The sequence below is a fragment of the Aulonocara sp. 'chitande type north' Nkhata Bay genome, linkage group LG9 (genome assembly GCF_057382095.1).
Source record: "Aulonocara sp. 'chitande type north' Nkhata Bay isolate Kocher_YH1m ecotype deep benthic linkage group LG9, A_spYH_male_GT1.1, whole genome shotgun sequence".
Taxonomy (NCBI): Eukaryota; Metazoa; Chordata; class Actinopteri; order Cichliformes; family Cichlidae; genus Aulonocara; species Aulonocara sp. 'chitande type north' Nkhata Bay.
This window is the reverse complement of record NC_141352.1, coordinates 18577583-18648323: the sequence shown is the minus strand read 5'-3', so window position 1 is coordinate 18648323 and position 70741 is coordinate 18577583. Positions and strand designations below refer to the sequence as shown.

The 70741-nt window shown below is 41.2% G+C and overlaps 4 protein-coding genes across 8 annotated transcripts; 1 reads left to right on the top strand and 3 right to left on the bottom strand.

The window, feature by feature from the left end:
• Positions 1 to 13063: 13063 nt before the first annotated feature.
• qtrt2 (queuine tRNA-ribosyltransferase accessory subunit 2) lies at positions 13064 to 31257 on the bottom strand. Of its 3 annotated transcripts, none has more exons than XM_086306284.1 (9): positions 30875 to 31257; positions 30530 to 30791; positions 30381 to 30436; positions 28334 to 28410; positions 28020 to 28229; positions 26090 to 26289; positions 23988 to 24157; positions 18824 to 18938; positions 13064 to 18667 (listed from the first exon to the last, which is right to left on the bottom strand). In XM_086306284.1, exons 2-9 carry the CDS (start codon positions 30745 to 30747, stop codon positions 18415 to 18417), a joined length of 1299 nt encoding a protein of 432 aa, XP_086162410.1. In that variant the 5' UTR covers positions 30748 to 30791; positions 30875 to 31257; the 3' UTR covers positions 13064 to 18414. The 3 variants fall into 3 exon arrangements, with proteins under 3 accessions (XP_086162410.1, XP_086162411.1, XP_086162412.1); XM_086306285.1 differs by having other exon boundaries at positions 30961 to 31257; XM_086306286.1 differs by having other exon boundaries at positions 24006 to 24157; positions 30530 to 31257.
• On the top strand, positions 30465 to 48204 carry ccdc191 (coiled-coil domain containing 191). 2 transcript variants are annotated; one of them, XM_086306282.1, is made up of 17 exons: positions 30465 to 31701; positions 32224 to 32262; positions 32396 to 32531; positions 32648 to 32800; positions 34081 to 34259; positions 34399 to 34622; positions 35895 to 36039; positions 36922 to 37112; positions 37316 to 37559; positions 38815 to 39236; positions 41373 to 41464; positions 41745 to 41827; positions 42152 to 42253; positions 42386 to 42529; positions 43064 to 43216; positions 44557 to 44711; positions 45591 to 48204. In XM_086306282.1, the coding sequence occupies exons 1-17, from the start codon at positions 31639 to 31641 to the stop codon at positions 45730 to 45732; spliced, it is 2667 nt and encodes an 888-aa protein (XP_086162408.1). In that variant the 5' UTR covers positions 30465 to 31638; the 3' UTR covers positions 45733 to 48204. The 2 variants fall into 2 exon arrangements, with proteins under 2 accessions (XP_086162408.1, XP_086162409.1); XM_086306283.1 differs by having other exon boundaries at positions 30466 to 30799.
• Positions 45826 to 57192, bottom strand: zdhhc23b (zDHHC palmitoyltransferase 23b). Its single transcript, XM_086306287.1, has 5 exons — positions 56805 to 57192; positions 53268 to 53422; positions 49677 to 50351; positions 49108 to 49275; positions 45826 to 46995 (listed from the first exon to the last, which is right to left on the bottom strand). Exons 2-5 carry the CDS (start codon positions 53402 to 53404, stop codon positions 46728 to 46730), a joined length of 1248 nt encoding a protein of 415 aa, XP_086162413.1. The 5' UTR covers positions 53405 to 53422; positions 56805 to 57192; the 3' UTR covers positions 45826 to 46727.
• Positions 57193 to 58610: 1418 nt separating this feature from the next.
• On the bottom strand, positions 58611 to 69875 carry gramd1c (GRAM domain containing 1c). Of its 2 annotated transcripts, none has more exons than XM_086306281.1 (18): positions 69718 to 69875; positions 69046 to 69154; positions 68614 to 68737; positions 68046 to 68146; positions 67560 to 67655; positions 67387 to 67467; positions 65561 to 65679; positions 65319 to 65475; positions 65005 to 65164; positions 64767 to 64910; positions 64533 to 64651; positions 64280 to 64422; positions 62925 to 63028; positions 61864 to 62034; positions 61389 to 61455; positions 61148 to 61267; positions 60678 to 60783; positions 58611 to 59709 (listed from the first exon to the last, which is right to left on the bottom strand). In XM_086306281.1, the coding sequence occupies exons 2-18, from the start codon at positions 69136 to 69138 to the stop codon at positions 59641 to 59643; spliced, it is 1974 nt and encodes a 657-aa protein (XP_086162407.1). In that variant the 5' UTR covers positions 69139 to 69154; positions 69718 to 69875; the 3' UTR covers positions 58611 to 59640. The 2 variants fall into 2 exon arrangements, with proteins under 2 accessions (XP_086162407.1, XP_086162406.1); XM_086306280.1 differs by having other exon boundaries at positions 69046 to 69151.
• Positions 69876 to 70741: the final 866 nt, after the last annotated feature.

Genomic DNA, 70741 nt, shown 5'->3' with positions numbered 1-70741 from the left:
CAAACTGAAGTGTGGGCAGGAAATTTAATGGAAGTCTTAACTTTTGGCAAAATAAAAACCACAAATGTCACAAAGGGGAAATATCACGCGGATTATCTACTTCATAGATTTCCTCTGGGTATCATAAACATCCAAACTAAATTTAAAGCAATCCATCCAACAGTTTTTAAGACATTCACGACTGGGTCAACGTATTAAAGGCATTGCCATTAGTGTGGCTTTGAGTAGGTATACCTCTTCAATTGCTTCTTAACCAGTCAGCCAACCACACAAAAAAAGAGAGTACATTAAACCTTGAAGGAGATAAGCTACAGCAGAAGACCACACTGGGTGTCGCTTCTATCAGCTAAGACCAGGAAACTGAGGCTACACTTCATAAGACATAAGATTGGTAAAACTTTTCTGGTCTGAGGAATCTAAATTTCTGCTGGAAGCTTCAGATGGTTGAGTCAATATTTGATATAAAGAGCATGAAAGGATGGATCCATCCTGCCTCGTATTAACAGTTCATCCCAGTGGTGGCAATGTAATGGTGTAGGGGATACAACATGGAGTATTGTTGCTGACCACATCCAAACTTATATGACCACAGTTTATCCATCTTCAGATGGCTGCTTCTAGCAGGAAAACAGCTCATCTCACAAAGATCAAAACATCTCAAACTATTGCGTGTTTGTTTGATTTTCTTGAACATTACTCAAATGGGGTCCACAGTCACCGAACCTCAATCCAAAAGAGCAGCTCTTTGTGGGGAAACAGGAGATTCCCATCACACAAAGGAAGAGATGCTTCTCCTACACCTTTTAAAAGTTTTTATAGGAACTGATGTGGAAAGGATAATAGAAAGCTGTATGGGGTGATTTATCACCCCAGAAATATATGTATGGTTTTAAATTTAATAGACTTTAATTTATTGCAGTTTTACACTTTTCAGAACTACACTAATGTTTTACAGTGAACTTTGACTAATAGACCTAGAAGAATGATTGCTGCAGAAGCCTCAGGCAGACATACTTAAAGCCCAAAGTGATGATGAAAATGGCTCAAACTGCAGATATGAGCTGGTATGTCTACTTTTGCATAAAATTATTAAAAACCAGGTCTGATAAATTCAAACATTAAAAATGTTCCTGCATAACATATGCTGATGTTATACATGTCCCCACTCGTCTTTAGTCTCTAAAATAGATAGTTTGGGTCGTTTGGGGGTTAATTAGTAATTGTCCTGTTTGTTAAACTGCATTGAAAATGTGGCATTGCAAATGCACACTGGAATAAAAATAAAAATTAAATAAACAGTATTATTCTGAATAAATACCTGTGTTATGACAGCAACACTGTCTAAAGCCATCAGGGATCTATCGACTAAATAATAATATTCTGCCCCTGTTATTCATCTTTGTTAAGTATTTTGCTCTAAATTACGAATTATAGATGCAAATTAAAACACATACACACAAATTCTTTTCTTTTTAATTGTCAGAAAAAAATTAATTTTCTGCCAATTATTTCAGGGTTCAGGCAGTTCTCTGGGTGTATTGGCTGTGCAAAGCATTTCAGAGACAACTACAACAGCTAACCTTTCAAAAACCCAGATTATTTTTCAGTGACCTCAAAAGCCCAGAGAGTAAATTTAACAAAGCTACAGCAACAGCACAAAAACCACCTCACTGGTGTAATGATTCGTGAAGCAGGTGGGGTACTGCTGATTGGACACGGGCACCCTGCAGCCCCATCTTATGCATTTCAAATGACTTTGGCTGCATAGATGTGCAAATTTGTTTAAAAAGTCACTGTCCCAGTGTAGACTGGTGCACTTTTATCTGCTCTACTGATTGCAACGCTGGGCTCATTTCTCTGCTAAGTGTTTAGTGGGGGATGAGTAGCTGAGATGTGCTTTAGATTTGTGGTGTGGAGATGTGGAGATGTGGACTACAGCCAAGATTTGTGTGGACGCGTTGCCGTCTGACAGGCTTTTCATCAACAACATCGCAACAGTGGACTAATGCCAGAGTTTGGAGTGTACGGACTCCATCATTCACAGACTCACACACTCACACACACTGGAGCAATGAGGCGAAGCATTCTGCTCACAGATCATGTGCGCCCAAGACAAGTTTAGGACTGGGGTGAAGGAGATGACATCTGACAGAGGTTCTATTGGCTGAACACATCTCATCCACGACTGAGCCACCAGGACATCTATCTCTTGATTCAATCAAGACACAAGGAAATTGCCTTCAAACTCAATGCATGTCAGTGTATCTGTCACTGAAGTAGCATCAATCACACGGCTCATTTGTGAGCCAAAAAATCCAGAACTTCCTGAAAAATGTCTTCAATACAAGTCACACAAAAGGTTTGGTTTTAGAAAGGTTATTTTTCGAAGATTTATCTTGGGGAGAAGGCTGATTTTTGTATTTAGTCGTTTACCTGAAATCTCAGCTGAAGCTGTAGATGTACTAGTATTTTGTATATCATCTACAGACAGTATAAAACAAATGGATGTAGCTTCTGGATTAGAAAAATGAAATCAGTGCAAAATACCTAAAAACCTGCATTCTATCTGAAGGCCACCAGATGGCGATAGATGTGGTTGCAAAACAACTTCCAGTCCTATAGAAGAGTTTATCTGATATCTCCGTATATATGTTGTTCCTGCATTATTATAAAATTTTTCTTTATTAATTTATACAATATAATAAATATACTATCAAGCTAGGTTAGATGTTAGCCAAATTTATGTCACACATGTTAGTTTGTTAGTGATCATTTTTAGCCATTAGCCAATGAAATGGAGCCCTATAGTCTGTGAGAAAACAGGTTTGTTCCTGATGTTCATAAACACTTTCCTGCTGAGTTTAAGGGTTCACTCATTTTGGGTCATACTGAATAAAAGATTAAGTCTAATAGTATATCTGTGAGAAAATAACAATCATCAACAAATTTCTGGAGAGAGAGATTGCTGAAATGGAATAGGCATGAAGGAATGAATAAAGAAGTGGAAAAACTTGAGGAACAAATACTGAGAAATGGGAACCTAGGATGAAAAAAACCCAGCTTTTTATTTGTTTTCATACCACATAAAAATCATAGTCAGTGGCGGATCTACGGGGGTGGCATGGGGTGGCATTGTCCATAGCAAATAATCTCTTGCCACCCCTAGTGCCACCCTAGTTTTGCATATGGCAATGTTGTTTATTAAAATAAGCTAGCATTAACACTTTGAGCCTAGCCACAATTAACAATGAATATAAATTGTAAAACTGAATATATTACATGGTGTTACCCCCCCCCCCACCACCACCACCACCACTAACAAATGGTTCAGCCCATAGCTCAGACCAGTTGTATTTCTTGTTGTCCATAGCAACTGATGTTTATGATCGCCATTTTTAAATTTCAACACAGGTGGTTGATTGTGACAGTCTGGAAATGGAATACTATCTGAATACTATTTATACTAATTTCTGAATACTATCATCACGGTTATTGTGGGATGAAACAGTAAGCACAGCGCAAAAAAAAGAGAAGGAAAAAAAATTCCACCACTTTCCTATTGCATCCAATAAAATAAAAAATGATTTGGCAACACATGGGATTTGGTTATTTAGGAAGAGAGGAAAGTTTTGGGAGTGGCTGCGGCGAAAAGAGATAAAGCGAGTGCTATAGACAGCAAGTTTTGAGTTGTGATAGATTTGTGACATTTAACATGTTTGGAGAGTGTAGTTAATGTGTTGTGTTGTCTTGTGCAGTCGGTGTGTAGCCGTTGTTTTGTTTTGTGTATCATAAAAATGAGGGCAGTAGTGAATGTGACTAAAATGTTTAATTATCTGGGCTAAAGAAAATACAGTTATAGACTATATTTATATGAAACATGTGTAGACTTACTGCATTTGTTTATTCTAACCATATATAATGCATATTACAGGATGCAACTCCAGCATGTGTAAAAACACGGCTTTGATTTTGCCACCCGATTTGATTTCCGTGCCACCCCATGAACATTTCTCTAGATCCGCTTCTGAACATAGTATTGAGCATCCACACACAAGGAGAATATACAAGAGAATATATACAAACTCCATGCATTCCTGCTCCAGAAAATGGTTTATTTCTTTAAATAAAACTAGAGATGGACCGATCCGATATTACGTATCGGTATCGGTCCGATACTGGCCTAAATTACTGGATCGGATATCGGAGAAAAATAAAAAATGTAATCCGATCCATTAAATATCACGAAAGCACCTCATAAAACTTGCAACACGCCGTAACTCACCTCAGGTTAGCACGTCGGAGCAGTATGCATCACGTGATAGAGCGGCTGTGGCATGCGGGACCTGTGGTGGTCTGGATAGCATTTGGAGCTTCGCTAGCAACCCGGCATTTCATCTCCGACAAAGTTATCCCCGAGAGAAGTAAAGCAAGTGTGTAAGTCCATCTCTGAATGTTTGTAAAGCATTCCTGCGTTAAGCTTAACAAGCGACTGCCTCTCCTGCTGCTACTTCAATCATGAAACTGCTTAATGATCAGCTGATCGGCTTTTCTGTCGCGAGTCCGTCTCTCTAGTTTGCTTTTGGCCCACTTTGCACCAGAAAGAGGAAACCAGTGGCTGAACAACAGCAGCACGTTTAAGCTTGATAAGCTGTTGTTAGAATTTATTTAATATTACTTTCTACTCGAGGATCTTTTTCTACGCAGCTGACGGCTGGTAACTGTGCAGGGGCGGATCTAGCAAAGTTTAGCCAGGGGGGCCGATAGGGCATGAACAGGGAAAAGGGGGCACAAAGACATAGTTTTCTTTCTTATTCTCATTTAAAATGTCGAGCTTTTAATAAATAATTATCTGACACCCAAAGTTTTAATTTGATGTAAAATTAATAGAAGTCCATTACTGTATATAGTGACTATTAAGTCTAATATAAATATATACCCTAGTAAGCTATAGTACTTTTTCCTTTGGGAAGGTACCATCTGTGCAGTCTGCAATTTTGTTGAAGAAAGATGTTGAATCTATTTAATATTTCTTGAAAAATAATTGATTTCTGTGCATTTTTTTTCACACTGCATCAAATTAAGGTTGATTACGTCGATTAAGCATCATGAGGTGGAGCATGAGGGGTGGTTCCCTATTTTTTTATTTTTGTTGTTGCTGGGAGTTGGAACCCTATTAGTTAGGTTGCTTAATATTTACGCTAAGTACTCTTTAAAATACCAGAATAGGGAGGATGGTGTAGGTTTAAGTTTATTAGATTGATCAGTATTGCTGAACTATGAAATATTTTTTTTTGCATACAGGTATAACAGAATAGCTTTAGTGTAGTTGTTGTTTTAAACTTGAGTATGAACTTATACAAAATGCAGCAAGATATTTTAAAAAACAGTTTTGTTGATTAAAAAACACTATATCGGATTCATATCGGTATCGGCAGATATCCAAATTTATGATATCGGTATCGGACATAAAAAAGTGGTATCGTGCCATCTCTAAATAAAACATGAAAGCTAAGTTGGACAGAGGCTTCTCCCCACTTCTCCCAGCCATACTGTAACAAGAAAAGACTGGATTTTATTTGCTGCTGAGCTCAATCTGATTCTTAAAACTATTTATCCTGAGGCATCAATGTGAGCAGGAGTTGGTGTAATTATTTCACAAAGCAAACCCTCAAGAGAAATCTTTCTCACCACGTTGAGCCTCTGATAGTGTTAGCTCGCTGCTAGCGGCTGTCACTAGCTAGTATATTGAATCAGACAGTGTGAGTGTTTACTGTAGTCATAAATGAATGCCTGAAGTCTCTTTAGGTTTAGATTAGGGTGAAAACAGCTTTTTCTCTCATCTGCAGGCACTGCTAGACATCTCTGCGTCTATAGCACATAGTAAACGTTTTATATGATGGCTGCAGTATGCTAATAAAATGACACAGGTTCTCTGCAGTGCAGTCATTTTAGAGCATAAAGCACAAATGAGAGTCATCTTGACGTCTTTTAAAAGATATTGTTAGAGTGGACCAGTGACGCTGGTGATGTGTGCAGCATGAAGCAGCTGAGCATCTATATAATCACAAACATGCTGTTTAGGAATATTTCTTGGGGGTGGGGTGGGGGGTTAAAAAAATTGCTTTTAGAAAACAAAAATTACAAATAAAGTCTTACTAAATGGTGTGTTTTTTATGATTTCTAAATTATGCCCTGAGAGGATTTCTAACGGTAAATTTGCAGTGAGTCTGCTTCGTATTGAGCAACAGTGACTCAAAGTTCAATGACCAAGTTTTCTTTTGAAGTTCCTCCCAGTTCTGATGATCCTGTAATACTGGATCATCAGACACTCGAAAAGGCAAGAAGAAAGAAGAGCTTGTGTTAAAGACCAGGAAGGATCTTATTTCTGTCCACAGTTTTCATTCTCCCACTAAAAAATTCACTTTCTGTACTGGTCCTCTGCTTCCTCAAAGACTGCTGTCACTTTCATTTCTCTGTCACCCCCTCGTTCCCACATGCCCTTATTTCTTTTTATACCCCCACTAAACCTGCCAAAATAGAGAAACTAAAAGTTTGGTGTTTTTTTTCAGCTCACTTTAGCTTAAAGTTGGCACCTTCAGAAAAATAAGGGGCAGTGCTTGTGATTCACACCCCTCTAAGAACACAGCTGCTGATGATTTCAGGCTGATTCCCGTGTTTCGTCTCCTAGTGTTGCCAAACATGTGACAACGGCTGTGAAAGAGAAAATTATGTGGACATGTGTGTACAGTTTTGTGTTAACATATAGTGCAGAGTGTTTTGTATTAACTCGACTGAATCTGGTGGTTATTTGTAAGGCTATAGCCTGTTTACAGGTTATGTGCCAAGTTTTAATTCTTGGAGAGACTTTTTTTCATCCAACCTCGTGAAAAGAGAATATTACATTTGTAAATGAGACCATAATAAGGTTTGAGTTTATATACAAGAGAAAACTATAAACCATGTAGAATGTGAAACATAAGTTGATTTTAGTGAGCAAACAAACTCATTGCTATCCACCCAAAACACTAAGTGTGAAAATGTGACCTACAAACCAATGAGAGATGTTTTTTTTATCTATACAGTTTTGCAGACATGTGACATTAACTTGTGGAAGAGACATGCCTGTCTACAAACAGTGTCCAGCTACTCTCAGAGCTGTAGAGAAACTGTGAAAAGTCCAACACAAAGTTGAAAAAGTAGACTTTGCCCTCAGAGTAAAAGGTGTATCTTTTGAAAAGTGTTGGCTGCAGGTCTGAAGCCCAACTTTCACTTTGAAGGTGAATTTTCTCCATTTCTAGTTCAACCAGTTTCTTGTACAACCACTCGGCTAGTAGTTAGCGAGTATTTAAAGACCAACACGAAAAACGTTTGGTCACTAACCTAACCTCAGTTCTATGAAAGCCGAGTCAAGTGTCTCATTATGGGAAGTGCCCTCTGGAGGCAGCCTGCTAGCAACCAAAGCAATCAGATCAAGTTTTGGTGCAGCACCTTCTTTGCAACCAGTTTCGCCCCGTGAGAGCCAACAACCTCCAGGAACCACTGCCAACCAGTTGATAAATACACATTTTTCCATAAAAAAACTATAAAAAACCCGAAAGCCATAAATTTCACACCCAAGCCTCAACTCTCATGGCCCAGTACCAGGCTGTGGCCCGGGGATTGGGGACTGCTGACCTAGAGGAACTGCAGGTCTTGTTACTTGTCCAATGAGTTCAGTTTTCAACCCCAGACGTTTCTGCTTGGCTAAATCCTGAAACCACAAAACACATTCCCTGAAAACAAAACCTAAACACAACATAATTGCAAGAATCACCACAACACATAAAGTTGAACCCGTCCAGTGAGTTCAGTGCAGAACTCTGCATACCCACTAAAATCATATTAATTATGAAGCAGGCAGAACAAACAAGAAAGAGTATAAAAAAGGAAAAGTACTTGTACTATAGATAAAGTTAAATTCATTATTCAGTTTATGTAAGGCCATTGTTTGCATCTATGGTATTAGCCCTGAAATGTAGGCACTAAAAGCAAAGTGAGGATCCTTTTAAAGATAAACCAATGAATAGGTTTTTTTAGCAGTTAACTTTGTATAAAGTACAACAAAGGCAACAGAAACATAAAACCTGTCAAATCAATTTGTAGTGTGAGCTCTTGTAGCCCCCTCACTTGCATAGTTTTTCAAAGTGGTTGGCAGGTAGCATCATTCTTCGGTTGATTTAGGCTGTCTCAGTGTTTTCTGTTTCTTCACGTAATCCCACACAGACTCTATGATAAGATAAGATAAGATAAGATAAGATAAGATAACCTTTATTAGTCCCACACGTGGGAAATTTGTTTTGTCACAGCAGGAAGTGGACAGTGCAAAAGTTATGAAGCAAAAATTAGAATACAATAAGAATAAATACAGTACAGAATAGAATAAAATAATATACTATATACAGTAGAATAAAATAGAATAAAAATATACAATAAGATAAAAATAGAATACGAATGCTATATACAACTGAGTAAAAATACAACGATGCCAGAAAAGATTATTGCACTTAGTGTTATTGCACATGTGTGGATGTGTGTGTTTGTTCAGTTAAAGTCTTTATTATGGAGTCTGACAGCAGTGGGGAGGAAAGACCTGCGAAATCTCTCCGTCCCACACCGTGGGTGCCGCAGTCTCCCACTGAAGGAGCTGCTCAGTGCTGTCACAGTCTGCTGCATGGGGTGGGAGACGTTGTCCAACAGGGATGACAGCTTAGCCGCCGTTCTCCTGTCACTCACCACCTCCACTGGGTCCAGAGGGCATCCTAGAACAGAGCTGATGTAGAGATCAGTGCTTTACAGGTGTCATACCAGATGTTCCAGGACTCTTTGTTGTTAAATTAATAAATAAAATAAATATCGCTGCATGTTTAGAGTTGTTGCTGCAGAGCTGCAGGGGTGTCTGACAGGTATTTGATGTTGGATAGAAATCTGAAACACTCAAAGTGCTTACATTTTATTTTTTGCACAGTAGTGAATCGGTTGCTTGCTGTGGAGAGCCGTGTAATAGCTGCATACGACGGCAGGGTGATCACATAAATTTGCTCTTTTTACATAACACACGAGAAACATTTGGAATCAAATGTAACTTGGTTTGAAGGTGCATTTTAAAATTAATCCTCTTCATCCCTCATTATGTAAGACGGTTGCAAATTAATGCATATCTAGAAATACTGTCTCCTTGGAGAAGAACACTTGAGGTACACCACTTCAGGTGGCAGTAAGTGACAGGTAACTTGGAGTATTAATGTTTTAGCGTCAATAACCCTTATTTCCTTAATACATCACTTCTTCCTTCCAGTGCTGTAAATAGAAATTTTGCACATTGAGACTTTCCTTCCTTCATTTTCCCATACAAACAAATTACACTCATCAGTAAAGGTCAAATCTTTCATGGCCTTGTCTTCCCATCCCCTCCTAGTAAACCTTTCCTTTGGCTCCTGTGACTGCTTTAAAACCCCTGTGTGGCCCTGGGACCATAAATGGTCCCTTTAGGTTTTCAGTTACAAGCCATTTGCACTGTGTTGAATGGAATATAGCCAAATTCTCTAAAAAAAAGTTTGGCATAATTTCATTTCAAAATTCAAGTCTGACTTCCTTAAATTAGCTTCAGTGGCTAAGCTAACAATACACATCCTCTTAGAGCCCTGGGGACCATTTTTGGTCCCCATTGACTTCCATTATAAACGCTATTTTTCACTGCAGAATTATTACCGTTAATGTCTTGGTGATTACTTATGTTTCCGCTTCGTTTTGGTCTATGAGCCTTAGAGTTGTAATTTTTTTATTTGTCCACCGGGTGGCGCCCTTGCTCCACATTTGATCCCTGCTGGAAAACAGCGGGCTTCTTGGACAGACCTGCGGGAAATGAAGCCTCATTTCCGGCGTGCAGCAGCGGCTTCGCCCGCTGATCGGGCGGGACCATTTTTTGGTCCCTAGGACCATGAGAGGGTGCATTTTTTTTTTTGTCAACAGGAAATGACGTATTTGTTGTCACGTGGTATCGGACGTGTGGGCTGGAAAAAGCAGTCCCCGGTGATCGTGCCCCGGTGATCGTCGCGACTTACCCCGGCAACATGCACTTATTTCGGCCTAGAGGAGGAGCATTTGCCGCCTGGAGACCATTTTCTGGTCCTGAAAAAAAAAAAAAAAAGGCGATCGAAATGACTGTTGGTGCCAATCTTTAGTCCATCTAAAGGCCTAATTATAATAACAAAGAAATATTACTTCAAATGGTTTTTTTGGAAAATATTTAGTTTTTTGTTTTTTGGGGCTAAAAAACGGCGCTCATGTAATAAAACTGGGATTTAAAGGGTTAAAACAACGAAAATATAATTAAAACTTTATATGAATATTTCAGGGAGAAGTAGTTTTAAAAGACTGACCAATTTAAAGTGGAAAAAAATATGAATATATAATCTTTTTATTGCACTTTTGGGGCGGGACCATTTATGGTCCCCAGGGCTCGGAAGGGGTGCATTTTTAAAGGGCCACACAGGGTTAATGAAACACAAAAACATAAGAGAATCATCACCCGGCCTCCTGAAGCACTCTGTGTGATTTGGTTAAATAAACACTCACAGCAGAAACTGTGCATGCAGAAGGTCTGAGCTGCGATCAAGCAGAACCCCGGATAGTAACAACTGCCACATCAATAATGCAGACATGTCATTACTCTCAACAAATTTAAAGCTGCCAAGAAATAAAAAATGCCTTTTACCCTCCTGTCCTAGGTGTATTGTTTTTCGCCTTTGATTCATATGCGCGTCATAAAAAATCATATTTTAATATCGCTGGAAAAAATTCCATCCATTTTTCTTATTGTGAATTTCTTTTTTGCTGACTCAGAGAAAATAGTTTTGGGTTGCTTTTTAAAAAAAAACCCAAAACAACAAACACTTTTCCAAAGAAATATGACTTTGTGCCGACCCAGCAAACCTCTCCAGTCAACGTGACGACTGTATATTCCACAGCGCCTATGGATGTGTGCGAGCACAGGCAAAGGATTGACGACCAAATTAAACGTGCATGTTGGGGGCAAAAAAAATGTAACTCGCCCATTAATTTATCTTTCTAAAATAGAGATTAACTGTCATTCATTATGATATATTAAATAATCTCAGTATTTTCTGCTAGATTCAGGTGGAACTTGTGTATTCTGTCTCTGGCTTCACGTTTTTCTGTTTTATCCTCAGTTACATTGACACAAAGGCATCTGCTGTGATGCTTATTCCAAGTGTCAGTACTGATAAATAATCAGAATTATAATATTTCTGACTGTCTGAGTCAAAACTGAATCAAATTGAATCGGGACCTTGTGAATCAGAATCGAATTGATTATAGAAATCAGTGACGATACCCAGTCCTAATCTGGGGTTTACAACAATAGAAATACACTTATTTGTGTCTTGGTAGTAGGAATGGTGCCAAAACCATTCCTGTGGACAAGGAAATACAGAAGATTTATACAGTGTAAAAATCCTAATAATGAAGCGTGACATGCAGTCAGGCCTGCAAAGTATTGCAATATCAGCCAAACAGTACAATGCTGCATGTGTGGTAATAAGCTGAACATAAACCATTTTCGGATACAAGCAGACAGAAAACAGATTCCACACTTCTCCAAAACGAGAGTTAGTCTTTCTTTTGTATCACATCCCATTAAATTTACACAAGGCATCAGGACAGACAGTCATGAGGTGACTAAAGCAATAAGTCTGGAGCAATAATGTGTTATGACCTTCTTTCAATGTTTCAGCCTAACACTTATACATTATGATGTGCAGAGTTGTAGCCCTGATAAAATATTCACTCGGGGCATCCGACAGCAGGAGAAGGTCCTGGTTAATTTAGAACATGCTGGCTGATGACTTGTGTGTAAACTAATCCTGAAATACTTCAGGGAGCAGGTAAAGAATTTGGCTCCCTGTTTGATGAGCAATCCCTTATAGCAATATAGGGGTGAGGAGCAGGGCTGCTCCTTGCTCCTGGTCAAGGGTTACCATGGGGACGGAGAAGAGGGTTAAAAGGGACGATGAAGGCGCGTCTGTCTCGGTTCACGGTGTCCTGATTGTTTTTGATTGAAGGAAAACCGAGAAGATAAGCTGCCACTGTGGTGATACTGTGCCTGTGTCCATTTCAACAATAAGCCTGGTCACTTTTTCTTATTCTTAAAAAGAATAACAAACATAAAAAACAACGTTGAATTTGTCATAATAATAGATGTTTGTTTGCTAAATCTCATATTTAGCTCATAAAGCTCCACTGCTATGTGCTGTCATGTTTCTTAATTGCAAACTTATTTTATTTTTTTAAACAAGTGTTCTTCAGTATCATAATAGCATTGACTTATACTAACCTTTAGATAGTAGCTCTTGTACTTGTTTCACACATCACATCCTAATGACTCTGGGGTCATAGACTGTAGATAAAGATGGGAGACACTGTGATGTCACGTGTTTGTTAATGAAAACCCTTTGTGAAGCCTAAAGCCACAACACTACAGGCTTACAGTCTAATGACAATCGCATGCAGCTAGCTATGGAGCAACACTAACAGTGATTATGATTTACAAAATGAACTTCACTTTCAAAACTAGAGGATGAGCCCATGAACTCAGCCACAAAGTGTTTACTGAGATCATCCTGGATGTATAGACCTCTATCCGGTGTTGCTTTGTTTTTATTTGGGGGGTTGGCCATTAAAGGAACATAGTTTTGATGGACTTCTTCTTTGCCTTCACTTTTCAGACCGAGCGGCCTGTGTTTTATACATCTATATCATTTCAAATCATAGATGGTATGGAACAGTTGGACATAGTGAAAGTGGCATCAACAACATTTGTTGTTTACTTCTATTCTGAAGCCTTCATTTTAGCTTAATGGCCAAAAGTGAACATATTTCACCCAAAGCTAGCTAAACCTGGTTGGCAAATTGCATCCATAGACTATATGGGTGCAGTTGTTATTCAAAGAATGCCATATATTATACATTACTTTTTTTAAAAGCGTTATTTAATTATTCGCTGGTGAAAGTAATTTGTTACTCTACTGGCATAATTACTAGTTAACAATACAAACCTAAGGCAAAGTAGGGGCAGCCACCTGCTGCAACTGGTTGGAGATGAGGGGAGGAAGACCAAACAACAGTCTACAGTCTCAATCCCTGTTCTAATCAGAAACACGAATATGATCTATTTTTTAGTGTTTAAGTTTGAATACAAAGCTGAAAACACAAAGCAAAATTGAAAATAATCTTAAAGAGACGATTTCTCCTGTTATTGGCAGAAACATGACTTCATAAGACCAGGCTCTGGCTGCTGGGCTGGGGTCAGCATATACTTATCTTTCTGCTAGCTTTGTACTAGCATGCTGTCTGTGCAGATGTTTGCATGAACCCCATCCACCTCATCCCTGCACACGTGCAGTAGGAAAAAGGGCATGTTTGCTGTTTTAGTTCCATCCTGCCATCATGATGAAGAACTTGCATATCACAAGTAACATCATAACTGTAACTGTAATGTGATTACTGAATTTGTATTTGAAATGCTCCAAAAGGCACCAACACCACAAACATGACTGAGAGGTCTAGGACCAAGGTCAGCGACTCCAATTATCTGAGGTCAGAGCTAGCCAATTGTCTCAGGAGCTAGCTGTCAGCTGGAGACCACAAAAATGCACAACATTAAGGATGAAAACAATATAAATGTTTACAGAGCTCACTCATTTATTAGCCATGAAGGATATAAGTAGCTACAGAGACTAAAACATTTTTATTGTGCAAGGCTCTAAACTTAGCTCTGCTGTAAACCTAGATATTTTAACATGAAAATCATGGGCACTGACTCGCTTTTCAAGCCAGCCTCTAGAGGCCATTCAAGCAGCAGTTTTCACTCTTCTACACTGGTCTAATTTTTCAGCCCAAGAGGCTGTCGCTTAATGACTATCTGTTGACTTTGAACAATAAGCATTAATCAATAATTAATCAGTAAGAATGTGCCGGACATGGATTCATTTAACCTTATTTCTAAAAATGCTCAGAAGAGAAAACAGAGTCTAACGCTGTTACAGCAAAGTTGTGCTATTAGCCTGTGGAGCTAGGCTTTGTTTTCTGTAATGAGAATTCATACCACCCACTGCAACAGTGTGGTTTAGTAACATGTTTAAACAGAGAGATTACTGGAGCTCTTTGGCAAAAGATTATTAAGCTACATCAGGTTTTGGACAGTGAGTCAGACAATACAGGCTTGTTGTTTTAAGAATTAATAAAGAAAATAGAGAAAATCACCAGCCTTGTTCTTGAAAAACGAACTGGAGCTCTGAACAAATCGAGATAACGGGCTCCTGGGCACTGAAATGTAGGCCACCCACCTCTCTTTACACAGAAGCTAAGCAGGAAAAAAAATGTCTTTTTGTAATCATTCTGAATCCCCTTGTGCCTATTTTGCATCTCTCTGTAGTCATTTTGTGTCTCTTTGTAGTTGCGTTATCAGTCTCTTTGTAGTCATTTTGCATCCCTTTGAAAGTTGCTTGACTTTCCTACAGGAAACATTCAGAGCTTTTTAACTGGTTCAGGTGGCTCCTGGGCATGTGGCCAGTGGGCTTTTTCAGTAATCCACCCATGGCTCAGACAACCAAAGCTCTTTTTTTCAAACCAAAGATTTAAGCTCCCATTTCATTGCGGACACTGGTTTATATAAGTGACAAATGCAGTCACTGAAAAGACTCTAACAACACAATCCCCCACACATAAACCCCTCTGCTGGCCATCATTTCAACCACAATAACACCCCCCACACCACTGGCTTTATGAGACTTTGTCATAAAGCCATGTTGTTTCGCAAGGGCAGCTGAGCTCACTCCTTTTTCTTCTTCTTTTTTTAAACGTTGCGCTGTCATGACAGCAGCTAACAATCCAGCTGCCGTGTGAAGTGTGAGATAAATGCTCTGCTCACGCTGCAGCCTTGTCCAGAAGAGCGGAGAGGAAGAAAGATACTTGTAGCGATCAAGCCTGAATGGTTCTCTCCATCTGTGTAATTGGTTGAAATGAGCTATGAGGACCACCTGCTGACTGTCATTCAGAGCTCTTTTACATGGAAACTGTGCCCAGTGTCAGAGAAAGAGGCACACAGGGAACGTTACCATCAGCCCTGCTCTGTAAAATTCCTCGGAGGAAATTAACTCCTGTGCATTACGAGATCGATTATATTGTGGTTGGATTATCTTGGCTCTTACTTTATGTAACTAAATATCCACAGCGAATGTTTAAACTGCATTCGACTGAGATAACGGCTATTTAGATAAGTGCAAATTTAAAATTAAAGCGATTGTTATGTTGTGCAGCTTCTTTGCAGCATAGCCAGTTTAAAACAGCACCAGTCAACATTTAAGATAAGCTGTAATAAATTTACATAAATTGTAATAACTTTCCCAAGAGTTGGCGAAAACCAAAACCTCGCTTTAAAGCAACATGCCCAAACACCAGCTCATCCCTCAGTGTTTGACTATGCAGCACCATATTTTCCACTAAAAAAGACCCACAGTAAGTAAAGTAAAACTTTAATTTATAGCATTTTTTTAAAAACACGACAACAAATAGTTACCCAAAAGCAAGTTTAAAAAGGCGAGTAGTTTTCAGCTGCTTATTGAAGATCTCAGGCTCAGAGGGAGAAAGCTCCAGAGTCTGGGGAGCACACTGATGCAAAACGTTCCCACAGCCAGCAGAGCCTGATCACATGACCCCAGAGACCTGCTGGGGATGTATGGATGTAAAAGTTCACTGATGATCGCTGGTGCTCATCCATGCAGAGACAAAATCAGAATCATACAGCAGATCCTGTAGTTAATAACAAGCCACTGCAACTGAATTACCAACTTTAATACACATCTTTACTGCTTCTATAGGAATTAAGAGGGTCAGTAGCAGCCAGGTGTTAATAATTGAGATCATTTTCTTAACTGATCATCAGCAAGTGTGAGCGCCTCTATAAAAGGAGAAGTCTTGGCAGTTTGCTGATCTGGAGTATTCAGACCAATGTGTTTGGGGAAAAAAACCCGGGCACCTTGCAGACTCGATCATTAACTCCTCTGCATATCAAAATAATACAGTGTGAGGCTGTCGGTCAGACATCTAAACTGTGGCTGAAAGTGGGTCATAGAACAGGACAATGATCCCAAACACAGCACGAATCTACAACAGAATGGCTTAAAAGTAAAAGAATAAAAAGTGCTGCGGTCCATACCTCAACGTGACTGAAATGCTGTGGTGAGAAATGAACAAAGTTGTGTGTAAATAAAAGCCTGCAAACCTCAACGAACTGAAGCAACGTTGTAAAAAGCAAAAGAAAAAAAAGAAAAGGAAAAAAAGAGCCGGCCAAAATTCCTCCACAAAGATGCGGGAAACTGATAAAGCCAAACAGAAAACAATTCAAGTTATTACTGCTCACGGTGCTTCTACCAGCTACTAAATCATGAGGTGTACTTTAGTTCATTCACAGGACTGTAAAAAAATCCCTATGAACACTCCATTTTTTCACAAGGACTGTATTACTCATTTCTTATGCATATTCTGAAGGACAGAGTGCAGCCTTGTGTGAACCCGTGTTAATGTAAATGATATTAAACATGCTCCAAATTCACAAACCGTTCCCACTTTTACACCTTCATTTTCTCCTCTTAACACATTCAAGCTGTTATGTTTAAACTCGACTGCTACGCTCCTATTTAGATTCCTATTTATTGTGCTGCATCTTATCATTACTGCAATCACTTATGTTCCACTTCTGGAGGTCACAAGCTTAATAAGTAAACCAGGGCAAGAAAATGAAAGATCGGCTGGGGTCTGGATTCATTAAAGGAAAATTCATTCAACAATCAACGGTAACAGCCTCAATAGGGTTTGTAATTAGTGCGTATTAAGCAAGGGTTGATTTGTTGCGCGGGAGAAAAAAAAAGGCACATTACATAAGTAAACTGCTGTTTTGTTAGCTTCCTTCTACTTCTACTGTGATTGTTTGAATACAAGATATCAATATCTATACAGCAGTTTTCCAGGGAAATGAGGGCAACAGCCATTTAATTCATTTCCTATTTTTACCAACTAACCAGGGGAATTGACTTTACAACCTTCTCTTCAATAGTTTGTCTGCTGCCATCCCATTAAGCCTCAAAATAAACCTAGGCTGAAGGTCATTGCTTGTTTTGGCCTTCACCCATCTTTTCATCTTTTTTCAGCCCCTTTTATGTCTTTGGGCCTTTAGCATTTATGCCCACCAACTGACGACAGCAAATCCTTCGGCCCACTCGTTCATAACGCTGGATGCAGTTAAGGTAATCCACAATGTAAATAAAATCCTCATTACTGTTACATAAATCTGTCACAGTCTCCTCTCTGCAAGTCTGCCCCCCCCAACAGACGTGTGCATGGTCTGGCAGTCAATTACATCCCTTCACCTTCACAAAAAAAGAAGAAAAAAAAGCCCCCTCCACCATGGCAGGGGAGGCAGCAGAGCCCCGTATCTTTATCTGATCTTTATCCTCTCTCAGCAGCACGAATGGGGGGAGCTGTCAGTCTAAAACTCCAGCTAGCCAGAGCTCGCCAGAGTCCTCTTTAATGCAAAGCATCATCTCAACATAGACGCTGGTTAGGCAGTGAGGTTGAAAACGACAAGAAGTCAATCTCCACACGTTTGAGAGGAGGTATCCAACTGCAACATTATAAATATTCATGATGCACGTAAACAAATGGTAAATGTTTGATTAGGACTGATCAGTAAGGTATGAAATGACAAAAACAAAGCCTTCCTGGAATCATATTTTACACATGACCTGTTCACATATAACAGGAGAAACAGTGGCATTTATTAATGTCTCCCCGCTAACAATTGATCACACTCGTTTGGTTCTCCCTCTGGTCTGTGCTTCTATGTCACTGAGTTCAGAGGACATTAGTCATCTGCCGACCTACAATCAGACCACATGACGGTTTCAGTCGTCATCAATAGTCCACCACCATCCATCCTCACTATATGTTTTATGCAGGTTCCTTCTGACCTCATATTAAGCGCCTTTTCTTCCCTCAGCCGCTGAACCCTGACACAGTCTCCTCTGCTCAGATCAATAGACTAGGACACAAACCCAAGGCACAAACATCAAAAAGTTTTCTGTGTGCTCCTTTCTCCTTTCATCTTCTTCTTTAAAGCAAAGAGATGGCAGCATATGGAGTGTGTCATTCTCAAGGACAGTTCAGTTCGTCGTGTGACCGGACTTGGCAGAACAAGATAGTACTTATGATTGCCTCTGGCCATGTCACTCCACTGAAGAAGATCTCTCCCCCTTAGTCCCTCAGCTCATTCCCTCTCGCATCTATTGGCTTCCATCCATCTTACTCTTTTCTCTCTCTCTGCAGGCTTCCATCCCCAAGTACTCGTTTCTTGAGTACATCCAGTTTATCGGTGGCCAACGCTTCTCTTAAGGCCCCGAAGAAGCCGTGATAGTGGGCTGTGTTGTGGATCATGAGTAGAACTCCAGCCAGCAGCTCATTGGTCACCAGCAGGTGGTGCAGGTACGCCCTCTGGTGGTTCTTACAGCAGTAACAGCCACACCCCTCCACCAGCGGCCTAAAGTCGTCCTGATACCTGGGCAGAAGTTCAAACACAGTTTGAGTTTAAGTAGAATTCATGAACAGGCATTATAAATGTAAATTAGATCTTCAGCAAACACATGAAAGAAAAGAACTTGCAAACACTGCTACTTAGAAAACCCACTGGGGTATTACAATAGCTGCTACGAACCTTTTCTCTTTGAGGTTCATCTCAAAGGGTGTCATCTGTGTTTGATCATGATGATTAAGATCGCCATTCTGCTGGCTCTCCCCTGCTGTCGCCTTCTCTTCGTTCAACTCCAACACTGCCAAAACATGCATGCATCGGTACAGTGTTATCCTAATAACAAACCGTGGGTAACACAGGAAGTCAAAGCTGTCCTCAACATGAAGAAGAAGGCTTTCAGGAGCAAAGTGAAGGAGGAGATGAAAGCAGCACAGCGGGAGGTGAAACGCTGCCTGAGGGAAGCAAAGGACACCTACAGGAGGAAGGTGGAGCAGAAGTTGGAGAGGAACAATATGAGGGAGGTCTGGAATGGTGTGAAAACCATCACAGGCCACAACACCAAGAAAAGCACAGTAGGGGGGACTGTGGAGAAGGCAAACGAACTCAACAACTTCTTCAACAGGTTTGACCAGCCCACAACCCCCCCACCCTCACCCTCACCTTCACTACAGAGTCCTCTCCCCACTCTCCTGCCTCCCTCGCTTCCCCCCCTTCCTGACACCATGACACCCCCCTCCTCCAATCCCTCTCTCAGCAGCAAGACATCTCCCCCCCTCCCCTCCTCCCAAACATCTCCCAGTGTCGGAGTGGAGGATGCCATCCTGTACCTCCTACACAGAGCCCACTCACACCTGGATGGGGGAAAAGGCACGGTCAGGATACTGTTTCTTGACTTTTCCAGTGCCTTTAATACCATCCGGCCCTGTATGCTTCAGGAAAAACTGAACAGGATGGAGGTGGACCCCTGCCTGGTGGCTTGGATCTCCGACTACCTCACCGACAGACCACAGTACGTCAGGCTGAAGGACATCACGTCTGACACTGTGGTCAGCAGCACAGGAGCACCACAGGGAACTGTGCTGTCCCCTCTTCTCTTCACCCTGTACACCTCTGACTTCTGCTACATCTCTGAATTATGCCACATTCAGAAGTTTGCAGATGACACGGCCATCATGGGGTGTATCTGGGATGATCAGGAAGAGGAGTACAGAAGTCTGGTGAGGAACTTTGTCGCATGGAGTCACACAAACCACCTGCAACTCAACACCTCAAAGACTAAGGAACTGGTTGTGGACTTCGGGAGGTCCAGAGCAGGTCCACTGCCGGTTCAGATAGAGGGGGAGGAGGTGGAGGTGGTCAACAAGTACAAGTACCTCGGGCTGTGGGTGGACAATAAACTGGACTGGTCATGCAACACAGAGCACCTGTATAAAAAAGCCCAAAGCCGACTGTACTTCCTCAGGAGGCTGAGGTCTTTTAACATCTGCAGGAAGCTCCTGAGGATGTTTTACCAGTCAGTGGTTGCTGGAGTACTTTTCTATGCTGTGGTGTGCTGGGGGAGCAGCACAGCAAAGAGGGACTCATCCAGGCTGGAGAAACTGATCAGGAGGGCTAGCTCTGTGGTCGGCATGAAGCTGGACACTCTGGTGACAGTGGCAGAGAAAAGGACATTAAAGAAACTGATGGACATTATGAACAATGCTGGGCATCCTCTGCACACGGCCATAAACAATCAGAAGAGTCTGTTCAGTGACAGGTTGCTTCTCCCCAAGACAAGAACTAACAGACTTAAAAACTCCTTTGTCCCACACGCCATCAAACTGTTTAACTCCTCTCTGGAGGGGAGAGGGAGGGGAAACAGGAGGACAAAGGAGGGGGGAACAACTAAGCTGTAGTGCCTCTTCACCTCACTGTACAATACCTTGTGCAATACTTTTTGTAAATAGTCAACAGTGCAATAGACTCAATACTTGAAATGTGCAATTCACTTGTATTTTTATTTTTTATTCCTATTTATTCTATTTATCCCCTTCGTATATTTTATTTATATTTGTCTCTGTATTTATATATATATATATATATATATATATATATATATATATATATATATATATATATATATATATATATATATAACAATTCTGTAACTGTAACTTCGGTCGTTGCTGTGCTTTTTGGAAGTCGAATTTCCCAGAGGAACCCACCCGAGGGATTAATAAAGTTCTATCTTATCTTATCTCTCTTATCGTATAAATCCCAGCACAGATCCCTGGCCAAATGGCATGTCCCATTGCAGTATGACAGCAATAATCAAACACGTATCACCGCAGCTAACACTTATACATCCTTTTTTTTCCCCACTATTTGAATATAACATCCACAGTCACTGTTGAAAATGGCATTGGCTCCAATTGTGGCTGCAGCATGAGTGATTGAAGTCATTAATGCAAAGGGGGGTGGGGGTGTAGGATAAATACACAGCTGACTCAAACATTAAGATGCAATTTTTTTACAATATTGGCCATCCAGATGCATAATATTACCTATACTGATATTATCAACAATAGCAAAGTGAGAAGCAGAACTAACAGACAAACTGAGGCATTTATGTGTGTAGCTGCTAATAAACAACAAACACCCAACATACAGCAGAGTAACAGAGGCAGAGCTAGAGCTAACTGAGACAGCCTTTACCAAATCATAAAACAAAACCTTCATTGGCAACCTGCACAATCTAGAGTACTCAGTCTTCCACGGACCCGGACTTTCTTGTATTTTTTTAAATGGTCTTTAGCAATAGTTCTCGAGGCTTTCTGAGGGTCTTTTAGGGTTTTTCTTTGGGCATTAGTGATTCCCAAAGACCTATTAACTCAACCTCAAATCTCAGTATGCTGTGTGGTGTCTCCTTCAAAAATTGCCTCATCAGAAATGTCTCAGTGGCAGAGTGGCTATCAAGAAGCCATCATTAAGGAAGGGAAACATGGAGAAGAGACAGAGGTATGCCAAATTACACAAGAGTTAGACTGAAAATCAGTGAGCACAGGACTTATGGAGTGATGAATCAAAATTTGTCATCCATATGTATGTATGGAGGAGCTCGGCAGACAATATTGAGTGTCTACATTCATCTTTGAAACACGTTTCAGGCTCTGTCAAGGTTTACGGCTCTATTTCAACCATTGCTGTTGGGGCTCTTGTCAAAATTGCTGGAAAAATGAAAGCTGAAAAGTACCATCAGCTTTAAATCTGCCATGGAATACCGTCTGTAAAACGTAGATAGGAGAACTCACAATGCAATACTATCAGTTGTGCTCTTTATACTTTATTTCCACCCGTTCAGTTTATTTCACGTCTCAAATATTTCCACCCATTTCACATTTTCCAAACAAAACATAAAAAATGAGGGGCACTTCCGCACAGTACTGTAGTTTCATAGGCTTTGAATGGTAACTCTTGTTGAAGAAGAGCGGTTTTTAATAAGAGGGCTGTTGTTTAAAGGAGGACCAGATCTCTAGCCAGAAACAGACAAAAGATACAAGGAAGACTGGAGGGTTTGCTGGAGAAGAAGAAGAAAAAAAAGTGATCCATAGCAATGTCTGTTATTAAAGATAGAGATTAAACGGTAAGAGAAGAGCATAATGGGTTTAGTGGAACCCAAGAGAGGTGATGCAGAGAGCAACAAAGTGCATAAACAAAGCAGAAAACGGAAATTATCATGGTGTCTGTGTGGAGCTTAAAAGGGGAGGTGATAAGCTTCAGAATAAAACTGGATGGAATGAAGCTTGACCAAAGCTAATAAAACATCAAGAAGCGAGAAGTAACTTTCACTGGAGATTAAATTTTGCACAAAGAAAAAAAGCAGCAACAACACAAACTGGATCTAAGAAGAAAGAGACTGGAGTTCGAAGGCTATCATTGTCACAGGCCCTTCATAAAACCATAAGAGAGGAAACGCAGAACTGCATCTCACACTGCTGCGTGTAAAACACATCTAAAATGTGTACTCTCATCTATTTGAACTAATGAGCCAGGTCAATGAGTTCATCTTTACAAACATTTAAATTTATATGATCTGAAGTTAGTTTAAGCACTATAAGTCAGAGGCAGCAGCGACGTCATTACCGCCAAGCTGATAAGCTGCGCTAGTTAGCTTTTACAAGGAACAGCTTAGAGCCAAACAAATTTAGCTGCAATTAGCAGACACACAAGCTGTGCAAGCTGTTTTTACCTTAAATTACACATTTCTATGGCGTGATCGTTTTCATACGCTAAAATCTCCTTAGCTTTGTCTCAGATAAGCAGTTATCCTGCCTTAAAGTGGCAGAAATAGCAGTGAGGACACATAAAAAGATTGGAGGGGCTTCTAAAAATAGAGAAAGAAACCGTGTGACAGATGAATACTTTAAGTGGGTGACAAGGGGGGAACGGGTGAATTAGCATATGCTCTGACACGTCTAAAAGAACCTTAACTGGCTCCTGTAGATTCTCACTGGGGATAGCGATCAGGATGGCTGTAACTCTGCTATCAGTTTGATACCATTTCACCCACCATGAACTGCATTTCTGCTCGTAAGTGATTTTGTGCTTCTACAATACACACAAACACAAACAAAAGCATAAGTTACAAGCCATCATGCGCACATCAGATGTCAATGATCACAAGTAACACTTAATTTCTATTCATTACTTGAAAACCGGCCGCAGCAGCCGTCAGCCTCGTTTCTCACCAAATTAAAACTAGATAACGGCATCGCTGTGAGATGAAAGCCCTTCGTCCGTTTGTTTAAGAACCAGGAACATTAACTCCATCCTTTTTTAACTCACCATCAAAGGCTCCTCCTATGGAAATTAACAAATCTGCTAGAGCATATTTAATCATCACTTCTGTTTTATCAGTTAACTCAGACTCGGTGCCATTTAAGACATCAAAGTAGCGTCTGTTCCCCTTTCTAAAGAATTAACACTAATACTTTTTCATACATGAAATCCACTATATTTATATCCTTTTAATCTTTTCACACTGCTCTGGTCATACCTCTTTAATCCACTATTCTGTTTATCACTCATGTGTATTCAGGGTTCATGCTGGAATACAAGTGAAAGGCAAAACTATGGAATTATTAACAATAAAATAAGATGTTTTATTCATGGAGTTCGGTCCTGAGGGGCTGCATGCATGAAACATAAAGAGCTTATAGATTTATATGTGTGCACAAAAACTACCAATGAAGTGAACTTTCTTTTCACTTCAGTTTACTTTTACTGGCTGTAATGACACAACTTCAGCTGATAAATGTGAGGAGGTCTAAAAGTGCTAACTACGTCTCAGCACAGCTCTTCACCACACCTGCAGGGGGCGCTCTACCTGCGCGCTCTGGGTCCGTGGAAATGTCAAAGCCGAAGGAGAGAGCGCAGCCTCGCTCTGTCGCCAGGAAGGGGAAAAAACTCTCAAACAGGTCCACGCCGGCCTCGACGCACGCCAGCACCTCATCAGGTCGTCCCACACCGTGCAGGAGTCTGAGAGTCACACACAAACGCGCACAAAGACACCAAAAATCAATAGCCTGAACACTCAATAAATGAAACGTTGATGCAAAATGTCAACAACATATTACTGGCAGACAAAAGCCTTTCACAAACACCAGCAGCACGCTTCTTCTCTGGAGTGTTGGTTGGCTCGTTGGTGCCTTCCCCATTTCCCGGGCTCCTCCTGACTCTCTGCCTCCAGGCATCAAGGTCAAGGCGAATTTAGCATTCGATAATGACTCATCTCCACTTTCTGGTAGGAAGCTGCTTCTCTAACAGCCAGAAAAACCAGCGGGGATGCTGCCCTATGGTGTTCCAGATGAGCCTGTTAACAAGCCAACTTAGGGAAGCTCCTGATCACAGACCTCTCATTTCTGATTACAGTAGCTCTGTGTAGCTCCACTCTTTAAGCCACGAGCAGAGCTCCTCCATCCCCTCCCAGAGAGGTGGGCTCATGTGACATGATCTCCAGAGAGTAAACTCCTAAAGGATGATTCAGTGTGGAGGAACACCCCCCCAAAGTCTCTAAAGGGACTGTAGTCTGCCATGTTTTAAGCTGCATAGAAAGATGTGTCTGAGACAAATGATTATCTGTCCAAACTGATCTAAATTAATTATCCAACAGGACAAAACGTACATTGTATTTAGGAGCAAATCTTCAACCGAGGTCACAATAAACTCCTTATCAAAATAGCTGCTGATGAGTTTTTAACCTTTTCCCCTTTAATTAAATTAATGATGTATCTAATAAAGTGGCAGTGACTGTGTATCATGCTCTTAGAATTGTAAAAGGAAATGCGGACGTGGATTTTCCAACCTAAAAAATACTTTTCTACTTTTTCCTTTTTGAATGTGCACATTTTGTCTTATAAAAGTGACCCAAAAAAACTGTCCCAGCAAAGAAGAAATGTAATAAAGAGCAACGCAATGGATGAAAATTAAATGACACCAGCACTTTAAGGTCGAGCTGAGATAATGAGCGCTTGAAGATTGCGGAGGGGGTGGGGGCGAGGCATAGCTGCTGGGTTTTCACTTATAATTAATCAAGCAGGACAATTAATTGATTTTGCAGAATACATCAAATGCGGCTTCTCAGCCTCTGAATTATAACGTCTTTACACATTAATTGCTACATTTATCAGAAATGAATGAGCAGCTAATCGATCTGTCAGTTAAATAAGACTTAATGTGTTCCACTGTGACAAAAACGTGGATTGCCTCTTCAATACGTTCACAAATAAAATCAGTACAGTCGGTTGTTGTTGTCCATTTCCACTCTTCTATTTAGTTTTATCATGGCTGAACAAACAGGTAAATTAATAGATGAAAGAAATGAGGGGAAAAATTCATGAGAACAATTTTTTTTCGAAAAAATGAACAGAAAGTTCAAAATATCTGTTGCCATGACGTCTATATCCTCCTGAACTGGAACAGCTGGAAACGGACATTTTAACATTTTTATTTTCTGATGTTTTAACCAAATAATTAATTGAGTAATCTGCACATTAAACCGTTGCCAGTGGAAATCCTAAATTAAATATTTGACCGAGTAAACATGACTATTCCGTGGTAATGGGCATTTTTAAGCCTTTAGCAGAGTGCATTTTTCAGTAGTAATGAAAACAATTATTGATGCTGAAAATAATGACTAGTTGTTGCCCTGCAGTGAGATTCTGTGTAGACACAAAGCTTCAAAAGTCAGATCTCCAACTGCTAGATAAATGCACAGCGTGGAAGAAATTGTCCTGGTGGCACAAAATGAAAAACAGCAGCAGAGAGGGCTCGTTTGTTTAGCCCCACTATTGCTCTTTCTGTTTGGTCCTGCCTGACTGTGTTCGGTGAATGCTTTCCAATTCAATGATGGGAAAAACTGTTTGAGCTGTAATCAATTCACAAAGGTCACGTAGCCACGAGAAGGCAAACCTGGGTTTGTCCTCAGGCAGCTCCTTGATCATAGCAGTGATGAGCTGGGTCCTCAGAGTTTGGTCCATGGAGCCCGTCTGGAGGCCGTCCAGACAGAATCCTGCCACGGGCCTCTTGGCGGTCTCTCTGGCAGAGCGTACTCTCTCTTCCAGGATGTCGCCTCCTTCCACCACACCAAACACCTCAACTCCCTCCAATTCCTAGAAATGACAGACAGCGAGGGGACTAGAAACTGCCAAAACACTCCAAAATGACAAAAGAAAGAAGGAGCCAAGAGATCAAAATCTAGATTTTCATGGGCACGCACTAGAGCTGGGCGATATATCGAGTTTTTGAAACATATCGATATATTTTATACGAGATATAAGATGTGACAATATCCTTTATATCGATATAGTCTATGTTACGTTATAATTATAGTTGTGGAGCCGCAAGTTTGCCTCTCTTTCGTCCACTTTTGTCTCTACGCAACGTTACTCCGCCTCGCCTTCACTGAAGACAACTCCCCCTCCTCCCCCATCGCTTCACGTGCAGGCAGCGACAAGACGGACACGGCAAATCTCCGTTAACGAGTTACTGCGCATCGCCCCATGCGTGGGGCTGGACGGCGTCAACTTTGGTAAGCTACGGAGCTGCACCGCTTGATAGATTGTCGCGCATTACGGCTACCGAGGAGCTTCGCGGAGTGATACGTACTGTGCATCAACGTAATATTACCGTATTGTGTGTGTATAAGGACCATAAATGGCACCTGTAAGAGACGTGGTTATGAAGCGGATTTCAAACTCCAGGCTATCAGTCACGCAGTAAAACTTGGGAACAGAGCAGCTGTGAAATCTGTCTGTCTTTGTTATTACGCTCAGCGTCTTTTAGTTTACATTTTGACTGCACAATTGTGAGCTCTTTGTTTAGCACAAAAACAACCTTGTTTTCTTTTATTTATGGAGCATTATTTAATGAATGCTCATAATTTAATTTTGAGTAATTTTTCATGTACATCTGTGCTGTATGTTAATAAAAGTGCCTGTGTGACATCTGGGACACAGCTTTGACTAAGAACTCTCTTTTTGTTCTTACTTTATGGCTTAAAAAAAATATCGAGATGTATATCTTATATCGCCATCCAGCTAAAAAATATCGAGATATGAATTTTGGGTCATATCGCCCAGCCCTAGCACGCACGGTCCTTGACAAGATTTGCAGCTGCAAAAATAAATAAATTAAAGGCTTTAATCTTGCCAGAGCCCATCTGCAAGTTTGTACATTCAAGGCACAAATTTGACTGCAAGTCACGAGGAGCTAAGACAGTCCCCGTAGCACCCATGTCATGAATTACCTGCAGAATGCTGTCAGTCCTCTCTGCTTAATGTGACTCCAAACTCTCAGTTTATTGTCTCAAGGAACATTTGGTTTGCGTTCAGGTGAGGAAACAGCTTATAAATTTACAAGCAATTAGCAAAGACTTAGAGAACATATATAAGCATAGAAAAAAAAACACTAATATGTCCTAAGGCTAGAGGAGAACATTGCTTTTTTTTAATCTATTATCCACTGAGGCGTAAAAGAGCAAAGATGTCATATGCACGAGTCACGACAGTTCCCCCGCACCTCTTCATATTAATCCTTTTTACTCAGTCCACCCTCTCATGGAATGAGCCACTCTTTGACTGCAATCAAAAGAAAGCAAAGCAGACTATTCTATTAGTCATGCTTAATGCTGCACCATCACACACCTGCTGATAGTGTAGATACCCACTGATAATGAATTCATCCTAATCTCACTGAGCTTCCAGCTGTAGTACAGATGCACAGCAGCCCCTGTCACAACTGCACTAACGTCAATCTTTGTCTTGTGTGTCTGTGCGATGCATGACTCACTCGCAGATGCAAGCGTGCTCAGCAGCTGATAAAGTGTGTGTTCACTGTGTACCTTTGATTTTTGGTGCACCAGCAAACACTCGTCCAAATGAGCGAGAGTCCGATCCACCGACTTTCTGACCCGTTTGCGAGAAGCGCTGTTCTGCCAGGTCTCTCCGTCGCACATGCTCTGGTACCAGTCTGGCTGTACGGTCTTCTGAAGAGCCATGAACTTGGCCACCGTTAGTTCTATCCGCCCACCGCTGCCCCACACTGACACCGTCTAATAACAAAGCAAAAATATGTGAGAAACCCATTTCACCTGTGATCGCACCCAGCGGTAAAGTCACCAGGGCCTTTAGTTTACCACAGCGTGAGCAATGTCACCTTGTTGGTGGTGTAACCCGTCGGGCTGTGCGTGGCAGGGTCGTGAAGGGAGCAGTAGAGCACAGTATCATGAAGACCTGAAACCAGACGTAACTGCATCACTCACAGAGAACACAGCAGCAAAGGAGTTAAGAGGGTCGAGCGTGAAGCCAGGTGACAGAGCGAGGCGCTTCGACTCTGCATGTTAATGTGACGACTGAGAGAAGAACGAGCTGTGTCCTTATCAGCAAACCCAGCCGCTGCAGAGGATCAGAAGGTGAGAAAACAAAACTGTCTAATAGCAGCAAAGGCTATTCAATCACTGCTTGTCCCTTCAGGGGCTTCAGAGGCAGAGGCAGTAGTAATCAATGATAGTTTATTCCAAGTGATGATATCGTGTGTCTAATTTTCTTAAAGTGGCTGCCTGAGGCTGGGTGAAGCCCAGGCCACGTCCACAGCAACACATTTTTGCTTTCAAATCTACAGCTTCTTTATTTACACCTACCCATCACACCACTCTGGCATTTTAGCTTCCCTAAACGGGAGACTAAATAATTTTCAGTGTATTAAAATAAAAATGCAGTTGCCATTTTTTAAAGGTTTATATGGTTGGTAAGCATGGCACACTCACCAAAATGCTGCACATTTGCTTTCATTACTGTACTTCTAGAGGAGCTCAGACTGAATTTATCCACACATGTCTAAATGAATGTGTTTATTATGAAGGAGGAAGCGTTATCCCCTCCCCCCAATTTCTCTAGCCACACCCATACTCAATCGAGAAATCACTTAAATAGGACCTGTATGAGAAAGTGGAGTGGAACAAAAAAATCCTCAAAATCATCCCACGATCCAAGAAAACAAATAAAAAACTAATTTTAACTGCAATCTATCAGCCTGCAAAAGGTTATCAAGTCATTTCTAAAGCTGTTGGACTCCAGCAAACCACAGTGCGACGACATTATCCACAAATGCTGAAATCATGGAACAGTGGTGAACCTTCCCAGAAGTGGCCGGCTGACCAAAATTAACTCAAGAGTGCAGCGACGACCCATCCAATACGTCACAAGTATCCCTGAACAACTTGCAAAGAACTGAAGGCCTCACTTGTCTCAGTTAGCGTCAGTGTTCATCACTCCACCATAAGAAAGAAACTGGGCAAAAATGGCCTTCATGGCAGAGTTCCAAGACAAAAACCACTGCTGAGCAGGAGAAGGAACATAAAAGCTCATCTCAGTGTTGACGAAAAACAACTTGATGATAAACAAGACTTTTTGTAAAACACTCTGTGGGGTGATGAGACAAAAGTTGAACTTTTTGGAAAATTGTGTGTCCCATTAAATCTGAGGTAAAAGTAAGACAGCATTTCAGAAAAGAAAGATCATACCAACAGTAAAATATGGTGGTGGTAATGTGATGGTCTGGGGCTGCTTTGCTGCTTCAGGACCTGGAAGACTTGCTGTGGTAAATAGAAAGAGGAATTCTGCTGCCTACCAAAAAATCCTGAAGGAGAATATCTGGATATCTGTTCAAGCTAACCATGACCTCTCTTCTCTATATGGATTTATTTTTCTTTTGTTAACGTGTAATATGCCACTCTGGAGCTGCTCCAATCACAAATCCACTACTCTACACCCACCTGTGGATCAGTAGTCTCCTGTATGGTTAAATGTGTGACTCGTCAGATGTGCTAAATTAATTTATTGTGCCATAAATCTAATAACAAACAACAATAATAATAGTGATAAATGGAAAAAGTCTGAATATCAGCTCCAATAATCAGAACGGCAGATAATCAGTCAACCCCTCTGCAACACTTCATATTCTCCATTTAGGTAAAAAAAAGAAAAAAGAAAAAGAAATGATGATAGATTACCTATTAATCAATACTCAATACATATGAATACATTGGATAAGCTCTGGTGTCATCATAATTTAAGCGTAATTAATGGTGTCTTGTTTGAACACCTGTCGTCCTCTTCTTCTTCTGCTCTCATTACTCTCTGTAAGATAAACATGCTGAAAGGAAAGAGAGGAAGAGGAAATTATGAAAAATGTAAATTTTTACCTGCGAATTTTCTGAATCCATCCTTAAACTCCTCCAGCACCTCCTGGTGCTCAGCTCTAGAAGGAGAATGGTTGAGATGTGGTTTAGATTTGAAAAATAAAAGGAGATCACTGTGCGTGCTTTGGCGTTTCCATAATGGGACAGCTTACATGTGGGACAAAGTGATCTGAGTGACAGAGGGGAGACTGATCAGCGTGTGCAGTGTGTCCTGAGTGAGGTGGGGAACGGTGCCAAAGTGTGTGTACAGCAGACACCCCGGGATCTCCAGTGAATGCTGCCCCGTCCTGTCCAGTCCCTTCAGGACACCCAGCCGACTTCTTCCCTGAACCACGCGGGACAGCTCCAGTTGCATCCTGCTCCCAGCCATAGCAAAAACTCCAGTCGAAGCGCTAAAAGGACTCCCTCCAACAGCTGAAATAGTACGAGTGTTACTGGTTTTGACTTAGCCACGTAGCTAGCTAGCCTTCCCACTCACGTGTATTTGGAATATTTACCGCTCTAAGTCCGACACTTGGATGAAACCTACACACTCACAGGGATGCTTGTTTACGTGAGAAACGCTGAAAATCAAACAGCTCACCAACAAAACCTCATGGGCTGACAGGAACTACAAGTCGCAGGAATATGTCGTCATCAACGGCGAAGGCACCGCTTAAAAGAAAAAGTTCGGGTTATCTCAAGAACCTTTTTTTTTCTTCTCAAAACATTCAATTGTGGCGTTATAGGTGGCACTCCATGTAGGAAAAGCTCTTTAAATTATAATTATATTTTTTTAAAAATTGAATTAAACATTCTAATAATTAAACATTTTACATTAATTTGTTGAAAGACTTTAATTAGAAGCAAAGTATTTAACTACTTTATTAATACATGTTCGTTATCATTATTCTTTTAATGAATTTCAGTTCTCACTGAAGGACCTATCAAAGTTGCTATGGTGACCCAAGACGCTGAACCCCCAGCTACAGTCTTGTGGGAAACGTAGTCCTGAAAATCTTAATTTGTGGAACAGTCATCCAAAAAAGAAAGCCAATTTACTCCATTACCCAGAATCCACCATAACAGTAACTCGACGAGAGTTATGCTTACCACTTTTAGGTTTTCGAGCACTTTTTCTAATAACGTTTAAGCATATTTTGACGATAGAAATTGAAAAACGTTGACTGTTGCGCTTCGCGCACAATTTTAGTAAAGAAAAGACACCAACGTGATAACTGGGATTACATCATATTAAGGTGCAGTGCTGTATCAGGTGATTATGGCATTTCCAGGTCACAATTCTGACCTGTTTAGGTGGAGAAGAGTTGGCTCGGCAAACAAGGTAAGTCTAGTCTTTGGATTCGTGTAAATTCATAGACTGTGCTAAACTGAACGCTATACTGCATCTGTTTTCCCCAGTAATATCCCTGAGAGAGGGAAATAATTTGGCTAAATGCTCTTTGAATAATAAAGAAGGAAAAGCACATCTGTGTTATTACCGTGTATAAACTCGTGGCTCATGTCAGGGGCCCGTTCAGAAATGTCACCCGGCCCTATCTCTGATACTCACATGCTTGCAGGAAAGCTAGCAATGGCACAGACTTTTGGACGTGTGAGAAATGATTTCGAACTAACCTGCTGATTTGAAGCAGTGGCTAAGCTTTTCTGTGAAATAATCCGCAGACTTTAGGCCCTTGGCTCAGCCTCCAATTTGCAGACTGCCACCGCAGCTCAAAGTGTCTCTGAGCCTGTCTAGGCATTTTTAAGCACTCAAAGGTGACCATGAGGCCAGCATTTTTTTGTGTGTGAGAGCTCTTTGGTGTTTCTTACAGAGAATATTAGCTTACACTAATCTTTCTTTCAGATTCACGTAAAGAAAGGTGATATTGATCAGTGGAAGAAGGTAAGAAATGTGTGTGCTCAGTTATATATATTTTTTATTTATTATTGAGTTGAATGTCTTTGGGGGTTTGGGAATTGTGTGACGAAATTGTTAACTTCAGCTTTGCATGTGTGTGTCCTTTCCCTGACCTCAGCGAGTGGAGATGGCCTCAGAGTTTGCTGTGTCGGAAGTCTTCTCACACAAAAAACCTCATTCAGGAATCAGCAGCCTAGCTGTACCATTGCAAAGCACTGAACAGCTGAGAGATCATGATGAGGCTTACAGTGAAGGTAGGTGCCTTATAATAAATAATAATAAATAACCTGTCTGTGTAGAAATGCTATCTATATAACCACATAGAGTACAGCAAGAGGGATGATGATATATGGCCTGTTGTTTGTTGCAGCTCAGGCCCTTTTAGGTGACTGGCTGAGTAATAAGCTGCGGCTGGAGTTGGAATTGGAGGATGAAGATGACCTGATGTGCTCTGCTGAGAGGACAGGCACAGCTGCATCAGCTAGTGCTGTGCCTGCTGCTTTAAACTACAACAACTTTGATGGTATAAAATATTACCTGATGAGATAACCCAAAACTCATTATTTATTAAGACCTTCTCCATTAGACCTGTGGCCCTGATGGACGAGGCAGTACAGAACACCTTTAAAGAAACAGTGACCTCTAGAAGATTTACTCATGATTATGAAAGGCTCATTAAAAATTCAGTGTGGGTTTTATATTGCTTCAAATGGCCTCTGACTGCTAGGCTTTATAAGAGTATTCAAAACAATCAGTATGCAGTACTGTGCAAAGGCCTCAGGCCACTGCTCATTTATTTTTATTATTAAGCTTCCAAAGAACCATACTTCCTTGTAGTTTTTTAAAGTGACCAATAGTTCTCCAGGTCTCAATGTTTTTCTATATAAACGTATATCAAAGTACACTAGAACTGGACTGAAAATCAGTGGCAACAGGTTTGATGGAGTGATGATTCCAAGTTTGAAAATTTTGGTTCAAATCATCAAAATATATGGAGTAGGTCAGGAGAGAGGTGCAACATTTATGTGTTAAACATGTTTTATGTTCTGTCATGATTTGGGGCTGTATTTTACCAGTGGTGTTAGGGGTCTTGTAAAAATCGATGGAATTATGACCTCAGAAAAATAGGATCAAATTTTGATCCACCATTGCAACGCCATCTGGAATGCATTTGACCGGCAACAAGAAAAACACACGATGGAACATTGTCAGTCATGGATTGGCCTTCCCAGAGCATGGATCTCAACATTATTGAGGCAGTGTGAGATCATCTTGACAGAGAACAGAAGAAAAGGTAGCCAGCATCTAAAGAAGAGCTTTGAATGTCTTTTAAGAAACCCGGAGAGCTATTCCTGAACACTACTTTAAGAAATTAGAAGAAAACTGCCTAACAGAGTTCAGGCTGTGTTGACGAATCAAGGTGTTCGTACCAAATATTGACTTTCAAGCATTCAGTTCATTAGGATTGTACAAACTGTTTTTGCATTTTATACTGCATGCACATTTTATGATAAATTAATTCACATTTCCTGCAAAATATAAAGAAAATATAAAGGTGGCTGAAGACTTTTGCACAGTACTATTTCAGTCTGCATTACAGTACCATTGGACAAAATGTTGCCTGACTTGGGCATCACACCATTAATCTTACAAGTATTGTGCAAGGAATTAAAAGCACTGGTTTCCAAGATAGAAGGAAATTAATATTAAAGCTCGAAATGTTGAAAAATGGTCATCAATAATGTGAAGTACAGTCTTTTACAAGTACTTCAGTTGTCATATTTCTTTTCCAAAAATACTTAGAACTCTATAACTGCCTTGTCGAGGAAGAAGAGCAGTCAGCTGTCAAAGGCTTCCTACAAGACCTCATGGAGCAGGAGCTGTTGGACTCCAGGATGATGGAGGATTTGGCACTTGATGCTCATCAAACCAGAAAAAGATTTAGAGACCCGATCGTTACCATGGAAGCCCGACACCAACAGGTAGTCCGTATCAAGAGATGCGAATGCTGAAGGTTTGGCTGTTGCTGTTGTGATGCATGTCGCTGAGCAAATCATCTGGAATGACGTGTGTTCGTGTGATGTTTGCAATTGTACAAAATGCTGCTCAATTCCAATGCAGGTGCGAGAAAACAGGGCCCAACGGGAGGCTGAGAGACAGAGGCAGCAGAGAGAGAGGGATGTCCTACGAGCTGCCAGAGAGGAGGCGAAGAAGAGGGAACAAGAGGAGGAGATGAGGAAAAGGCAGGAGAAACGCAGGCAGGAGGAGATGGTTCAGCAGGAGATGGTGAGGCTGAGGCGGCAGATGGAAGAGAGGAGAGGCCTGGAACAGACTGTTCGACAGAGGTAGGAAAAGATTACAACAAGCCGATTTATCACCCAGCAGATCACATTGTTTGTGATCTGGTTTGCTTCACCTTCCTTCCTGGTGGAGAGAATGGATTAGTGGTAACCTGTTGACAAGGAGAGCTGTGATCAGCCATATCAGTCTGGTGAGCAAAGATAAAGCTGCGTTGTAAATCATGCTCTCACTATGAGTGTAAGGCCTTTCTTTACCACAGGAAATGTGTCATAACTTTAAATATTCCTCATGGACAGCAGTCAGCAAGTGTCACAACATATATCTGCGATGCTGTCACTATATCATATTAATGATTTTTTTGTCTACAGTTAATAATACTGACAAACTAAAAAGCCATTTAAGGAATTAACAAGAGAGCTGAGACTTGAAGGATTATGGGAGGTGAAGTGTTTAGAAAGAGACCACACATTCTCTATGAACTACAAAATGACACAATATATGAAACTAAGAAAAAGTACCACAAAAAATAGAAGATTTTATCCCAATTAGCATCATTGTGCTAACAGTCTCATGTTAGCTGGCAAGGCTAATGTTTGGCTACTATAAAACATATAGTAGCCAAACATTAGCCTATATAGCAACACCATTAGTGTTTCAGGTATTTGTACAGAAACCAAAAATATAATAATGGTTATATGGAACTTAGAGGTTTGAGTATTGAACAGGTTGTTGTTGATTAGTAGTCTGGGTCTGTGTGGCTCAGATTGGGCCTTTTGTGTGCAACTATCCATGTAAGAAAGTGATCACTCCATGTACAGGCACGAAGTCTGATATCTTCTTGGACAGGTGTCCATGCATCTTTCAGTTATTTCTGACCTTTTCATAAACAACATGAAGCCCCTTTAGAGGAATGGTGTTATATTTTGTATATATTCATTTTTGCTTTATTTGTTCTTTTTAAATATACTTTAAGAAGTTTGTATTGCAGTCAAAATCAGATAAGGGCAGCACCATGGATGTTTATTTGGATATTGATTTGGACATGAGATTTGACCTTATTACATAAAATGATACTACAGTATCTCATTCATGACAGTGCTTTCTTGAGGTCAGAGGTCAAATGGGGCATAATGTTTGGATGCAAACTATAGTGTGATATTTAGCATACCAGTACCATTTCTTAAATTTACACGGGGTGCCTTAAGGCACACAGGTTTTTATGTTTGTATCTTCTGTGTTATGCACATTAGGTTTATGTATAATGAAATGTGCCACATAAAGAAAATTGCCATTATGTTTTATATATTAATGTACAGAGAGAGAGGAAGAGCAGAAGTGCAGATCACAGCCAGAAACCTCCATTCAGCTCCAACACCTCTCATTAAACAACAGCATGAGGACGCTAAGCGACTGTATCAAGAACAAATGATTCAAAGAAAGGTTCACATTAACAACCTTAAGGTTGGTACCTGGAAGCTAAGTATGTTTGTGTAAATACTGTAGATTCAGTTGTGTTAAGAAGTTTGCATACACTCGTCATGGGAGTGAATGTCATGGTAGTATTGGGCTTTCACTGATTCCTTTGAACTGGTCTTGGTGGATTGACTGTACAGCAGACATTTTGATTGGTAAACTTGACAAGACCAAAGCCTATTAACTTTCCATTAGTGATAATAATTGGCTACAACTGGTAGTTTCTTTTTCACAGAGTGAAAAGGATTTGTTTGACAACACTCACTGAACTGGCCAATACTGGCCAAGGAACTCAGGAAAAATCTAAGAAGAAAATATATTTACATAAATTGGCAAAGGTCACTTGGAACCATTTCTAAACAACTGCAGATTTCAAGATCAGTTCATACAGTTGCACATATGTACAAGTTATTCAGATGTGTCCCCAGTTTCTGAAATAAGACCCAAACTGTCACCCTCAAATAAGAGGAAATTGGTTAGGATATTCAGAGACCACCAAGTCTCAAGCCTGCTCTGAACTGGAAAGTGCTGGAATGCCAGTGTCTTGGCCTGGAGAAAGCTTTTATGGTCAGACAAGGCAAAGATTAGGCTGGTTGGCCCCAATAACAAACCTAACAACACTGTACCAGCTGTCGAGCATGGTGGCAGTAGCATCATGCTCTGAGACTACTTTGCTGCCAGTGTCACTGGTACATTACACAAAGTGGATGGAATATTGAAGGAGGAGGACAGTTCAAGGAATCATTAAAAGCCCAAAATTACTATGACATTTATGCCCATGATGACTGTTCATAAACTTCTGACCACAACTGTAGGTTGCTACTATATATGTGAATTTATGTTTCGCATGAATTTGTGTATATGGTTTAGTGTCTGCAAAGGCATTTCTCTGGGTGGTATTCAGTCGTGCTGGACCGAAGGCTACGTATGGGTAAGGCCAAGGCTCTCTATGACTGGAAGAGGCAGCTAAAAGCATGGCGGGCGTGGCGAGCAGTGATGTGGGCAGAACGAAAGCAGCACGAGGTGGCAAGAACAGAGGAAGCACTGCGAACCGAAAGCAGGCAAGAACCAGAGATTGTTAACATTAAAGTAGCTCTTATTGTATCATCGATGCCCTCCCCTTCTACCAAAATCTAAAATCAAACTATTAATTGAGAGTATCTCAACAGGTCACTCATTGACTGAGAAGCATTTATATCCAGGGTGCAGTGACCCAGCAGTAATTGAGGGCAAGAAATATGATCACATCCGTATCCTCCTCCAGACAGTGCCAGCTGGCTGCTGAAAGTGACCGAAGGCGGTTGCTACGGCGATGTCTGAATGAGTGGCAGCTATGGTGTCGGACGGAGAAGGAACAACGTGAGCTTTTGGCCCGGCAGCAGGAAATCAAACAAAAGATGGCTGCTCTAATCAGTGCTGCATCAGCAGGCAAACTCAAGGCCACAGAAAGTCTGGCTTATCGGCCAATAATGGCCCCACCGGAGGCACCAAACCGGACCACAGAGAAGGTGAGACTCACAAATCCTCATGTCATCAGCAACGGTGCACTCTCTTCATTAATGATTCCCACTGAACACAATCTGAAAAATATTACAGCGAGTGAAATCATGACTAAAACATCAGCTTTGATAGGCGGTGCTGAAAGCCTAATTACAGAGGCAATTACTGAGTTTCGGAGCTTAACTGAATGAAAAAATTTCCCTTTTAACGTTCCTCTTTGCATGAAATAACCTGACCTTTACTCAGCCCTTCAGCCAAAGAAGGTTTTGAAATATTTACAACTCTTTAGAGAGCAGGGATGATGAACAGGAGGGCAGAGACCTGATGGAAGAAATGCTGGAGAAACACATGAGATGCGTTGGCTGGTTTAACCTTTACAGCAGAGAGTTGTTTTGATGATGTTTTCTTTCCTCGTGTTTACTATCTGTCTCTATCGTGACTCTCTTATAAAGGAAAGTGATGTAATTGTCACAGTCGGCTATGTGGGAGGCAGGAACTTGACAAAGGGACAGAATAGAAACACAAAAGGGACTAAAGGCACAGAATCATAATAAACACCAGGAACGTTGAACATAAACAGAAGGCTATTGAGCTAAACCCCGGATGAACCCAAAAACCTTTAGTGCAGGAGCACAGGACTAACGGCACGAAATAAAACGAAAGCAACCCGTAAGGGTAAGGAAATAAACCAAACGCGTAAACACTAAGAAATAAAGAAAGACAAATATCAACAATAGAGAATGAAGAACTATAATGTTACCTCCTTTGACAGTATCACAGTATCACCTTAAAGCACTTGTTGCAGGCTGCTGAGTTTGCATCTTTTGTTGTGAAGTACAGCCAGACTTTTGACCGCTTCGCCTTGGGCATTTTTAATCTGTAGCTCTGCTCTAAAAGAACCTACGTACCTGGACCTGCCTACTATCCTCAGAAATGTAAAATAATTGGCTAGAAAGTGTATCACAGCTCAGGAAAAAAAAGCACAGAAATAAAGCACCGAAATGTGCGCTGCTTTTCGGTCTGGTTACTACCGTTTATGTCAGAACCGGTGCCATCATGGCACCGGATACCGGTACCCATCCTTACCTATCAGAGACTTTTTCTGTTAATGTATCAGAATTCTAAAAGGACAAAGTCTTAGTAAAGTTTGAGCAGCCTTGAGAGACCAAGAGAAACTTTTACTGCATCTGTGTTGTCGCCTTAGGCTCTATGTGAACCTAGCTTCTATGTAAAATCCCACCTTCTCTTTTCTATTCTCCTCAGGAAGATCGCTACAGCTCTGACACTTTAGCCCCCGAGACCTCTGCACTACCTCAGGAAAAGAACCCTATGATTACTGCAGCCCGGCCCTCTCAACCGTGGCAGGTGACCCGACGCCATGCAGCACCCACAGCTGCTGAGCTCCACAGGGCATGGCAGAAAGAGGAGGAGGGTGGTGCCTGCACCCGTTCGGTATTGGTATCACCAGGCAGCAGGTTTGAAAACAGACATGCTGCCCAGAAGCAGATCATCGCACAACAGAGGAAGCTGCTGAAAGAGCAGCAAGAGCAAATTACCCGGCTGAAGCAGGAGCAGAACATGAGGGGCTTGAGGCTGGAAATGGAGAGAGCTGCAAAAGTTACCCAGTCAACAATGCTTGGAGGCTTGAGACCAAAGACTCGCAATATTGACACCAAGGTGGAGAGGTATGTTCAGTGCATATCGTATGAACCGGTTAGCTCTAGATTAGTGTGAATCATTTTATAAGTAATACGTATTAAACTGAGTGTTTATTTGTTTGTGACACCAAACAGCCAACCCTGTGTCATCAGCAGTTTTTATAGTTCCACCCTGCCATAAGGCACCTTTTATAAAGGATTTAAAGCTACAATTATTGGCTTTTTCACTGAATGATAAATAATTAACTAATGCTCTGCAGGTCCATTATAAGCCAAAAAGCAACTTCTGGGCTGTCAGTTTGTGCTATTAAGTTATAAATAATTAAGTCATCAATAAATGCTTTTAGTTTCTGTCTTTTGTTAGTCTATCCAGTCTGCTGATGCCAAATGTTTCTAATTTCATAACAAATTAAAGCAAAGTATAATTTTTGCAAAGTTTTGAATAATGAGTATGCTTAGTGTCCGTCCATCCTTTATAACTTCTTCTCATTTATAGTTCCAGATTTACATTTCCTGTTTCGCTTTTTCCTTGTGAAGCCCGAGGTACTCTCAGGCCAGCTGAAAAATATAGTTTTGCAGCGAGTTCAGGGTCTAACAAAAGGTGTCCTCGTTGTTGGTTGTGCCCTACAAAAGCGTCAGGTGGAGGTGTGCTGGAGACGATCCTGGTCACTGCCCAAACCACCTCACTGGCTTCTTTCGACCTTAATGTGGTGTAGGAATGTGGTGTTTTTTCTAGGGGTATAACCGTTTTGAGGGGGAGAGCGGGCTTTTCTGGACTTTATTTGATAGAACAGTGAAGACTAGACATGTAAATAGGATAGAGATTGGGGGAAGGACACGCAACAAAGAGTCCTGGTTGAGACTCGAATGCGGGACACTGGATTGAGCCTTTCAGCTTATGACTGCCTGCTCATCCAAGTAAGCTAAACTGGTGTCACAACTTTAAAATCTGATTAGGAACCCAAAGCAAGGTGGAAAAAGCCCAGATGAACTGGATGTATATAAGCTCCAGTGCTGCTTCATAAACAGGGAAACTGGTGTCCCCTCCTGAAGACCCCCTGCAGGAAAAGACATTTGGCTCAGGTGCAGTGAAAGCTGTGAGCTTTGCAAAGGCAGATTCTGAGCATCGTGACATGCTGGACCGTCATTGAACAATCCGTTCATGCTTAAAAATCCTGTACAAACATACAACTTACAAACTCCACACAAAAAGGCCCAAGCTGAGCTGAAGGTTCAAAGCCAGAACCTGCTTGGTATGAAGACACACTGCACCACCATGCCCACCTGTAGCTTGTAAATGTGTATACAAATGTACTGCTGTGCTTTCTCATGAATCAGCTGTGGAACGGGTCCACATGAAGAAGGACGGAGCCCACTGAGAGATATTTGTCACAGCCTGCATGTGCAGTTTGGATGAAGCCAAGGAGGGATGACCTTTCACTGTGTATTATTTAAACTTGGAAATGTTCGTGTGACAGATGTTGAAATGAAACCATGTTTGGTTGGTTCCTCAGGCTTAGAGATTTAGAGCCTGTGCTGTTTAGGTTGATCCCGTATACTAAATTGTTTCACATACTATTTTTAACCTGGCTTCACACTCAGCCTTGTGTAAGACTAACTCCACACACTCCGAATTTGTTAACAGCTCTGAAACCTCTCAAGATGAGTAATCACTGTTTGTTCACTTCTCTTTCCTCGGCGCAGACTAATGGCAGAACAAGTGGAAAGGTTTATTTGTGTGAACACCTCATTAGGTAAAGTTAAAAGGAACCAATATTTCATATGTGTAGTTTGGTACTATGGTATAGATAATTACGGTTTCCATAATATAGATGAAGATGCACTGCGGTACAATCTGTTACCCGATAACAGCTTTTGTTATTAATATAAATCATGGAGGAGAAGATAAAAGAAACAGATGATGTTTAAACTTTAGAATGAGTAAAAGGAAAGAAAAAGTTTATGACTGCTACAGGGGGAATACACTCTCCAAGCAGTGTATACAGTAACAGAAGAAAGCTCGGCACATTGGAGTTCATTTACAGATTTACAGACAATCTAATGTATGTCAGTCAAGTTTTGCTTTGGTCATTACCTTTCTGAGTAACACTTGCCAGGAACAGTATCAGACAGACTTCTGACAGGCCTTTGTTTCTGTTGCAGGGCACCGAGAGGGACTGGAGAACCTGACAGTCAGAGTGCACCTTCAAGCAAAGCTGTCACGCTGCAGACATGCCCCCATCCACTCACCACAGGTCAGTATTAAAAGTAGCTCATTGTGCAGGGGAACTTGCACGTTCACACATGCACAGAAAGTTCATTTCCATCTCCCAAAGATGTGGTGAAGCACTGCTGTAGCTCTTTTATTCAGGAAATTAAGTGACTCCGAGTCACACTTGTGAGCAGTTTACATTTGGGCCGATGTGTTCGTGTTCAGAATGAAAAGTCTAAGAAAGAAACGTGTACATGAGCAATCACTGGACTGCACAGAAGAAAAGCTTGTCATCCGCTCACTTTCCCTCCGTCTCTCTGAAGCCATGGAGGCCCGAGCACGTCAGCGAGCAGAGCGAAGGAAGGAAATTGAAGAACTCAAGAGGAAGAAAGAAGAAGAAAAGCTGGTAAGTTGAAAGGTCGTTTTCTGGGGAAACGTGGGGTTTTTTGCAGCAGCAGCAGCAGCTGTGGTTCAAGTGGTGGCTCTGATTTCCCATGGGTTGGTGGTTTGATTCCCTGCCCCTCATTGTTTGTAACTGATCTCAGGAAAGACGTGAAGCCGGGTGTGTGTGTGAATAGGTGAATGAGAAACCGATAGTAAAGCAGTAGAAGCCAGCTAAGGTTAAAATGCACTCCATAAGTGCAGACCTCTTACCATTTTTATTTTGGGACCTCCAAAACAGCTGTCGTTAAAAAAAACATCCAAATTTAATGGCAAACACAACTTTCAGGCTCAGATGAAAGCCGGTGAAGAGCTCAGGCTGAGGGAGGAGGAGGAGGAGAAACGCAAAGCAGCAGAAAGACGTCGGGAGGAGAAAAGGCTGGAAAGAGAGGTGAGGTGTACTTCATATTTTATGGATGTCCGCAAAAAAGCGGAACTTCGTGGGTCTGAGTACAAGAAGCGGTTCTCTCATGTGACTCCCTGCAGAATATTAAAAATAATCTCGCTTTGTGTTTCTGCACAGAGAGAAGAGGAGAAACAGAGACAACTGAAAAGGCAACGGGAGCTGATGGCACTGGCCCGCCAACACCACTGCAGAACCTTGTTGCTGCGGCGGGGCCTGGCGCCATGGAAACGCCTCATTCAGCTCAGACAAGCCAGTGTGGAGGTAAATCACCTGTCCTGTCCATTTCAGCTGTCAGTCTACAGCGACACAGGGAGCCAGCAAGTACTATTGTATTTCTGGCTGTGAGGAGTAAACTAAAAACATTTGTTTGACTTTAACACCATTAATGTGTTAAAGTGGCAATTGTGAGCAATGTACACAATAACTGACAATTGTGAGCAATACACAAACTGCTCTGGTTTTTTAAAAAATAAATTATTGTCACTCAAAAACCGAGCCAAAGGCAAATCTACGACACACTTTGGACGTGAAAGTGCAGAAGGAATACGTCCAAACAAAAGCTTTCTAGCAGCACTCCCTTGACATCATCACTATTTCATCCTCCAAATGTTCCTGTCTTAGCAAAGCTTAACAAATGAACACAGAAAATCTTTTGTATTCATGTTTCAGAGCTTGTTATAAAACCTCTCTGTTTGGATGCGAGTACATGGCTTTTCTACCTGGCACATATGATTGAGTTTACATTCACGAGTGCACACTGGTGCTTTTCCCCCCCTCTTTTTCATTCCCTGCCAGCTGGCTGAGCGTCATCACACTTTCATCCTCCTGAGGCAGTGCACATTAGGCTGGCAGCAATCAGCAAGAGAGTCTGTGTCTGACAAAGAAGCTTGTGCTGACCAACTGCACCAGCACTTTTTGCTTCGGAGGAGCTTAACCTGCTGGAAAAGGGTGCGTATACACCTGCACACATACAGACGCCATCCGGGGCTGACTAAAAGAAATATCTTTTTCCTAATCTCCTCTTCTACCTGCTCAGTCATATTTTCATTTTTCCAGTCTGTATGAGTGACAGGTTAAAGGAAAGAAGCCAGCCCTGTGCCTCTGTTTTGCTGTCTGTGTTTGCTGGCATGACTTGGGTACACGAGAGGGATCAATGCAAATCAAAACAAAGTTCTTTCCTACCACGAGACATTCCTGTGTTCATGTGACTTCTCTCTCCCAGTTGATAATAAACCATCCACAGGGCGATATGGTGGTACCTGGCCCTATGCGGAAAAAAAATAATAAGAGCAATTTTTGGAAAAGCTGAGTTCAGTTTCATAATTCAGTTGTCTAATTACCCGACCTATTCAATCGAGAAATCACCAAAACAGAACCTGTCTGGCAAAGTCAAGTAGACTCCAAGAGGTGATTGACTCATTACAGAGGTCATGTCATGGCACACCCTGGACAGGTCAGCAGTCTTTCACAGTGCTAACACATAGAAACAGACAGCCATTCGCACTCAGATTCACACCTATGGGCAATTTATAGTTACCACTTAACCTAATCCCACTAAATGCATGTCTTTGGACTGTGGGAGGAAGCCGGAGTACCTGTAGAGAACCCACACAAACTCGGGGAGAACATGCCGACTCCACACGGAAAGACCCTGATGGTGGAATTGAAATCAGGACCTTCTTGCTTCCCCCCCCAAAAAAGTAATAAAAACTAATACAGCACTTCATAAAAAGAACACCAACACCATACCAACAGTGTCGAGGCTGCTTTAATACTTCAGGACATGGGCGATTTGCCATAATTGATAGAACCATGAATTCTGCTCTCTACCAGAAAATCCTGAAGGAGAATTTATGGCCATCACTTTCTGTCCTGAAGCTCAAGAGCACTTAGGTTATTCAGTAGGACAATGATCCAAAGCACACCAGCAAGTCCACCTCTGAATGGCTAAAAAAGAAATAAAAAATAAAGCTGTTGGGGCGGCTTAATCACACTCTGGCCTCAAATCAGACTGCGATGCTTTGGCGTGACCTTAAACTGGCTGGTCAGCCTTCAATGTGGCTGCTAAAGGTGGCACAATCAGTTTTTAGGTTTATGGAAAAATAACCTTTTCACAATGCATCAAGATGATATTTGATGATCTGAAACATGTAAGTGTGATGAATACCAAAAAAACTAAGAAATCAAGAAAAGGAAAAATACTTTTTCACAGCACTGTGCATCTCATCTTATAATTTTTGTTCACTTTTACTGTATTCCTATTTGTAAGCAAGTGTTTTTCATTCCAGATGAGAGACATACAGATAATTCAGGAAGAGCGAGCCGAGCGCTTCTATCGCACACGCACTCTGAGGAGGTTTCTGCTGGCGCTGCTGGACCACGTGACTCAGGAGAGGCTGGTGGAGTGGGAGCATCAGGAGCTGGCTCTGGAGCATAATGAGAGGTCTGCTACCCCTGACTTTGCCATATGTTCACAGTAATATAACCAGCCAAGTGGGTGTTATTATATTTAACAACTTGAAAGAACTTTAATTACAAGTTAAACTGCTGAATCAGAACAGTCTTTGCAGCTCTTAGAGAAAGGACAGGGCCTGCAAGCCTTTGAAGATGTAAACATTCATTTGACCTCTAGGCATTTTCAATAAGAGACTCTCAAGACCTCAAGTAGCCCTGAAAAAATAGATTTACTAGGAAGTTGTGTAGATGGTAATTCTATAATACACATTGCAGAAGCAGTTTCTGGATATTCACCAATATGAAATATGAAGTGCATCTTTTTTTTCCATCTTCCTTTTCCAGTGTAACTTCCTCTTCATTAGACAGAAAATTTATACCACCATCTCCTTGACTCCGGTGCACCAACTCATATCTGCTGTTAGCTGCAAATGTCTTTTCATATCATGATTAATGGAGTCTGTTGGGATGCTTTTGTAGCTCAGTGTGTAGCGCTCCTAAACGGGCCACGTTTCTGCAATAATAGCCTTTGTAGATACCCAAAAGTCAATAAATCTGGGGGGGTAATTGTGATATAGCGGTCTTATATAAAACCATCTGTGCTTGTATGGTCTCCCTAAATCCTAGAGCCAGCATGCTAACATGCTGCTGTTCATGCCATAAATCTGTTAAAGTAGCAAGCCAGAATTTACACAGACAAGATACTGCTTAGATTCTTCTTTTCCTGGCTATTTTAATTATGATATACTCGCACAGAGTTACATGTGAGAACTTATTAGCTGTTGTCATGCTAGAGGTCCCTTTAATCCATTTTGTTATTGCTCACTTGCTCTGTTCCCGTCTGTCCCTCCATCTGCCTGCATATCAGACGAGTGCTGCGGCAATGTTTCCTGGCCTGGAGGCAACTTCCATGTTTGCTGCGCAAGGAAAGAGAGAAGGACGAGCGGAGGGAGAAGCTGTGCCGCAAAGTGACTGAGGTTCTCCCGGATTTCTGCTCCCATCCACTGTAACGCCTCTGGGAAGACCGACAGAACGGGCAACGTACTGCATACTGATGCAGGCGACACGCAAACATCTCAGCATCACTCTGGAAGATGACACACTGCACACTTCTTACATTTATTTTATAAAATATTTTCACAGAAACACATAAATCAACCAGAGCAATTATTGGAATACAAAAAACAAACAAAAAAACCCCCAAAAAAACCCCTTTAATGCCTGTGAGAACCAAAAGCAGTGAAAAACTCATTTCTAACTGATGCCAAAACATATTGATTCATTTGCGTTTTCCATTTATCTAAGAGTTGTTCCATTTCTGAGTCAGTTTTGAAACGGATTAAAAGAGTCAAAGTAACCGTGTGGTAATAACTAAGCAATCAGCTGCTGTGGAACTTCAAATTAGCTGGCCTATCTGGCCTGTGCCAAAATGTTTCAATTAGTTGTGATAAATATCCATGAATTCGTTTCACAAGGCCAAGTAAGGTCAAGTGCAGTCTGTTTGTGAACGATAAAAAGGTTATAGTGAGCCCTAGAGAGCCTCCTTGAATATCCTATCTGTGCACTCAGAGGCATCATCTTGTGCTGTGTTCAGACAAAATGTCCCCACCAGGATCAGCAGATTGGAGTTATTGTCTCGCATCAAGGCACTACGAAGGAGGGGAGACATAAGGTCAGCCTTCAAGTCAAGGAAGACATCCAGCGTGAAGGACTAGTAATATTTGTTTGGCAGAGGTGACGTATATGACCAGCTGCATAGAGGAGATCCTGCATGTCCTTCACATTTATGGCAGTATGTGCATCTTATGGGCGTGAGTAGTTGTTATTGCTAAGTGTCAAAGTCAGTGCAAGTCCATATGTTGCACGTTAAAAACGTAGCAGCTCTGAGGTTTGCTGCCAGCAGCACGTCCAATCAGTTAAAAGGAGTCATGCTGCCATCCAGTGGACACTAACACACCAGCAGCCACAATTCCCAAACTTTAAACAGCATTGCATCACAAGTCTCTCACACCAAGTCAGTGGGAGAGGGGGGAATCACTTTGTCTCCCATGCTCATGAACTCAGACCAGTTGCCACGGAAACCTCGGGAATAGGCGCCAGTGTTCACGACGAGTCCCCAGTAGGCGCTGCGAGCGGTTTTCTCTCGCAGGGCGATGCGGGCTTCGCGCTCGGTCACGTTGTAGCTGACGTTGATGAGCTGTATCGCCAGCAGGTGAAGCAACCCGCCCGTCACGATGCTGCTGTACCACGCACAGGTGAAGCAAAGAGCAGTGCTGGAACACAGACAAGGACGGAGGTAGTCAATTTTTTTCTTTTTTACCAGCAAAAGGGTTTTATTTTCATGCTCAGCCACTTTCAAAGATAAAATATTTAGTGTAACCAGTTTAAAAGGGTGTAAATGGACAGATCACAGTTAAAAGAACCAGTATTTTTACATATTGAGGGCATGATACTCATTCACAGTTTTTAACTCTGAGTTCAGTAGCAGTGCCAGTACTAGTCATTTGAACTACTTCACATGCATGCTCGTTGCTCTGAGCAAAAACTGTGAATCTTTCTCCAACAGCTTAATGGGCACTGCTTCAAGGTACTCTTGAAAGTGATTCAGTAGAGCGAAAAAAGCCAGACACTCAATATGCTCATGGAAGGTCCTCACTTACTTCTGGTAGTTCTGGGAAAAGTATTAAATGGCTGTGCAGTGGGTCAGTGAGGATCTTAATTGCTGCGAAAAAGGCTGTCAACCCTATTTTCTGTGGACTCTATCTCAGCTGTGGGTGTTTATTTAAGCACAAGTACTGACGCTGTGCAGTTAAGATGTTTAATTTTGTTCACAGGGTAACAATACAGAGGCTCCTAATTTTAATTAATAAGGCACTGTGAATACATATGTTGATTACATTACATTTTAAGGAAACCTGCCTGTAGAGCCTGATTTATTTATTATGCTCTTTCTAGTATAAATACTAGTACAGAGTATATAATCTGTTCCATTTGTTTGGGTACCTAGGGTTGCTAAGCATTTGACCTTGACATTCATTGTTAGGACATAAAGTCAAACCATATCGAGTAACAGATTATATGAGAGCTGTACAACACACTTTTTACGACATCACAATGACGCCATAACAGACTAATTCCATCATATTGGAATATGGACAACATACTGGAGATCAATGAGAAGGCGAATGAGGAAATAAATTACATGTATGATCACCTGTGATGAAATAATGAATTAAAAGTAAACTCAAACACTTCTTCTCATTCATTTTTAGTTCACTTCCATATTTTAGATCTCAGCATTAACCACCACAGGTCCACATGGTCACTGAACGTCATTATATACAAACCTTACTGAGCTGATTATAAACCTGTATTTACACAGATTTTTTTTTTTTTTACAGCAACACCAAGTCTTTTCTACAAAAAAACAAAAAAGTTGAATTAAACTGTGTATTTCACAATAAAGCTGACGCCAAAGATAACACCGCCACTAGTGTAGTGTGGCTTATGGTAGTGGTATTATCCTTCCATTTGTCACCAGTGTTTCCTGATGTCTGTGGGGCAATGCCTTGTTTTCATTCTGGATTTGGTCTCTGTTTCAGAACCGTTACAGCCCTGATGCTAGTGCCAGAATTCAATTAGCTATGCATAAAAATTGGAAATCTTTACAGTTTCCAATCAATACACACATACATGCATAGTCATTTAAGGCTGCTCCCTTATTTCAAACAGTGAATGAATCTGAAAGTTACAACTTGGCACAGATTTGACACCAGATGTCCTTCCTGATGTAATGCCCATGTATCCTGGCTCGGTGGAGATGTTTGACCATAATGCACAGAAAAACCAAACACATCATATCAGCACAAAAGCTTTATGCTAACTATAAAGTGCAGTGGTGGAGGGAAAATGATTTGGGCTTGTTTTGTGGCCACAGAAACTGGACATGTTGCAGTCACTGATTTGACCGTGAAGTCCTCTGTGTACCAAAGTATTCTAGAGACAAATGTGAAGCCATCTTTCTGGCAGCTAAAGCTTGGTTTTAAACTGGGTCATGCAACAGGATGATGATCCAAAACACTGCAACAAATCTACAAGAGAATAGTTGAAAAATAAAAGAATAAAGGTGTTGCAATGACCCAGACCTCAAACTGACTGAAATGCTGTGGTGGGACCTTCACAGAGCTCTGCATTAATTAATTCCTGCAAACCTCAATGAACTGAAGTAATGTGGTAAAGAAGAATGTGCCAAAATTCCTTCACAGCAACATGATAAAGCCAAACAGAAAATACCACTTCAAAGTTCTGCTAATGGTGGTTCTACAAGCTCTTGATTAATGGGGTATACTTAGTTTTTGACAGAACTGTATGTCTGTTTCCACTACCTGTACTGGTTGTAGACTCCTGGGCAGTAGAGTAAGGCGAAGAGGAGATTTTGCCGTGGACACACACTCTGTAGCACCAGGCTGATTCCGTACAGGGACGTCAACAGGAAGAGGACGAGCGTGAGCAGAAAGCTGCGGTGATTGGCCTGCCCCACACAGCTGTTTATCCTGCCCCGACACAGACAGGAGGGGACGCACAAACACACGTGTACACACACAAGCAGACAAAACATTGTACTGAGACTCCAGGGTTACACTACACTACACACAAACATGCAGGAGCGTGCATGGTATAGAAGGATGGCAGCAAGGAAATTGTGACGTTAACACAACATAGAAAAAAATATGTTGAGCTAGACACAAGAGGACAAAGATATTCATTCTCTCTGAGCTCATTACCTGCAAAGACAGAGTAACTTAACTCTTATAAATTAAAGGTGTTATTTTAGATCTGCGTGGTCTTTGTGGAGAAAAGAAGCAGGTCACAAACAAGACAACTTCAGTGTTTGAAGGAGAAGAAAGCAGTGATGACAGGCAGGTCGAGTGAGAGGAATTTGAATGGAACCCACCAGACACAGTGGTGGTCGAGACGCAGCACGCAGACACCACAGATGCGACAATGCCCCGCCCTGGGGGGCCGCACCATCCTGCATGCCTGACACCAGTTCTTTCGGTTGCTTTCCTTCATTTCCTCCTCCGCATGCTCCGACACCCCAGCCCGGTTGGCTACAGTCATCGTCACATCCTGCCTCCCACCACTGAGGGAAGGGTTTCTGCAATACGCCACCTTGCTGTGAACGGACTCTTCGTTTGGGCGCAGGATGCCCGGATCTCTCTTGGTGTGGAAAAGAGCCAGCAGGGTGAGGACAACCCCGACGCTTACCAGCGCTAGCTGAAGCAGTCCAAAATCCCCACGTGGAAACACCTCAGTGATGAACAAGTAGTACATGTACGCCAAGGAGAAAAGGGCCAGGCTGAGGAAGAAGAGGGTCCGTCCTTTCTTACGGTGGGTGAAATAGTAGTACCACAGCACTAAGCCCGGCAGAGCTGTCAGAACCACCATCCCAATCAGGAAGTGGAGAGCAGCAAGGTGCAGCAGGGCAGGAAGGAGAAGAAGAGGAGGAATGATGGACAGGTCCACCTTGCGAGCTCCACCCCACAGCCACGGCACACGAATCCGATCTGTGACGACTGCAGCCACCTGTGACAGGGATTCAGGCTTCTGAGGTTCCCTCTTCAGAAACCTGATGAGGTAACGGAAAAGCTGTAATACTTTTTTTTAATTAAAGTAACCATGTAGGGAACTTACTAACATGTTTCAAGCACCCAAAATACAGACAGAGAACTCAAATACAAGTTATTCATTCATCATATTTTCATAATAAACAGCAGATTGCAATTACAATGTGATTTTTATACCCTGAGTGTCACTATGTGAAAAACCTGATATTGATGATACAATAAAGCATTCAGTCATCAGCAGGACTCATGCTTCTGACTACCAAATTAGTCGACTAATGGAACTATCAAGAGCCCAACATTTACTGATGTGACGGCAAATGAAGCATTTCTTATTGGGCCATAAAGCTGCAACAAGCACACACAAATCACACCTGAGGCCGAAAATTATAGGTCTTCCCCTCTCTTCTACGACGCTCTCAACAGGAATACAAAAAAGCTTCATATTACGAAATATCTCAGAATAAGTGGGCCTCAATGAAAATGTGATTTTAATGGGATACAGTGTTGGGCAAGTTACCTTGAAAAAGTAATTAATTATAGTTCCTAGTTACTTCTTCAAAAAAGTAACTGAGTTACAAGATTCTAAAAGTAATTAATTACTTGAAAAGTAACTATTGCATTACTTTAAAAAAAAAAGTTTAATCCTCTGGGGTCCAGGGTAGATTTGGCCATTTTTAACTACTTTTGATGTTTCCTCTACATTTCACCTTTAAAAACTATTTACTTTGCCTTGTTTGGTATCATTCTTTTCAGCGTGTATGAATTTACAGTTATGTTTTCATTTTGACATACTGTATTAACACAATTGATCTAAAATCAGACAAAAAAAAAACATAATATCAGAGTAGAAAAAGTTATATTTTTTACTGTAACAACCACAAACGTGTTTAATGAATCATATTTCATAACTTTAAATGCAAATATAAATTGTCAATTTTAAAATCATATGCACAGCTTTTGCAGCCGTTTACCTTTTACCCCCCTTTTTTAATAACAATTTCAAACTATTTACATAACAATCAGCTGTTCTGCATTCAATAAGCTGGCGCACAAATTATTTGTGCCACTCCAAATATTTCTGTCCACTATAAAGGAGAACATCACAGCCCGATACCTGCAGGTCTGACAGCAGCAGGTGTATCACTCCTATTCTCTACCTGGAGACAGCAGTCGCCTCATTGTTCTGACACACAACACAAAACTACCCACAACACTACAGACTAACTACACAAGACAACACATTAACTACTTAACTAACTTTTCTGCTGTCTCTCTCTCTTTCTCTCTCTCACCATCACTCCTAAAACTTCCCCCTCTTCCTAAACAACCAAATGTCATGTTGCCATATCATTTTTTGATTGGTCGACATGGTGCATTTTTCCACCAACATGAAAGGGTAGAGGTTTTTTGTTGTTGTTTTTTTGGTCATAAGCAGAGAGTACTTGCTAGCTCTGTCCTAAACATGACAAAACTATTCAGGAACAAACACCGCGTATATTTTGTTTATCATGACTCTGGTTTTACGTGGCCTATCAACACAATTTAAAAACTGGTATATATCACCTTGTTGCTTTGTCATCTTAAAGTGGTCATGTGATTGGCTTACCGTGACTACTTCATTCTTCCTCAGTCAAACAGCAGCACTCATGCGATTGTTTTGCTCCCTTAGCTCCAGGTGTTGTGCCAAAAAGTGATCGTCAGGGAGAAAGTGATTGCCGTCCGCGGGAGCGCGCGGAGCTGCTTAACGCTGTAGCGCCCAGATCTTGGGGGGCCCTGATTACTTACATAGACAGCTGCTTCCGTGCAACTGATATAAGGTGCAATAAGCTGAAGACAGCTTCAAGCGTCTGTTTGTTGAAAAATAGTTTTCCTTGTTAGTAACTGTAACGGCGTTGTAACGATAGTTATAGTGATTAGTTAGATTACTCGTTACTGAAAAAAGTAACTCCTTACTTCCATCACTGATGTGGTAGAAATAAAATTATCTGATATCTTTTGTTTTAGATAGACAGAACTAAGACAGTAGTTACATTTTTAAATTTACTTTCTGGGTTATAATTCTGTTAAAGCGTCTCTGTAAGAACAAGCAAGACAGTTTGTGCCCTTTGCACATATAATGCAAGCAGCAGCAGAGAATTACCAGCACTTTCAGCTGTTCTGTTATGTGATTGTAAATGATTTGGCACAGTGTTTAAACCAGATGGCCTTCGTGACACAGCCCTTCCATTTATCCGGGTTTTGGACTGGGCACTGGGAGTACACGTGTACATGTGACCCCATGACACTGGGTTAATGTCTCCTCCCAGTGTCAAACCAAGGATCTTTCACATAGAGTCACTGATCCCAGCACTGCTATATTAGAAGCTTTGGTATGAAAATGATGTGATTCTCTTTGGATTTTGCACCGCTGGTCAGACAAGTCCAGGAATTTGACCAAATTGTCTGATTTGTGTTTTGTTTTCTGTATATTATTTCTGCTGGTATAACAGATCTTTAAAGGTTGCTCCTTTTTATTTATAGTATTAGTATTATACGTTTTTTGTCTTGATTTAACTACAGTCTGTGTGTTTGTTGTAGTTATGTAGTTTTGTGAAAATCTCCTAAAGTCTGAACCAGTAACATTTCAACTGTGATGTTAAATTGTTACTAAATTTATAAAATCTAAAAAAAACATTAAAGAAACATGGACTTTAATCCTTAGCCGACTAACTTTTTTCATTCTCTCCTAAAAACTGATGATCTTTAGCAGGGCCTGTGATTGGCCAAAAACAGCTCAGAGGAGGGACAGGAGTCTAGTTCAGATCAATCGAATTACAATTCACCTAAAGACTATTATGGATTTTCATCGAAATACACCAAAAACAAGTTGTCTATCTTGCCTTAAATTGGGGCACAAAATTAAATCTCGCATTTCCCACCTGTCACAGGCGTCATCCAGGTCCTCACAGTCACAGCAGCAGGCTGCTACATGGCTGCGCTGTCCATGTCTGTTCATGTATTCGCAGCAGCACAAGACCGCCTCCTCCTCCAGCACCTTCTTGGCTTGCCTCTTCATTACAGAGAGCCCTGCAGCCTGTCAGAGGTTTTAAAACAGGTAATGAGTTCGAGGAAAGTGAAAAGTTGCAGATGATCAAAGGGAAGGGAAAAGTATTAAGTGAAAATACCTTTACCTGATTTGCTTTCAGCTAATAATCATTTGAAAATACCACTTTGCTGAACTGACCTTTTCATGCAGCAGCTTACCAGACACTTGCATGCATTTTAGATGGTGGAGTGCTCTGAACAGATTTCCACAGCACTTTCACGTCACTTCCTGTCCTCACATCTGTCACACATCTGTCACCCTTTAATGATTTACAGCAAATGATCAGTCCCCCCACCCCCCGCACACTGGCTTGTTTATGTGGCACAGATGGATATGGATTTGGGTTGAGGTGGTGTCAGCAGTTATAGCAATGGCAGGTCTTAGGTGGCCTCTCAATCATGGCATGACAAAGTGGGGTTAATCCTTCAGCTGAGTTAAACCTCTATCTTTGGGAGGAATATGAATGAGCCTCTGATTAGCAATAAATCACAGAATGAAATTGTGTGTTATTATTAAAGCTCAGCCAGCAATCACGCTAATGTGTTAAAAAGGACATTCTGGGTCAGAAAAGGTTACCAGCATCTAATTAGGGTCCTTCCAGGCACCCTTGGATCTGTAAGATCCTAAAGAGAGGACAGATTGGGTTACATGTACTGATTAATGGGTGTGTGCTAGCACCAAACAGCACATCTGCTCCCTGACAAATAAAGAAAAATACTGCTGCAAGGGCTTACAGTGTGACTGTTGCACTCAGCAATTTTACAGCTGTGGTGTTTAATGCTTTGGCCAAAAAGCTTTTCAGGGCAAAGCACATCATTTTGCTTCAATATCTAGGAATTGCTGTCGTTTAGGATGGAAGACGTCACTTTTACAACTCTGATTATTAGCTGAAAGCAAATCAGCAACATTTTTCATAGTTAATAGTTCCAGATTGCAACTGTCGAGGATGCTTGCTTTACTTACTTTATATAATTTTGCTGTAAACACCATATTTGTCTGACACAATCGAGGCTCATTCTCATCCTAGGCCAAACTCTCAATTTGAATGTGAAAATAAACAGCATAAAATAACATTCTCATTTGACTATATACCAGAGCCAAAGAAGTGTGACAAGGAAACCTCCAACAATGTCTCAGTGTCTCAATGCCCGTTGCTGACAAAGAAATGAAGACAGACTGATATACAATCACTCCAACCGATATTTGGGGGACTCCAGTATCTGATATATTAGCTGATATATTGGGGGGTTTTTTCACATACACACAAAACATAAACCAATGTACCTAACACTTGTTATGTGTACTTTTATGTGTATTTACTCGTTCACACTCTGCTTGGATCAGGGTTTGTTACTGCTTTCTTACCAGGTTTGTTACCTTGTTACCAGCAGTGCCCTCTAGTGGACAAACTATGCAACAGCAACAGTGATAACGTGCCTGAATGGTGTTTCTCCCATTTCTTCTTTACTTTTTTCATTTATCAGCTGTTATAAATGTTGATACGGAGAGATCTGCAAATTGATAATATCACGTAGTAATATCAACTGTTACGCTATCAGTATTTTGCACCAAAAGCATGCCAACAGCAGCTAATAGGGTAGTGGTTTACACATTTTCCTAACAGCAGCAGATTGAATTCCTAAGCTACTGAGCTTCTTTCTGCACAATTTCAGTCAAATGTTAAAAAATGACTGTAAAACACTGAGTACAGATGGATAAGGGTGGAAATTCAGATCATGTTGAGCTCTGTGGGTTTAGGGAGTCATCAACTAAATGGGATTTGCATCTAATTATTAAAATAATCCCAACATTTGGAACATTAGTTTGTTTACTTTTAAGCTCATGAAAATGGAGGGACTACATAAAAAAGGCTGCAAATCCTCAGTTTTAGTGCAGACTTTTATTCTAAACCCTTTCCGAAAGTCCACACTTTAATTACATTTTTCCCATTTCATTACAAATACATTTAACTGGTGTACAGCAGCAAAATTAGGAAGATTATGTCACTGTCCAAATGACTGTACATTAAAAGGCAGAGCTGCACAGTTAAATTCCTGAAGCTTGTAAAGACATAAAAAGTACTTAAAGTGGCCTCACCTCCACTCAGTGCTCGGCAGAAAGCAGGATTTACAACATCAGTCTTTGTACATGTGCAAAGACTCAAATAGTAAATGGACTGGTACTTATATAGGACCTTTCTACTCAAGTTAAGATACTACACATCTCATTATCACAATCACCACTCAATCACAGCACTTTTATCTATGCCTAACATTTACATAGTTAAGCTCCCATGGATGTATCCAGACCAACGCATGTTCCCATGGCTTCCTACTGGTAGAAGACCACCTTTGCTTTTTTTTTTCCAGAGCAATAATATTCTCATACTTCCTAAAACGGGTCTGAATGTACCACTAGTGGTCAAGGAAGCTACACCTCGTTTGGAAGTCAGCCTCTTAGACACCTACACACCTGGTAACTGACCAACCAAGACACCATGCTAAACCTTCCAGGTGGAGGACCTAACAGCGGCTGGCTGTAGCTTAATATATACTTTATAGGTAGGATGACCAGATTTCCCACTTTACTATTCTTTCTCCCACCTCCCAATACTACATACTGAGGGAATGTCCCACATGTTGCTTTCTCACAAGAAACAAGGCTGTAAAAGAGATGTGCTGATCCACAGAACCATCCCTACAGAAACCCAAAAATGATTACCACGCAGAACAGCAGCTGCGATTACAGATAACCAAAAGTTACAACAATTGTAGTGGCATATAAAAAAACTAGCTTTCAGGTTATTTGTAGCCTTACTGCAAACTCCTTACCCCACATTTAGTCAGCATATATAGAGACTATCGAGTGTTATAAACATGAACATTCTATAGAAAACCATTGAGACAAGTGTTACTTCACAAAACTGCTGATTGCTGCAACTTGTGTTATCAATGAAATTTTACTTAGGGTAGATGGGGAGCCAAGATGGCATTAGAATAACTAAATACACGCCTGCTTATGAATAATCAATTAACATCATCAGTTCTTTTTTTCTGCAGCACACCTGCTCTAAACTATACCTTGCATAATAAACTTTTGTCCCAGTAACAGGATGCTGTGCTGACACATTCAGTAAAAATCAGTTTTTATTGGAGACGCTGTGACTTTAAACTCGACTGCATGTAAATATTAGGACTTCACCGTTTTCCCTGGCATTTAACCCAATGAATCCTGCAGCTTGTCGGTAACATAATTGCAGACTGCAGCTCACAGTTAACCGACGTTTACCTGCCAACAAGCCGCCGTCTCACCGGAGCGACACACTGCGTCAAAGCAGGTTTCACGACCCGACAAACCCGGGTAAACATACCTGCACACGGGGCTGCTACATGCCAGCCTCTAGAAATATCGACTGGAACGATTTTCCCCCGCCGTGCTTCTTAACGGAAGTCTCGGTCCCGGCAGCAGAGCTCGTATCCGGTGTTTCTGCCGCTAAATGCAAGTCGCGTGAAGTGACCGCGGAACGGCGGCAACTGCTGGGGCGGGGGCTGGGTTTGAGTATCCGGCTCGGCTGGTGCTTCCTGCAGGAGCCGGGGGGTGTCTTCTGCGTGGACGTCCAGGTTTCGGTACACAGAGAAGTCCTGCTTCCTCCTCTCCAAACTGGCTGAACTGTTTCTGTACTGACGTCACATGAAGTGGCTTTTCCCCGCCCAGCCTACTCCCACATGATGCTGCTACTGCTGCATGCACAGCTGTGCTCAGGTGAAGTGCTGGAAAAGCTGTGTACCAACACTCCATCAAAACAAACAGTCAGTTTAATGGTCTTTGTGAGAAGCTTCGTCCCGTTATAAATTAATTATAAGTAGCTTATCTTACTCTTGCACATTTGGTTATGCAAGAGAGATAATGCCAACATTTTTTTGGACTTTTATAACTTAAATCCGGACATAATTGATGATTGTGGACATGGCAGTTTAGCACACGTGTGCTAAAAAGTGATTATATTAGATACATAGCCATCTGATTGCTTTTAATATAGTTTAGTTTCCATAGTGTAATTTTTCGGTTTAGTTTTAATTGTTATAAGTTCCAGTTTTAGTCTTTAATTATTACTGTATGGAGAGCATATGTCACAGGCAAGATTTAGGAAAATTGACTCAGTCTTGTAGACTCAAAATCTCAAGAACTAGTCCCATCAATGCCTCATCAGATAAGCTAATGTTTTAACATTAATCTCAGTTCCTTCACATGGACTCAAATTGCAACAAATACTAGGAATGACCCACCTACCTGAGCCTTAAATATTAGCCATCTGTGTACGTATCATATTGCATCATGGCTCATTGTCATATCAGAAATATATAACCAAAACAATGCACGCTGTCCATAGTCTGCTTTTTGAATACTTAAAGAGAAAACTAATTTAACATCAAATAATGCTTTTATTTGTATGTTTGTTTGGTGGGGTTCTATTTGTGCTTTTACATAAATGTTTTATATACTGATCTCTTTAGCATGCCTCAGGAAAGCCATCAGGTATAAAATTCTGAATTCAAACATGCAAATGGAAACATTCAAGTAGTAATTTCTTTTTCCTATAACTTAATACTACAAATTGACTATTAATGCTCATATAAGGATAACAGCAATCCTGCCATATGCAATATAAATGAGTCTCCTTGCAGTTTAGTCCCCGCTATCACTACTGTAAGTGAATACTACAGAGGAAATAGAATTTCCTTTGAGGATGAATTAGGACAGACTTGTGGTCAATAATTAAACACTCTCGATCATATTATGTTTCGCCTGTGACAAAATAATGGAGACACATTTGGCTTTAGTCCCATTTAATCTTTTGCTTCCCCCAGCAGAGCATCTATGCAGCTCCTACCAACACAATCTGTGTGTGTTTTGGTTTTGTTTGGGGGGTTTTTTAAAGAAAAAAAGTCTATATGGCAGTTCTGTCTTAGTTAAGTCAGATTCTTCCAAAGATAAATATCACTTTGTGCCAACACAGATCAGCCTTATACCAGGTTCCAAATCAATCACTGGTGAAACCGTTTGTTCCACTGGCACAACAAGAGAAAGCACCAAACTTGGAAATTAAGCTCATTATTTACACTGAGACATTATTTAGAAAAATCGTCATTAAGAGTTTAAATATAAACACTATTTATATTTTAAAGGTTTCCAGGAAAAGTCAAAACTTCTGGCAAAAGTAATATTTATTAAAATGATCAATGACAAGACAGCGACAACAATCAGGACCAAACACAGTCAAATTCAACGAAATTGATTTATACGTACAGGAAAATGAGAGTCTTCAAATTCAAGAATGACATGTGTAAACCTTAAGAATTAAAAAAATAAAATAAAATAAAATAGAACAAGCTTTCCTCTATTGTTGACAGAGTGAGTTCACAGTACTGAGATAGTCCGAGCCAACACCTTCGCTGAAAGATCACCTCATCAAAAGCATTTTAAACTACAAAAATCGTACAGTTCTCTAAATTTGGATCAGTGCAGAGGAGAGGAAAAAATAAAAAATAAAAAAAAAATAAAAAAATAAAAACCCTGATTATACCTGAACAGGTGATGAGGATCAGTTCTGGTCTGCTTCATTTAAGGTCCAGGAGAGAACCACAGTGTAATCATTGAAATATCAGCAGGCCAGAATAACTGAAGTATACATGTACAAAATGATTCGAGACCACAGTGTGTAGATGATCCTTCAAGTCTGAGTCACTGATTAGCGGGATTTATTGGGGAGAGGAGCGTAAGTCAGCCTTACTCATAAGACTCGTGCAAAAACGTAAATGTGTGCAAAAAGCTTAAATAATATTGACTCACATCCCAAAAATAAAACTAAAGTATTCACAACAGTTCATGTGGCACAAGGCTCATTAAAATAACCATGGAAGCTGCGGGAGCTGAGTGGTCCTCTGCAGAAATCTAAACCAGACTGGTGAAACATAATCCTCCTCCCAGCAGTCAGTCCGCAGCTTAGAAAACAAACAACATCCTGGCACCTGATACCTCACCACAGGCTTCGGAATGCATAACCACGAAGAAAACACGGCATGTGCCTGGGGATGCCCACATGGCAACATCTGTGGATAGCAGAGGTATCCTCTGAGACAGTTCAGTGCTTCAGTGTCGTTTTACCCACAGGGACAGGTGCCTTGTAGTCACCAGGCGTGGCTGCGTCACTGCTGCGCTGCAGTGTGATTGGCTGTTGCAAAATTCTGTTGCAGCATCACCAGTGAAGTACGAAGCTGCAAGGAGAACACGTACAAGACCAGATGAACACCTGTGTTAGGCTTTGAGCTAACATAACAGACTGCCTGCCCCCCCCAAAAAAAAAAAACAAAAAACAGATGTGTTCATATTTCTTCCAACTCTTTAGGTTTATGGAGCCTAAATGTGAATCACTCTAAAAAGCTGTGTAAATCACAAGAGTGCCATGATATTAAAACTGTTCTATATTGTGTAAGTCTGCATTTAATGGAAGGAACAAAGACAACATTTATTTACATTTCTTAATACAGGACAAGATATGTTCAAGAGATCAGGCCATCCTTGTCAGATTCTTTAATTTTATAATGCTCCACATATTTTCGACGTCTGGAGTGAGAGCAGGCAAAGAGCTGCAGTCTCTCTGCTAGAATATCTGCAGAAAGTGGTTTGCTTATCCTGCTCATTTAGCAATATTGGTGCCTTCACAGATGGCAATAATTAATTACTCTTATCTCAACTCCACCACTATATATAGCTATTTAAATGTTTGAAGTTCTCACAAATTAAATAAAAAAAAAAAAAAAGCATATGTTTAGTAAACATGAATCCAAATGTCAGTCTGCCATTTTTCAGGATTTTGGTGCCGTATTGTTTGCAAAGATACGGGAGAACTGCAGTCAGGCTGAAAGACAACACTAAGAAACAGATAATTCCTTTCTTTCCTTACTCGTGCCAATGCCACGATGCTCTGCACTTTAACACAAGCACATGCTTTGCAATTTAAAACAGACCCCATCACAACAGAAACTCATTGAACTATATAAATGTCAGCTGTTAAATGTGCAGTTCAGTCTTGTCACTCAGGATTTTGAGTAAGTCACTGACAGGAAAAAAGGCCTTCGTAATATGCAAAAATGAGCAAATCAAACCAAAACAGAACAAATCTAAACAAAGGAAAAATATTTACATTTGATTTTGTGATGAACTGGTCTTTTAAACAACCTACCTGTTCTAAGAGGTTAATGGAGTCCTGAAGTACATTTTTGAGTAAGCGCAGCTCCTCTGGAGACCTCAACGCTGCTCCCAGTTTGGATCCATACTCAGCAGCTAAGCTGTTAAATAACAAAAGGAGGAATTCATTCTCATGTGTAAGGTATTTTTGCTACAGAAGAACCAGAAACGGAAACGAAGTGAAGAATGTGAAAGAAGGCCACTGATGTCACTTACATAACACCAAAAATTCACAGAAGCAGACAGTTTGAACACTGAGTCATTAAAACAAGAGCTCTCTTGTGCTGTATGTGGGTTGCTTAAACGGCCAGACAAAACTGGAGGAAGACGAACCCCTTCCTCTCGTCCACCCACACTAAGACTTCTGCTTTCTGAGAGCTTGTGGCAACAGCTATTACAGGTACCATCTATGAACAGTCCTCGGTTATACGCAGGTCACAAAGAAGCAGTGGGAAGTCAACTGACCTGGCCTCGCTCCTCTCCCTCAGGCGATGCTTTGTAGTCAGATACATGCGCTGGGCCACATCCTCCATGGCCCACAGCTTAAAAAACAAGCCTAGATTCAGCATTGTCAGGATCAGCAGACTGTAAAAAAGGCAGAAGGTATTGAGTAATCTGACCAACAGAGCAGGCAGGCGGAAGTGACTAAAACTTTTTTTTTTGTAAGTCAAAACAAACAGTTATCTTTCTGTGTGTGGTAACTTACACCACACTCATCCCAGCCACTATCGTTGTGACATTCCATCGATACGGACCTTTCATATCTACAGGGCCTGAAATACAGCAGCAAACATCAACACAACAGTTTTTGACTAGCAGTCCTATGAGGATAATATTGCACTCAGAGCACGTCGCATTTGTCAAGACATTTCCTCTTAATGACAAGCAGTTTTTTGCTTGAGGTATAAAAGTTGCTGTTCTCTGAGCGTGTCAAAAGATTGTACCATAACTCTACTTAAGATGACACAGTTATAACAGGTTTGAGTCTTTCCTATTCAAAGTGTACAGTAAAAAGTGTATTAAATGTCTAAGCCCACATTAAGGATTACTTGAATCCAGTTTAGGCCATTACAATGAAAATATCAACTTTAAGTGTTTAATTCAAAGCCAAGCACAGTTATAATGATCCCACCACCCCATTTTCATAAACTGTAGTTTCATTATTAAAAAGGCGTCAGTACCCATGTTGCCTTCTCTGTGCTGCTCAGCGTCGTGCCTATACTGCTTTTTGGGCTTTGAATGCTCTGCCAGAGTCCGGCTGTAAGTCCGCCTCCTCCTGCGAAGCCCACCCATCTTCCCCGCCTCTCCACCTCCTTGGTTCATCTCTGCTTCCTCCTCCAGCAGTTCTGCTTCTGTGTTGTGTAATCACAGGGCAAAACCAAAAAATATATATAAATAAAAGGAAACAGGTGGGTTAACTCAGCAAAAGCAAAAGTAATCAGCATGAACGGCCTGGCCCGTTTATGGTCATGCCAAAACATCTCAACACTGTATTTTCCCAAATGTTTTTTGGCAGGTATGAGATGTGCGTATGTGTCATTTGTGGTCAGCAGTGGTTTTCTTCTTGGAACGCCGTTCATGTATGCCATTCTGCCCCCAGTCTCCTTATTGTTAAATCATAAACTCTTAACCTTAACTGAAACGAGTGAGGCCTGCTGTTCTTTTACATGATATTACAGGTTCTTGTGTGACTTGGATGAGTTGTCAATTTAAGTCAGTTAAATTGTCTTTTTTTTTTTTTTTTTTTTTTTTTTTTAAATAGTTTTTATCATTAACTCTGTTTCCCTGGGTCTTTTTTCTCCGTGTGTTATAAATAAATCTTTTTTGGAACCAGTACTGGTCTTATTTTGTTGTATTTATCCACGACACCTTAAAAGCCGGTCTGCAAAAATATTGTCGGACATAAACCGGTCCGTGGTGCAAAAAAAAGGCCTCCGATTTAAGTTATCTAATTAACTTTGGTAGGCCAGCCCCTCCTGTGAAGGTTCACCACTGGTCCAAGTTTTCTCTATTAGTGGGTAAGGGTGGTCCACTGGAGTCCCAAGGCCTTAGAAATGCCTTTATAATAGTTTCCAGACTGATAGATGTCTGCGACTTTGTTTCTCATCAGTTTCTTTAGATGGTGCGTGTTGGAGCCTTCGTTCATATCAGATCAGGGAAAAGAAAATCACAGGCTGAAGAAAGGAGACAGGCAAGTGCCCTCTTCTCCCTCCACAGCGTGGAGATGAAGCCGTCTACTCACCCAGATGCCGGAAATTCTCTTCTATGCCGCTCCAGGAGTTTTTGGTAATAAAGGACTTCACGAGGCCCCATGGCTGCTTCTTGTACTTTACATCGGTATACACCCTGATAATGTGACAGAGTAAAATCCAGTTAAGGAGAATAAAAGTAAAAGTCAGACTCACTGATAACATGGTTAACTACACAAATAATGTGTGATGAAGATATACTTTGCATCAAATTAAACAAAGCCTCTGCATTAGCCTTGCTTGCTCGACCCGGTGCTCAAATCAGGAACCAGTATTTAGACAAACCCGTGAAATACTGGGAGATAATGGCGTGTTCAGAAGAGACCAAATCTGAACTCTTTGGATGGCACAATACACGCCATGTTTGGAGTTCAAAAGGCACTCCATATCACCCCAAAACTAGCAGTGAAGTTTGGAAGTGGGAACATCATGGTGTGGGGCTGTTTTTCCAGCATGTGGCACTGGCACACTTCATATAATTAAAAAGGAAGGATGAACAGAAAAATGTGCAAAGACATTCTTGAGTAAGATCTGCTGCCATCTAGCAGGATGAAGACGATGAAATGAGACAGATCCAAACACACTGCCAGGGAAACTAGGTTGGTTTCAGAGAAAGAAAATACAGCTGCTAGAATGGCCCGGCCAATCACCTGACCTGAATTCAATTGAAAGATCTACGGAAAGGACTAGGAGGTCAGAGTTCATAGATGAGGCCAACACAACCTCCAGGATTTAAAGACTGTAGAAGAATGAGCCAAAAAAATAAATAATTTAAAAAAAAAAAAAAAAAAAAAAAAAAAAAAAATCACATTTGAGCACCTGCCAAGGAGTCACAAAATCACATCTTAGCAAGTTGCTAATGTAATGCAGGACTAACACAGAGAGGGACGACCTTTAATGCTCACATCCACAGTTAACCACCAGTTAACACCATTAATGTTCTGGGACGAAACTGGAGAATCCAGAACCCTGTGAGGTGACCATCCTAACCACTGCACTACTCCGTGCCTAAATGTAAAATTGTTATGTGCAGACAACACTGGTTCATCCACTGAGTTAGCCCAGCCCCCCCCAAGCTTGAAGAAATTATAGGTCTTTGTTAAGTGACTAAAAAAATGCAATCAGGTAGAGTATAAAGTCTGTAGAGATACTGACTCATAATATAAAGACATGAAAGGTGGGTGAAGGTTTTTACATGGCGCAGTATCTAATTAGGATATAACTGTGCGTTTACCACTTAATAAATGTTAAAATTGCTAGTTTTGTACAGTTTAATATGAAGTACACCTAGCTTTGTCTAAGTGTAGTGCCAAATAAACCAGACCCAGAAAAAAAGTTGACACTTTACCTTAGTCGACATTTCCTTTTAGAGTTACTCATGATGTAGTAGCGGGTTTGAGTGTAGAAGTAGTCATGATAGGGAACGTCATGTGTGTACACCTCCGAGTTTATGAGGTAATATTGACCATCCCTGGATTCTTTGTACAGCGTCTGACAGATAATAAAGTACAAATAAGCAGCCAGGCGTAGTTCAAACAACATTAACATATAAATTAATCAATTTGAGCTGGAAAGCGTCATTCATGCTGATGTAAACACACCTGGTACTCCGTAGCAGTGGAGAACTTCCCAATCAGAGGGTTGTTGATGGTTATTGTGTAGTTCAGACTCCGCTTCATGTTACCAGAAGAGTCTTTTTGCCAGGCAGTAGAGGTGATATCTGAGAACACAAAAGGCAACCTTGAATACTGTGCACACAAGAGCTTTTATTTGCTAGATCTGAATGAAAACTTTTCTCTTTTTTTTTTTTTTTTTTTTTAAATAAAAGGCCTTACTGGTTATCTTCCGGGCATCCATAAACCTGCGCATGAAGGTGGAGTCGGTGAAGAGAATTCCAAACATATGTTTTGCACCGATGTGGAAAACCCGGTTCAAATACTGTCGACCGGACACCTGAGACAGACCAACGCGGTCCTCCACTGAGGAGAGAAAAGAGGAAGAAAGATATTAAACCACAAAAAACAAAACCACACCTTTTAAGCATGCACCAGGCCCTGAGCGGCATCTTGTCACCTTCTTCTTCGCTTTCCGAGCCGCTTTCCTCAGACATGCCGTTTTCATTGGCGTTAAGGTCAAGAGAAAGGGAGGAGTGCTTGGAGACGCGCTCCGGGACGAGGCGGTCCAGTTGGGGAGCCGGACTGCGCCTTTGGGATGGGGTGTTACGAAAGTCCTCCTGCAAGAAGACAAGTTTTTCGTATTTTTGTTTTCCTTTGAGGTCTGTTACCATAATTGGATCTGAGGTGCAATTATGGCTAGTTTTGTCATAATTCTTGCAAAAAAAAGATGGATATACAGTTGCAGTATTAAAAACGTGATTGCTTAAATACCAAGTTGGAAGAGCTCTGTGAGCCAATAGGGGAAGGCATTTCTTCCCCTTGAGGTGTGGAGGTGTCCAAGGGTCCATTTTCCACTTCAGGGATGCGGAGGAAAGGGGGCCGCTCTAGTCTCCCTGGACCGTCATCTCCGCCAGGCCTGGCTGTCAGGCTGCAAGCAAACAAATGGGCGACATCAGATTCTAAACATGTCATGCGGTGCGTGTGGCTGGAGATGGAGGTGTAGGTGCGTTTACCTGGTCTGCATGTTTGATTCTGCTATTATCGGTGAGCTATCCATCTCTTCATAGCTTAAGCCAAGATCAAAACCATAATGCTGCCTAACCGTCTGCCATAACTCGTGGCTGGTCAGAGACTGAAAGAGATGGGAAAAGGCAAGTCAACCATGACGTTTTGCTTGAAATGAATGACACGTGAGGTCTTTACCTAGGAGATAAGCACACAGACACACAAAGGAAGAAAAAAACTCCCAAACTGATCAAGCAAACCTGCTGTATTGTCACCATGGGCGACAAACTGGCTGACCTTATCTCTCTGACCTGCATAGATACTCATCTTACACTTTGGCATTAACCCTTGGCAGACAAAGGTTCAGAAGCTTCCATACAGTGTTAATAAGCGGGACCTTCAGTTTTTAGACACAAAACAGTGTTACACAAACAAGATCTTCACTTCAAAATAGATGAACGAGATTATTGTAGACCCGTTTATTCCACTGGAAATTTACGCGTTTTTGTCGAATGAGAACGAATTATTGTTTCACGTGAAACCCACAAAAACGTTTGAGATCCGTACACGCAGGTTTTACTTACGCGTTAAAGGACAACAATCCCACAGCTGCGAGCGTTTACTGGCTCCCAGGCAGTGATCAGTGACCTGGACGCACAGCGCACCCACATTCAGGAAGTAGACAACTCAAGCGAGTCCAAGACGCGCCGCCCAGATTTGCTCCAGTGAAAAAAGGTAAATAGAAAGCTTTTTGTACCTCCCGTTCTCTTATTCGTGAAACAGCCACAGGAAGCTTCTTTATTTTTGTTAGAGTAAACCCTCTGACAGTTTCAACTTCAACACCAGCGAAGCGTCAAGTGCGACTGGAGGCCAGTCGTCAATGCAAATCAGCCGTCCTGGCCACACCTGCAGAGGCCAATGAACTTTTATATTCAGGTGTTTGCGCTGCAGATCCCAGGAGACCCACACCCACGAGAAGAGGCTGCCATAGTGCCAAGGCAGAGGCTAAAGACCGATGACGGGAGAGTCCAAAGTTCAGCGATTAACAAATTAATCAGTGCCGATACCAAAGAGCCTTGAATGGTTCTCATCTTAAACCCTATGATAACCATGCTGGTTATTTTAGTCTCAATACCCAAAACAAAGCTACTGCCTTAACCTGAGTGGAATTTTCCGCATTCATCTCACATTTGAATTAATTTGATCACTTTCAGGAAAAGGAAAAAAAAATAGATATGACGACAATAGTTTCAATTAAAACAAACAAACAAAAAAACGTTATGACTTTGCATGTCCAGGTTTAACACAAGTGAGATATCGTTCATTTTACTATGAAAAAAAAAATCCGGACAATACAAATAAAACTGTTCTTGTTTATTCTTATTTGTTTACCTTTACTACACAGGAACACAGGAAGTGGGTAAAAGGTGAAAGCTGACTTCCAGTGGGTTTATTTTAAAAGTACATCCCTCATTTACATGCAGGTTAACACATGTAAATAAAATAAAACCCTTGTGTCTGCTAGACTCGTGAACAAACACCGGTGCTGTGTGCAGATGGTTAACCCTACACGCAATAACTAAACAAGACTGATTACCTCAAAGGAAGACCGTTTGTGGCTGGGGTAGTGGAGCATGATATGTACTCTGAACTGATTAGATAAATGCTCCATAAAGTCACAGGACCACTGGTGTTTTTGGAGGAGTTGCGCACAGCAGTGCTTTTGGAAATGACTATAAATCATGAACTAGTGTTGGACATAGACATGAGTACTGTACCGATTGGGACAATGCGCTGTTGCAGGTAACAACAGGTGGGTGAAGCAGGGCCTTACCTTACCCAGCAGCGTGTTTTCCCACATGCGAGAAAATTCCCGGTAGCTTTTCTCTCTTGCTGAGAAGGAAGTGAAGAAGAACTGCGAGCGAAAATACAAAGAGAGAAACCGAATATAAGCAAATGTGTGTTTTTCATATGTTAAAACAGCTCTGAATGATTGCAGTTTGGTACCTTGTCTGTACTCGTGCAGATCTGGATGGCGTTGGGAATGAATCGAGCAGTTTTCTCTCTCGTCATATTTGTGATGTTTTTAAGTGTCAGAGTGATCTATTTGAAAATAATAATAATAATAGTGAAAGGTTAATGTGAATGCTTGAAGAACAAACATCAGTGTCATCTGTTCACCAATGCAAATATCTAATCAGCAAATCACATAGCAGCAACAGTAGATTTAAGCATATCTACTGAAATTCCAGTCAGGTGAGTGGGGGAGAAAGGTGATACAAATGACTTTGGTTGTTTATTCCAGATGGACTGGTCACAGTGTCAGAAACTGCTTATCTGCTGGGATTTTCTCCACATATCTATCATCAGTGAGTTTAACCTCTTGGGTACAGTGATACTGAGAGGTCAAACACACTGCAACTTAAGAAAACGCCAGCAAATAGTTTACACCCTCGTCCTGCTGCTCTCCATCCTTCTCTTCAGTGTTATTACCTTTGTTCCACGAAACACATTGCTGTAGAAACAGACCCAGTTCACTGAGAGGTAAATGCGTCCCTGTAGAAGTATATCCCGCTGGAGGGCACACGGATAATCTGAGGAAAAACACAGAAGAGCGCTGAAGCAGACACGCCATGCATATAAATAAATGTCTCTGACCTGTGTTTGCCGTTTTTAGGTTTCAACTGCATTTGGAATAAAGATGAGCATTTTCACAGAGAAACCTTTTTGTGAGCAGATCCTTTTTATCATTTAAAATATTGAACTTATACAAACAAACTGGTGCTGAAATGCAGTGCTCATTAAATTGTTACAACTGTGGGTTTCTGGCTGTTGCTAAAAGCTCGAGAAATGATCATTGTTTATGTGACTGGAGGTTCCTGAGCAGCTCTAACATAATAAATGATGTGCACTGTTTACAGAAATTTAATGATGCAAAGACGCCCATAGAGAATTGAATGTCATGACACAAATAAAATAAATATTATGATGCATTTGGATATAAAGAATGGAACTGATGTACACAATGAAAGACCCAACAATGGTAGCCTTTTCAACTCACCCACTAGGAGTCTCTCTGTTTCAGGCAGCTCTTTGAACAGCTTCTTAAACTCCTCGAGCCTCTGTTTGTAGGTTGGCACAGGAGGCTGAGGTGCCGCGAGGCACTGTGTCTGAACGTCAGAGCTCTGACAGAGGAACAGTTCACATTAATGACACGAGGACTTTAATGCAGAGCAAGAATTTGCGAAAGAAACAACAAAACGATGAGATCTGTAAAACCGAGATTAACATGTGTAGACAGGCATGATAAAATAAAGAACATCTCCAGATGATGAGCAGATTTATGAGCCTCAGGGAGGAAACAGCAATCACACCTTTGTGCTGGGAGGAAACATGGCCTCCCACAAGGGGGCAGTGAAAGATTTTCCATTTCACAGTTTATGGCACTGATGAGAGCAGCAGCAGCTTTATGTTAGTTGTATTTTTTCCTTACATCTTCATCTGAGCTCCACCTAAGGTCCGGCAGTGAGGTATCATCTGTGATGTCATCACTGCCCACTCCTGACCGGTTGGATACCTGGTCCATCTGCTCTGCTGCGCTGCTTAGAAGCAAAAGTGCATTGATATATGTGGGTTTATACATTTGGCTATGCTGTAATATGCTATGTTTAAACCATTCGTGCTTTAGCGTTATCGCTTTAAACTTTGATTAGCGGGTGTCAGGACGAGGCGGAAAGCTCTTTTTGGAGGGTTGAACTCTAATAACCTGCAAAATGTCAACAAACATCAGGTCCGCTGGGGAGGTCATTATCGCTTCAACGGAACTGGTTTGACTAGAGAGCTTAGTGAGGATGTGCAGGCATGCCACTGAACAGAAACCTGCACGATCTCGTGGTAAACTGGAAAGGTTACCACGAGCTTACCTTCGGTAAAAGGGCAGGTTTTGTGGCCACAAGTTAAAAGTTGACAGCAGAAAAAAAAGTCAGGACTTTAAAGCAGCCTCCCCCTTTTCCCGTTCGCCGAGATAGAGATGAGAGATGGGAGCTATCAGCTGATGTGCAGCCAAGTCAAACAGCTCAAGTTGATAAAAGACTATCAAAGATCAGATACTCTGTTATCAAGCTTATGTTTACATCTCCACGTGCTCTCTAATGAGCGCACTTACCTGTCACGTAGTGGACCCAGGATTTCTGCTATGCGTGACCGAGGTTAAAATAAATAAATAAATAAATAAAAACGCAGCCGTTTGTCCCACACAACTCCGAGGCTCTCCCGAGTTTAAAGTGCTCTTGGCACGCCTTCCTGCAGGTGCATCTTATCCGGCCCAGGGAGCATTCCTTAAGGGAGTTGTCATCTCATTGGTGGTGACGCTCATTGGGCTTCACTCAATTACTTAAATCTTCAAAAAAGGCCCCTCCCTCCTTTTATTTTAGTAATCCTCCAGATGAAAGGTTGATTTCAATTATAGCCATTTGACTGAGTAGCGCATTGTGATTTTTTTTAAAGTATTTCATATATACCTGTTTACTGTTCCTCAGCCAATCACAAGGCAGCAGCGTAATATATTTACACATGTAGATATGCCCAGGATGATCTGAGTATCAGAATAGAGAAGCAAGGTTATTTACGTGACTGTAAACGTGGCAGTCCTTTTGGTCTGACTATTTCAGAAACTGCTGATTTTCCAGCCCAACTCTCTCTAGTTTACAGAAAATATTCTAAAAAGAGAAAATATCCAAGTAAAAATGTTTTGTTAATGCCAAAGGCAAGAAGAAAATGGCCAGACTGCTTTGAGGTGACAGACAGGTGACCGTAACTTTACAAAACCACTGTTACACTCAAGGTTTGCAGAAGAACATCTCTAAGCACACACGTGTGAAACCTTGAAGCAGATGGGTTACAGCAGCAGGAGACCACACATGGTGCAGGTCTTGTCAGCTGAGAGCAGGAAACTGAAGCTACAATTTACATTTTCACCAAAATTGGATGATAGAAGACTGAAAAAAAAAAAAAAAAAGTTTCCTTGTCTGATGAGTCTTGATTTGCGCTGTGACATTTGGATGGTAAGATCAGACTTGAGCATAAACAGCATGAAAGGATGTATCCCATCATGCCTTGGCTCAATCATTCAGGGTGCTGCTGCTGGTGTAATAGTGTGGGGGCTATTTTCTTGGCACACTTTTGACCCC

Excerpts from the sequence above, each read along its gene's own strand:
- qtrt2 (XM_086306284.1), bottom strand. The coding sequence starts at position 30,747 with ATGGCTGGGAGCAGGATGCAACTGGAGCTGTCCCGCGTGGTTCAGGGA. Across the intron at positions 30,437-30,529 it reads CAGATCACTTTGTCCCACAT|AGCTGAGCACCAGGAGGTGC; the intron begins GTAAGCTGTCCC and ends TTCTCCTTCTAG. Across the intron at positions 18,668-18,823 it reads ATGAACCTCAAAGAGAAAAG|GTATCAGGACGACTTTAGGC; the intron begins GTTCGTAGCAGC and ends ACTTCTGCCCAG.
- ccdc191 (XM_086306282.1), top strand. The coding sequence starts at position 31,639 with ATGGCATTTCCAGGTCACAATTCTGACCTGTTTAGGTGGAGAAGAGTT. Across the intron at positions 37,560-38,814 it reads CAAACCGGACCACAGAGAAG|GAAGATCGCTACAGCTCTGA; the intron begins GTGAGACTCACA and ends TATTCTCCTCAG. Across the intron at positions 44,712-45,590 it reads GCTCTGGAGCATAATGAGAG|ACGAGTGCTGCGGCAATGTT; the intron begins GTCTGCTACCCC and ends CCTGCATATCAG.
- zdhhc23b (XM_086306287.1), bottom strand. The coding sequence starts at position 53,404 with ATGAAGAGGCAAGCCAAGAAGGTGCTGGAGGAGGAGGCGGTCTTGTGC. Across the intron at positions 49,276-49,676 it reads CTCGACCACCACTGTGTCTG|GATAAACAGCTGTGTGGGGC; the intron begins GTGGGTTCCATT and ends GTGTCGGGGCAG. Across the intron at positions 46,996-49,107 it reads GGAGTCTACAACCAGTACAG|CACTGCTCTTTGCTTCACCT; the intron begins GTAGTGGAAACA and ends TCTGTGTTCCAG.
- gramd1c (XM_086306281.1), bottom strand. The coding sequence starts at position 69,138 with ATGGACCAGGTATCCAACCGGTCAGGAGTGGGCAGTGATGACATCACA. Across the intron at positions 61,268-61,388 it reads GTGGCTGGGATGAGTGTGGT|TCTGCTGATCCTGACAATGC; the intron begins GTAAGTTACCAC and ends CCTTTTTTACAG. Across the intron at positions 60,784-61,147 it reads AGGGAGAGGAGCGAGGCCAG|CTTAGCTGCTGAGTATGGAT; the intron begins GTCAGTTGACTT and ends GTTATTTAACAG.